Here is a 72089-nt window from a genome sequence, read left to right as displayed (position 1 = left end):
TATCAATTCTTTCAAAGAATTTGGCAAACAAAACTAAATATTAACGCAATTCATCAAACTTTCCATAATATTCACTACCTCTATTTGACCTTACAATTTTTACCTTCTTATCTAATTGTCTCTCAACCTCTTTAATATACATCTCAAGTGCATCAACTAATTGAGATTTATCATGGAATAGATAAATATAACTATAATGTGAAAAATCATCACTAAAGGTGATACAATATTTTTCTCCACCAAAAGATGAAGTATTAAAAGATCCACAAATATCAATGTATATAATTTCAAGAAACTATATACTTCTTGTGGTTTCTTTCTTAGTATGTTTTGTTCGTTTGCCTTTAATACAATCAATACACACTTTAAGGTCAGTGAAATCTAAATGTGGAAGAATTTCGTGCTTTACTAATCTTTCCATCATTTCTTTAGATATATGATCCAAACATTTATGTCACAAGTAAGTCGAATTTTCATTAACTAAATTGCGTTAAGTACCAACATTATGATGCAAGGTCATCAAGGTTTCAACAAACACATTATCAAGTTTAAACTTGTAGAGACTATCACATAACATACCAAAATCAATAAAACTATTATTTTTAAATAAAATAAAAGATCCGGAACTGAATTTAAAAGAAAACCCAACTACATTAAATTTTTGTAAAGAAGCTAAATTACAAGAAAATGTAGGCATATAAAGAGTTTATAATAAATCTAAATAATATTTAATATCTAAATCAAACGATAAGTGCCAACGCCTTCAATGGGAGCTTTACTTTTATTCCTCATGAACATGAAACTTTCATTCGGCTTTGTGGTTTGGATCGTAAGGAATCCCTACATCATATTGGAAATATGAGTAGTGAAACTAGAATCTATCCACCAAGTATTATATGAAACTTCAGTAAAATTTGATTCAAAACATACTAAAGCACAAAGCTTACATTTCTTTTCAAACCAAACTTTACATTTTAGGCAATCTTTATTGAGGTATCCACTTTTCTTACAAAAGTGACACTTAACAGACCCATGTTCTTTATGAGCACCTTTTGAAGATTTGTTCAGATTTTGAAACATTTCTTCTTGCTCTTTCTACTTTTCCTTTTGGAATTCTTTTTTAGCTTGTTGATGGCTCACGAAATGAACAAAATGAGTTATTTGATTATTTAATCTTGTCTCTTCTTGAACGAACATACTGGTTAATTCATTTACATTCCACTTATCCTTTGTAGTGTTGTAATTCATTTGAAATGACTCATATTGCTCAAGAAGCAAGGAATTGAGTATAAACTGTACTAAGAAATACTCATCCATAGTCATCCCCAGAGTGTTTAATTACGCTACTGAGGTCATCATTTCCAGAATGTGCTCATATATGGTACGAGAACATCATACTTCATAGTGGTCAATGTACTCATTAAAGTACCAGCAAGAGATTTATAGCAGTTTGGGAACACTATTCCACAAGTTCCTTAGCATTTTCATTTTTGGGAAGAGTTAACTTTACATTGTTTGTAATTGTTATTCACATAAACATCAGGCACAATCTACTCAACCTCTCACATACTTTATAGAAATCTCTTTGATCATCGATACTTTTATTAGTGAGATCATCAGATTTCTCAGTTCAAATTGCTAAGTTAAGATTCAGAATACTTAAGTGAAACTGAACTTGTTCACTCCAATCGAAAAAAATTAATCCGTTAAAAAAAATGATGTATGCAAATACATTGAAACATGTACAAGTATGGCAAATAAAATTAAAATACTTATACATTAATGCTTTGAAAATTTACATAATTTCAAATTCAGATATTCATCACGAGGCACATCAAACTTCTCTTTTGGGTGATACTAAGAGATACAAAATAAAACAATAATTAATAATTAAAAATGCACTAATTTGATCTATTTGCCATATTTAGATATGCAAAATAAAACTAATAGAATATTCTAATTATCACATTCATGTTTGATAATTATAAGAACAAATAATTAATCTTTGAGCTAATCCTGAATAGTCTTGTAATATAAACTTCAATTTACCCACAAAACAAATATTATGCATAAACTTAATGTCATCATCAAACATAAGATTTATGGATAATTGAAAACAATTTATAACTCGAAATTTATTTATTTAAAAATTTTTGCCACTTTGGTGAGTAACAAAATTTTTCTTAATATAAATTTTAAGTTATAAATATTTTTATTTTTTTAATGAAAAAATTGTTATTGGGTCGTGGATTTGTGTTGGGTAAAGCCCATACCCACGTGGATCTGCCTTTAATGGATTGGGTTGACCCCAATCTAGATCCGTTTCATGGATCTCTTAATCGATCGGGTCAACCCGATTTGGATCCGAGCCAGTGGGCCCACCTAGCCACTTAAACAACCCGTCTTCTTTTTATCCTTCCTAGGGTTTTAACCCTTTTTGTGCGTCGCCACCACAACCGCCTTTTCATCTTCCTCACTGTCTTTTCATCGCCGATTTCAATGCCTTTAACTACCGGCAACACAAGCACCATAACTCTCGGCCAACTCAAGCACAGAGCCAAGGCAGAAGCGAGACCAACGGTGACCGATCGATGCGTACTACCACAGCCAAGACCAACGGCTTACGATTGATACCCATCGTCATGGCCAAGACCGACGGCCATGGCTGAGCGTAATGCTATGGTTGGTCAGAGATGGCGAAGTGACGAGGTGTTTGGGTTACTTTCAATTGCGTAAGGCCATTTACAATGGGCGAAAATAACCCACGACTGAAAATCTGCCATGGCAACGATGAAAGCAGTCATCGGTGACACCCAGGTGGGTCATTCGATCGGAGAGGTTGCGGCAGTGGGGACTCACGGTTGTTGGCGTTAAGACCTTGGTCGTTTATGACGCGTAATCATAGCCGAAGCGAACAGTCATGACCACGACATCCATGGCCGTCGGCAACGCGTTACCTTGTTTTCATGATTGAGAAGAGACGACCGGAGACCCACGACCACCAATCGGTCAGTCACGGCGAACCCGTATGGCCCATGGCTGATCGTTCTATGGGGAAGATGAAATGACGCACAGTAAAGAAGACCAACGTGATGCTGCCGGAGAACGTTGTGGGTCCCGTCTTTGACCACCGTTAGGCCGTTCGTCACCATCGGCAGTCGCCACCAACTTTTCGGTGATTAACTTGATCCGATAGTGAAACTTTTTTTTATTCTTTTACGTACAAGTTAGTTTACATAAAACATAAAACATAACACATGCAACTTTAAACAGAAAATACATTGCGTTAAAAAAACGTTCACTCTAATACCACATATAAATGATAATATTGCTTGTATAACTTAACAACAAATAATTATATATTATGCCCATGAATTGAATAAATTCACGTAAATCACGTAATGCGATTAAATAAATATATGCTGGGATTCTCTAAAAATTAAGTTGTAAGAGAATTATTGATTGATGATAAAACACTCGAAATTTAGTTTCTCCCTCTTAACTTCAACCATAATAATAGATATAAAATATAACTATAATTATTTTTCTATGTTGGATAGGGAAATGATCAAATCCCTATTTATAATAGTATAAAATAAGTAATCTCTCGTCAAGACTCTTTAGAAGTTATTTATATTTTTTAAATCAAATAAATTTTTAAAATCATCAATTATATTATTAAATTCTTTAATTAACTCATCATATTAACATCATTATATCTGATATTTAATTTAATTATTTTATTAGTGTTATGTATAAAATAAATAAAAGCAGAGTGAGTGCCGAAGAAATCGGGTCAAGAAAGCGCCCCATGGCCCCCCGAGAGAGCGCCACGTGGCACCCCAAGAGAGCGCCACGTGGCAGCCCCTGGGTGGCCAAAGAAGGCCACACAGGGGGAACCACCCCCGAGTGAGGTCACTCGGGGGTGGCAGGCGCGGCCCCCATGGGCAGCCGCGTGCGCTGCCAGGCAGCACGCGGCTGCCTGGTGGGGGCCGTGCCCCTGTGCCAGGGGGGAGCGCCCCCTCCCCCGAGTGGACGTCACTCGGGGGAACAGTACCCCCGAGTGACCCCACTCGGGGGAAGGCAATTGCGCGCACGGCTGCTCGCGCGCAAGGCCTCGTGCGCGGTTGCCCGCGCAAGGCCGCGCGCGCGGCTGTTCCCGCGCAGCCACGCGCGCAAGGCCTCGCGCGCAGCTAGCCGCGCGCGCGGCTGGCAGCATATGGCTGCCCGCGTAAGGCCGCGGCCGCGCGCCCGGCTGCCAACATGCGGCCGCCCGTGCACGGCCCCTCACGCTCTTTTTTCCATGCTAACAGATACCCCCGAGTGAGGGTCACCCAGGGATCCACACTCGCCTCCGCGGGCCTCCCATTCTTACTCAACCGCCTCCAAGAAAGTCGGCCTAAGGCTATTCCCGCGAAACCCGGTCAAAGCCCCTCCGAGATTCTTGCCACAAAACTCGGAGTAAGCGACACATGGATGCCCATCTTGTTGCTATAAATAGGAGGTCACTTTCTCTCATTCGGTATGCAATCTCTGGCTCTCGCATTTACTCTCTTACTTTCGAATACTCAATTTCTACGGTGATCTAACTTAAGCATCGGAGGGTCCGCGCGGGGATTTTCGCCCGCGCTCCTAACCGATTCTTTCTCTAATAGGTCATCCATTGCTCGGAAACACCTCCGGAGACTCATCCATCGCTCAGAAACGCCCTACGAGACTCACCCATCGCTGTCACATTACCCCGGGAGACTCATCCATCGCTCAGATAAGCCATACGAGGGTCATCCATCGGTGGTTTCCCATTTTATAAATTTTATTGTTGTAATCGTGTAACAACAATTAGATAAATGCCATCATATTTGATAAAGTAATTATTTAAAATATCTTGTAAGATACTAGATAATTGTTCTTGATTATTTGATAAGGTATTTTCTATCTTGTAAGATACTAGATAATTGTTCTTGATTATTTGATAAATGCCATCATATTTGATAAAGTAATTATTTAAAATATCTTGTAAGATACTAGATAATTGTTCTTGATTATTTGATAAGGTATTTTCTATCAATTATTATGTGAGCCACAAGATAATTCTTAAAGGAAGATAAGAGGTTGGTAGGTAAGTTGATTTACCTACCACACACAAGGTCAAGATGTCTTTGTTGTTAGTACAGTAATTAAGTTTATGCATAATCCAAGAGAAAATCATATGCAAGTTGTTCAAAAGATCATTCATTATTTGAAATTAGCCCGAGAAAAAGGTATTTTGTTTCGAATTGGCCAAAACTTATCCTTAATGACATGCACTAATGTAGATTATGCAAGCTTACTATTTGATAGAAGATCTACCTCAAACTATTGCACTTTTATAGGAAATAATTTGATAATGTAGAGAAGTAAAAAGTAAAATGTGGTAGTAAGCTCAAGTACCCAAATAAAATTCAAGGTAATGGAATTGGGTATTTATGAATTATTGTGGCTTCAAATAATCTTAGATGATTTGAGAATTAAATGAAATATGAATTTGAAACTATTCTATGATAATAAATCTACCATTAGCATTACATATAATTCAATACATCATGATCGAATAAAACATGTGGATATAAACAGACACTGCATCAAAGAGAATATAAAAGCGGGGCTTATTAGAATACTGTATATATTATCTAAAGAAAATATTATAAGTGTTTTAACTAAAGGACTTCACACATGCAGATTCCAAGAATTAACAAGCTAGCTAGGAATGCACGATATCCATTTAAGTGTTTGAAATCCTTAGAGAATGTCTCTATGTCAATGTGAATATTGATTCCTCTTGTCCCTTCCTTTAATTTATCCAGGATCTAATTTTGATCATTTCCTTCTATTTAAATTTTGATTTCCTTATTAGCTGTTAGCTGCCTTTTCCATCTAGGGATCAGCTTTGTATATATTTATTAGAATTTAGTATAACAATACATAAGAATTATCATATTTTTTTCTTATTCTACAATAACAGACATGACATCTCCTAAAATTGTACACACTTTTGGAATTTAATTGATGCTATCACCTGGATCTGCAAGAATTTTGATGAAAAGTTTACAAAGAGTAAGTTTAGTATGAATTTGAATTTTGTTACTTCTCCACTAGTTGACACCAAAGAACTATTAATCTAGTCATAATAGTGACATGGTGTGGCTTCACAAAAAGTTAGAAAATTGTTACTTGGAAATATAACACTTGGACTTCCATCGCGACATGGCTTCATTCTTTTTTCCTTTTTTTTTGTGGGGGGGGGGGGGGGGGGGGGGGGGGGGGGCGGCGGCGGGGGAGAGGGATCAGGATCCAAATATCGTAAGGACTTTAAAAAAGGGCAAGCAAGTCATGAGGCTGCCAGCATTACAAGGTCTGGGCAGGTCAAAATGTATGTAAAACTATTCCACATGCAGAGATAATATTTTCATGGTTTCTGCCCCATGATCTCAAATCACAGTGGAGCAATATTTTATCCCACTCAGACATGAACATTTCCAAAAACTATTACAAGTTTACAATCATATGCATATCTAAGAGAATTTTTTTATTCATTTTCATGTGAATTGTCCATGTTTATTATTTGTATGAAAATTAGAACTGACATGTGGACTCAGTAGGTATAAAGGGCAAAAAAGTGAGAACAAAAATCTCTTAAATATGACTTCTGATTAATAAGAAAATTGCCAGAGATAGGACTAGGACTCAAAACATAAAAAGCATAAAGTTCTGAATTCCTCAAGTAGTCCATGCAACATTAATGTTCCCCATTGTCTTCTTTTCTGTAAGGGAACTTTATTCACTACAAAATCATAGTAGGAAGTAGGAATCCAGATTTGCCCACGCATCAAAGTGATAAGACAAAATTTAATATGTATCCAAAACATTAAATATGGAGCACCTATAGTACACAAGACTCCCGCTTTGCAAGGATCAAGGGAGGATTGTTTTTGTACACAACTGCTAGCTGCGATCTTCTAGTCACAAAGGAGCAACCTTACCTGTGCTATCAAGGCTTATCCTCATCCAAAACCTATTTAGTTTAAACAAATGAAGAGAAAGGCACACGTTTGATTCTTGTTTGGCATGTCTAATGACACAGGAACATATGCCTAGCTAAAGGATAAACTTACAACTCCATTGTTATATTTTTCTGTGAAACATCAAATGTGGCCCATAGGATTGGGGGGCCATTTGGCAACCGTGGGCTGCCGTTTTGGGCGCCCACTAGAGGGCCAATTCGCAGCCACCTTTGAGCTAGCCCAAGCCCTATGACTTTTGGCTTTTGTCGCATAGCTTGCAGTCGTTCCTTTTGCACGATCTTATTTAGACCGTTGCTGCTTCTTTATTGTGTGCAATCCCAGCCATTCAGTCGCATTATTTATCGCGCCTTGAGATTGATGATTCGGGGGAAAGTGGAAGACGAAAGAAAAGAGGGGTGTCGAGAGAGTTGTCATTTTTAGGGTTTTTCTTTCTCTATCTCTGTAAATGCTGTACAGTTCGTCTTCCCTTTTGTGTTCTCTAGTTTTTGTTTTTTGACCGAAGGTAAGCTCTTAATCTGTTAGTGATTCTGAGCCTTATTGTATAGAAAATCAGGGTTGTTTTGGTTTCAATTTCATTGTAATCAGATTGAATATATTTAGTGGAGTGAACTCTTCTCACCAGAGTTCAAGTGGACGTAGTCCCCGTTTGTGGTAAACCACTATAAATCTTTTGTCTCCTGTTTCGTTTATAATTTCATTAGTGCTGATTTTGACTGTGTGTGCGAGCGTGCTATCTCTGTTTGATTGTAACATCCATTGAGTTAGTTGGCTTCATAGTTGATGTTGTTGCAAATCCATACACTTGCTGTTGATCATGCGGAGGGAAATCTTTGTAAAACTGCAATTGAATCTAGTTAACTGCTTCCGTAGCTAACTCCAAAGTATTTATAGCCTGCAAGCATACAAAAAAGGGCATGGTCGCATCTTTTAAATTATTGGCAGGAATAAACACCTTCATCAACATTAGACAGAATTGAAAGTAATATTTTAGCTTTTTTCTTCATTGTTGAGCGTTAGCTATAAGTGTAATGTGAATATATATATATATATATATGTATATGATTGAAGAATGGGAATGCCTTACACAGGCTAACCGTTTGGCTCAACTAAGCCATTTGTAGTTATTCCTAGTTTGCAATATTGCCCTTTTATGCAAAGAGAACAAATTGGACTTAAGATGGGGTGATCCTCCAAGTTATTCCCACCCTGCCTGTATCAAGGAAGTCCTCCTCAAACGTGTGGTTGAGTGGGTTGAAAGAACATGAAATCTGGCTGATGTAGTTTCAGTATCATAGTTGTAAAAATTTAAATTAAAAGGAATGATTGAACCTACACAGATCATATAGTCAAAAAGTAGTAAAAACTTCAGTTATTTAAAAATAAAACAATAAATTTCCATTGGAATGGAAAAGTCAATCCATTGACACTAATTATAATAACACAGACAAGGTTTGGGTTTTCAAAGAGAGATTTCTTGGAAGACAAACATCTGCTAGGCTAGTATGTTCACATACGACAAATTTCTCATTTTCTATTATACAAACATAAGAAATATACAATGGGGTGGGTGTATTTATATTTCTAAATTCATCCAAACCCAATCTAACTAACCATTAAAAAAGAGTAATCAAAAACTCCATGTTAACAGGTTGCCCCCAAGAATTGAGATATCAAAGAACTTTTTTGCAGTCATTCTTGTGAACTAGAGTTGCACCAAGAATTGACTTAATTTGTTAACTATGAAGGCTATATCAGACCGTGTATTGCACAAATATTAGAGATGTAATACCCCATATCTATGTTAGGTCACCGCGTAATTTAGATGAATTTAAAATACCAAAAAATAGGTTTGATAGTAAAATAGATCACTGAATCGACCGAAGGGAGTATCTCGGACCCTAGATAATTAAGAAAAATGGTATAGCATCATCAAGCAATATAAGTTATGATTTTTGGTGATGAAAGAAATTGGATCGGGAGCAATTTTCGGTATTGCTGTCGACTGGGCTGAGAAAACCGAATCGACGTAAGAGACATCCGAAAAGTCAACGGAGCACGTCAAAGATTAATATTTTATGTATAGAACAACCCTTAAGTGATTTCGGGTTGAATCAAGTGGATTTAGGGTCAAAACGATCAGTCGGGCTTAAGTACAATTTTCTAAATTTGCCCAAGAGAAGTTAAAACGGTAATTTTTCAGAAGTTTCAAGGGAGAAATGGGAAGTAATAATCTTGTGGGTCTTAGTGGGATAGTTGGATAATTCAAGGGCTTGAGAATGAGGGCCAAAATGTAAGAGATAGTCTTAAGGAGGCCAAAGTGTAAATAACAAAAAATTAAGAAGAAAGCTTAGGCATGGCCGCTATTGCCTACTGCCATCACCGGCTAGCCTTCGGGGCGACATCGTTGAGGCCGTTTGGGGGTACGAAAATGGGCCCCACCATGTGGGGGTTTGATTAGGATCGGATGTGGGTCGAGATCAGCCAAGTATGGCCGTGATTTGATAGAAAATAGCGAGGCATGGCCACGGTCGTCGAATTTTTGGGGAAGGATGATTCATATCGAATGATCACGATTTGAGGCCATTAAATGGTTGCAAGGATGATAAAGGCATCAATTTGACCAGGTATGGCTCGATTGGGTTTCAAAAACGGGTATAAATAGAGGCTCGAATGTGGCCGAATGCATAAAAAATTTTACTTCTGATTTCTCATGTTTGGGAGCGAATCAGAGGTCGGGGATAAGGGGCTTTTATTCTTCATGTATTAAGGATCATTTATGTAGAATTTTGTGAAGTTTTATTAAAATTTGAAGGTGTTTTGAAGCTCGCCGGAAAACGCGAAGCTTCGCCGGAGTCAGACTATAAATCGACTATTTGGACTATTTTCGGTCAGTTTTTCGGCCATGTAAGGGTACCATTGTGATCGTCTTGAGGAGGGCTTCAAGGTGGTGTCGTCGGATCAGCCATTGGAGCAGGTCGCCGGTCGCCGGAGAAGATGATTGGAGGTATGTTTGTATTTTTTTAAATGTTAAAAATAAAGAAAATTTGAGAAAAAATAGAATTAAAAGAAATAAAATTCTGAAAAAATATCCATAAATTCAATAAAAATTAATAGTTTATTTTGATGAATTTTTATCTTAGAAATTTTTTGAGGAGATAATTATTTTGAGTTTTGAAAGGAAAGGTAAATGGAAAATAAATAGGAAGGATTCTTATAAAATTCTGAGAAATTTCAAGAAGGATAAGGGATTTATTTTATGATTTTTGGTGATTTTTCTTGGAGGATATTCTAAGGAAATCAAGAAGAAATAATTTTTCTCAAGGAAAAGCAATTATGGAAATTTGAGAAAATAGGAGAAAATCTGAAAAATTTCCAGAAAAATCCAGAGGCTTATAAATATTGTTTTATTAATTCTTGTGGAGAAAAAATTGGAAAAAATACTTAAGAGGTATTTATTTGAAATTATCGAGAGAAAATTAGGAGGAAATTAGAGAAAATTTATGAGAAAATTGAGAAAATAGATATTGATTTTCCTTTGAATACATATGATGTCTAGGATATCATTGAGGCTCGAATTTGAACTATAGAGCGTCTGGCACAAGAATCGAGGTCGAACACACATTTCGAGGAATCTTGAACTTAGCCCCAAGGTGAGTGTTCATCCCCATGACTAGGTTTATTGTGATGGTTGTTCAAACGATTATTTATACATGTATTAAATTTTGTACGGTAAATTGCATACATTAAGATGTTGATTTTATGTCATGCATGTTATGATTTTCGGCACTGGCATATTATGTGTTGTCCATGTGGGACGTGGGTTGTTAACTTGTGACGTAGTCTCGAGTGACAACACTCGGGATACGCACTAGGAATTAATGCTATGTGACCCACTTGGGACGGGGCTAAGATAGACTTCACCCTACGGTACTTAAGTGGCGGGGTTGAGAGTGGACACCACCCCAGGTTCCTTTGAGTAATAGCATTGATACCGAGGTGTCGTTGATTCCGGGGATAGTGCTGATGTGATACTCTTGGGGCTAGGATTGCGTTGGGTTTTTGAATGCTTTCGAGTAACAACGTAATGCCTAACAATGATAATGGGGTGATTCCCGGGTTCATATGTCGAGGTTGTATCTCTTAAGCAGGATTGTGGTTGCCAATGGGTTGATGTGGTCGTGTCGCCTTAGAAAGATTGCATTTTTCCCGGTTAGGGCTAAGTGCTATGTGAGATTCTCTTAGGCTGGCTCATGTCGGAATTTGTCGATTTTATATATGATTTTGCATATATTCATGAAAATGTTTTTGAATTCTCACTTAGATGATTCAACATCTAATTTGGACTATGTCCATGGAATATTCAAACGTTCCAGGTAAAAGCAGTGGCGCCAAGGGAAAGAATGTCATCAAGATGTAGCTGCTATGTTTAGTTTTCGTAGGTTTTTGTCTATGATTACGATGTTCAGAGGTTATGTAATATTTTGATATTTTTATGTGAAACATCGGTCTGGATATTTAATTGTAAGAGGAATTGGCCGGTTATATATTATTGAGATTTCGATCTTGCTTCCGCTGATGTGATTGATAATATTTGTCTTAGTCTATTAATTTTTAAATTTTGATATGCTGAGAAGGTATAATTGGGATTGTCGAGAAATAATTATAGATTTATGTTGTGTGTATGATGATATTGAAAATATATATATATATATATATTTGAAATCTCGAAATAATACGCGTTCTGAGAAAACGGGACGTTACAGGAGAGATCCAATGGTCTTGAGACATAAAGAAGAATCTTCAAAGGGTTCACCATCATGTAGAGACAAAGACAATTTTGCTAACCATCATGTAGGGCTTTGAATCTTGCTCCTAGTTTTGAGCAACAAATTAGTAACATACTTGGATCGAGTGAGATATATAGTTGAAGATTCTCTATAGGCTTCAAAGCTAAGAAAGTAATTAACTAAGCCAAGATATTTTAAAGCAAACTTAGAAAGCAAATCAAAAACCAACTGATGAATGGAGCTAGAACAAGATCTAGTTACCAAAATATCATTTAAATACACCAGTAAATATAACACTTCAGTCTCAATTTTCTTAATAAAGAAAGAGGCACCTGAAATACTAGATTTGAGATCCCCAAACCAATAAAGCTGATTTAAGCTTGTGGAACCGTGCTTAGGGGTTTGTTTCAAACCATAGAGACTCCGGTTTAACTTGCAGACATGAGTATGAAAAATAGAACTAATTTATCCTTTAGGTTGTTCCATAAACACTTCTTCTTTCAAATCACCATTGAAAAATGTATTGTTAATATCCACTTGTTAAATTTTCCATCCATAAGTCACAGATAAAGTAAAAATTATATTATTATCTTTAGTAATTCCCTTGAGCAGGACTTTCTTTGAATTCTTGTCCTTAATCAAACAAGTATCACTAGAGAAATCAACAATGATATTATTTTCTCTAGTGAACTTTGATATACTTGCTAGGTTTTTGGTAATACTATAGGAACATGTACTATATGATTAAGAGATTAAAAATTTAGGAGGAGAAGTATAAGTGTGCAACAACATTTCCAACATGATGTATATCAAGTCTGTGGCCATTATCTTAGCAACCTGTCTAGAACCGTTGTAGAAAAGAAAGAGATTCTTGAGATTTGATGTAATATAATGAGAAACACCAGTGTCAATATACCATGAATAATTTGTTACTATAGTAGGATAAGTAAGAAAAGCCTATTGTAACTACTGATAATGTAAAGATTTAGTTAAGAAGACTGTTGATTAAACAAAATCCACTGAAAGGAAGACTAAAACATTCTCTTGAATTGTTAAGAAGGAACTTGGTTCTCCTCATTGATAAGATTGAAAAGAAGAATTTGTTCTCTTGAACTGTTAAGAAGGCACCTGGTTCTCCTCGTTGATAAGATTGAAAAGAAGAATTGTTCTCTTGAACTGTTAAGAAGGAACTTGGTTCTCCTCGTTGATAAGATTGAAAAGAAGAATTGTTCTCTTGAACTGTTAAGAAGGAACTTGGTTCTCCTCATTGATAAGATTGAAAAGAAGAATTGTTGGAAACTTGATCATGCCAATTTCTATCAAACCGAAAGTAGCATTGTAAAGCTAAATGGTTTAGCTTTGAGCAAAGTTGGTTGCGTAATCTATTGCCTTGACCTTGATTCTTCCTCTACCATATCCATAAGATCTTCCTCTATTATTGTCTCCACCTGAACTAAGACCTTTGCCTCTATTTCCTCTTCCAATACTAAGATAATTTGAGGCAACAAAATTAGTCGTAAAGCTAGACATATCAAATTGCTTTGTAGAGTTGATCCATGCATTGTTCATGGTTCACTACAACCAAAAAAAAAAAAAAAAAAATGACTTTAGAGATAAATTTTAGAGAGGGAATTTTTTTTTTTTCGTCTCTAAAATTTCATCTCTAATAGAGATGGATTTGGAAAAATAGTTTTAGAGATGGATTAAGAGACTGAAATTAGTCTTCTCTGAATTAGAGACCGAATCAGAGACAAATTATTATTGTGTCTAATTTTTTTTTGTTTAGAAATGAAAATTTTTCGTCTTTATATATTTTTCTTTGATTAGAGAGGTTGAATTTTTCCATCTCTAATTTCATAGACGTCTCTAAACTAAGAGCATAGACATAATTAACTCCATCTTTGTCACTAGAGACAGAAATAATTCAACCTTTGCCTCAGAACATAAAATAAAATAAAATTTATAAAAAATGAAATTCTTATATAATATTTTGTACAAAATATTAGAACATAAAATAAAAATAATAAAAAATAAAAGCATGTATACAATAATAAAATAATTGATATTTTAGAATATAAACAATTGGTATTTTAGAATATTAAGCATGCACGCAATAATATTTAGTATTTTTAAAATATAAAATAATTGATATTTTAGAAAATAAAACATGCATGCAATAATAATTGGTATGATGCTTTATTAAAGTAATTGGTATTTTAGAATATAAAGCATGCATGCAATAATAATTGATATTTTTAGAATATAAAATAATTAGTATTTATATTTTAAAATATAAATATAAACAATATTTATGTTCTAGTATATGTGGAACTATCCGAATTCAAAGATGGAATGCCTTTAAACCCTATATTACATGTTTTTTATTTTATAATAAAATAATTAATATTTTTCACATATGATAATTTAATAATAATTAATTGGTCATTGGTAAAATCAAGAGTCAAATGGAAAGTTGAGATTTTATTATGAAGAATAGGTTAAAATAGTTTAAATATAATTTGGGGCACATATATAACTAATTAGGTTTATTATTCTGTCGTCAAGTGAACCATATTAGAGCTTTCAATCACGCGAGATTCCGAGTTTGAGTTGTAGGAGAAGCAGGAATTTTGGGAAAAATGTGGACGGGTGCTAATTACTTAACTACGGAATTTTAGACATTTAGGGATAGATTTTTTCAGTTGCTAAATACCAATTTTTTTGTTGTGCAACCATAACCATCCATTATTCATGAAGAGTTCAACTTTCTCCCAAATGTGAAACTAAAGTCACAACAAAGTCAAATTCAGATCCTAAACCATTAATTAAGAAGCATATAAGGTGATCACATTCACTCACTGGATATCCAGCACCAAACAAATTATGCTAAAGAGACTTGAGTTTAAGGCCATAGTCACTAACTATCAAATTATTTTTCTTGAAACTTTGGAGTTGATTTTTAAAATGCAAGTGATTCTTATATGAAAGATTGTTCAAAAGCCTCCCAAAAAGAAAGTGCAGTTTGACATTAATTGTGTTACCTTACTCATTAACTTCTTTTGTGATTATGGCTAAAAGCCAGCACATAAGCCACTAATCAACTCTTTTCCCTGCCACATAATCTTCACAAACTCTTCATTCTTTGGGGCTTAAACTTTATAGGGTTCTGTTTCATTGAATAAAAGTTTAATTTTTCTTCCCTCTATTTAATCAGTTTCTTATTGCTTTCAATTGAAGCTCCACTGTTTTGATTTTCATCAATTACTAGAGCTTGTATCTTCCTCTTCTTATTAATGGGCAAAAATGGCAAACACTTAGTTTGCTTTATCAAAATTCTTTATTGAGTTGTGTTGAGGAGGGAAATGAGATGTTCTTTGAGAAGTATGGCATCGATATGTAAAAATATTGGTCCAATTATACCAATTGCAAAATGACATTGTTGATTCAAGGACATCTTTGAAATTATAAAAAATATATATAGCTATGTTGTTTAACAATAAGGCATTGATTGATACAATTTTTATGTCTCCGTGAGATCTTTATAATTTCTCAAAATTAAGGAAATATCCCTTAAATTTGACCTAACTTTAAGAAATGTGAGTGTAATTTACAATTGAAATATTGATAAATTGCAATCGGACCCTTTATGGTTTGGGTCATTGGTAAGAAGACATCATGTGGTTTAAAAATAGTTTTAAAGTTCCTTTCATTGCTAACTTCATCATTTAAGCTCCAATTAAGTTTAAATAACCTAATTAATCCTAATTAAATTATATTAAATTAGGATTTAATGAAAAAGAAATTTTTAAAAAAATTAAAAAAAGTCAATCTATTGATAATGGGATTCTATCACTAGAACCTCAATCGCGGCTGATGATAGGTTTTAACAATTGAAATAGGAGAAAAGAGGGAGGGAAAAAAGAATAGATATGTCTGTTGTTCTAATTGGCTGATGATCTCCATTTTACGATTTCTTGTCGTTGACAAAATTCAGATATGTTTGATTTCTCCTATTTAGCTAATGTCATTGGGCTACTTTTAGGATCATGTCGCCATCCTGGTTTTGGGAATGGGTTCTCCTCCTTATTTTTTTCTTTTCTTTTTTTCGATCAAAAGTCTAATCAACTACATTAAGGATTGTTTATTTATCCATCATTTCTTATCTATCGCTAGAATCCTATTAACCACTCAGGGGTGAAAGCAAAAATCTATGTATGGGGAGGTCAAAATTTTTTTGAGGTATAAAACTGTACATCACAGATTTTGAGATAGACTGTAATTTTTTTTAACTGAGATATTATTAAAAAATTAATTTTAATTATGAGTTATTCCTGAGTTTCAGTCAAGAACAACTTATGCATGGATCCGTCTCTAATTAACCTATTATCGAAAGACAATAAGTTCTTTTTCTTCACCCATTGCTTTTGGATCAGATGGGTGCCTTATCACCAAAAACAATAGGTGACAAGGCAACAAAGTTTGTTTTTTTTTTTTATGTTTTACTTTTAGTTTAATTTAATTAGTACAATTCAATGAAGATTAATTAATTTAATTTAATTTATTTAATATTTAATTAACAGTGTTTGTGATAGAAAAGATATGTAATACAAACTATAAGAATATGTAGAGTCATTTTTAAATCATACAAAAATTTCATACAAAGAATATAAGAAACAAAAAAAAATTTAAGTGCAATTTATCCTTTAAATATTTAATCGCTTGCACTACACGTAAATTGGGCATCTATTTTGGAGCACTGGCAGCCCCAAAGAAAATATGATTCTCAGCATTTCAGTCCATTTGTAAGAATCCATCATATTCAACCTCCCCCATCACGCCTGTAAACCACTAATGGGTATGGGTGCCTTATGGGTCAAGCTTTTTGTTGTTTTTTTTTTTTTTTAATTTTTTATATCCATTTATTTTGTTTAATATTTCGAAACTCCTCTATTTTTGTTTTGTTTTATTTTTTTTTTTCACGCGCCACCATTTCTATCATTAAGACAATTTTCCAGAATTTATGCTCGTTAACGTTTGGAGTATCTTTTGCTAAGGACTATGATGTAGCGAAACATTTTGAAAGTATTATTTTAGAGCTTTCAAGATGTTTCGATTTTAGAAACGTTTTTAGACTATTTTCGTAATTTCGAAAACGTTTTGTAATATTAGAAAAATATTGAGAACACATTTTTAATTTGAAAATACATTTTCGTTCAAGAAGAGATTAAAGATAGAATTTTTTTGTCTCTAACTCAAAGTTTTTAATTTTTTTTTTGAAATTTATTTTTAAAATTTGTTTGAATGCATTATGAAATTTATATTTATTTTTAGATTGAATATCTAAGTTTTATATTAAAAATTATATTTATAAAAAAAGATCCATATATTTTTTTTTATTTACACGTTTCTCTCGCATTTTGATTTACTATTTTTTTAAAATGTCACTTCTCCTTTTCCATTTTGTATTATATTGTTGGTTATATTGTTCATGATTTTATGTAATTTACGAATAACATGCAAGTATAAACGGTCAAAACAAGTAAAATGATGAGAAGAGATAGTTTCTACAGAGATTGACAACTGTTATTATCAAGATATAACAATAAATTTATTTGATTAGAAATGTTGTCATCAAACCGCTTGAGACTATAAGAAAGAAAATAGTTAAAGGACGCAAGAGGGTTCTCGTGCAAATACTCTGATATTTAAATCATACATTGAAAATGATAAAATCGTATTTAAATCTATATTAGAGATGTATTTTTTTGGAATTGGTACATATTTATAGAGTATGGAGTAATTTTAAGTAGTTCAGAATTAAAACTCTTATAGATAATATCAATCTTGACTTTTCCTAATTTTGCTAGGATTAGGATTCTTTCGGATAACCTCTATCTTTTATAGGTGACGTTTATCTTTTTGGAAAAATTTTTGGATATCAAAATTATCTAGTTTGCATGTTGCGTGAGACCTTCCCACGTATGAGAAACTTACACATTTTAACTAAAAAAATTGTTTTGCACTTTTGAACTTTTTTGATATTTTAATGGGTTTTTGCCTATGACACAATAATAATTAAACCTTTTAATTACTAAAATTAGTCAAAACTAATTATATTTGAACAATTGATTACTTAAAGAAATTAAACCCTAAATTTTTCAACTAGAAAGAAAAAAAAAATAAACAAACAATCACTTAAATTCCAAAGAATTAAAATTCAATTGATTAAAACCTAGGATTTTCTAAATTCACCTAACAAATACACTTTATCAAATTATTTTAATCTTAATCGATTAGGTTACGAACTATGTTAGTCAAGTACTCTAATTTATTTATTAACATATGTCTAGCTTTAACAAGTTTATTCAGCTACCCTGACTTGATGTATGTTTATGTGAATTAGAATTAGACTCATAACATGAAAATATTCATCACAATATATAATCAAAGATTGCATATATGTAATCAACTGAATATCTTCCCTCATTAAGACATGTTATTTTGTCCAAGAGTTTATTCCTTACTTATCTATATCTAGCATTATAAAAAATCTCAAATCATGTAATTGGCGATCAAGTAATTACAAGTATTAAGTTTAGAACAAAATAAACATAGTTGAAATAACAATCACAACAAAAAATTAAATAAACTAATAAAGTTTCAATACATAAGATCCTTTAGAAATCCTAGACAATTAATTAGCCACTCATAATAAATAATATATCCCCAAAATCATCTAAGAGTTATTGCATAATTGAAATCTCAAATAATAAAAGAAAAATAGAATTTAAAAACTAAAACCAATTTTCTTTGATGTCATCTTAACTCCTCCTTGATGAAGCATCACTCTTTGTCAAACTTCTTGTCTCCTTCTAGGGCTTCTGCAAAAGTTGGGAATGAGCGGACAAATGACTAGAACAAAAAGCTCAAAAGAAAGAGAAGCAAAACTGTCTCCATGAAAGAAAATGTCTTTTTTTTTTTTTTTTCAAAAGTTATATTTTTCTCTCTTTATGTTTTTAGGGTTTCTTGATATCCCTATCTGTTATCTGATGTGTCTCCTACGTTCCTAAATAGATGGCTCCTCTAGAAAGTTGAAAACCAACTTGAAAATAGATTTTCAAACTAATATAATAGGTCTTCTCAACAGTAGAGTTGCCCATGTCCAGTAATTTTGCACGTATTTTAGATTGCCTTCACTTCAAAACTGTGCTTCATGAAAGTTGTAGATAATTGTTCTACCTTTCAATGCATATAAGAACACCCAAATTTGATATTTGTGAAGGAAGTTATGGCTCAAAAATTGAGTGGATGTGTAGGTTGAGGTTGAAATTTCAATTCTTGTGCACGTAGAATTCCAATTCAACCCCAATTTATTTTTCCATGTTAATTAAAAACTTTAACTTTAATTAACCTCTTAATTCCTCTTTCAACTGTATCACATAATAAAATAAATATTAGTACAATACTAACTCAAAAATAAATTAATCAACACATTAATTATCTAAAATTCACAAAATTGGACATTTAATTTGGGTAAAAGTTTCAGCTCATCATACATAAGAAATAATAATAAATATCCATACTAAATTTCAAATTTATCATAAAATATTGACTATCATTTGAGTCAATATTGAAAGCGCTCTTGAATTGGGTAGAATGCCATATATTACATATTAAAATCTTCCAACAAACTTGGTACTACAATTTGGCCTATTTATTGATACATCATCTTCATGATCTAATGATACACCTACTGGTGTAAATATATTTTGCTGACTAAAACGCCAAATAAGGACCTTAGGATACCCAACGTCATAAATGTGATTCAAGTTGAAAAGGACAAATAGGAGTGCCCTAAGGTACCCTAAAATTGGTCCCCAAATTAAACCTATATATACAAAAGAAAAATCCACTGAGAAAACTGTAGCCAAGGCCCAAGGCCCAAGAAAAAAGCCCAACACAAGCCCACCAAGGCTATACAATAAACAACCGAAGCCAAACCCCAAAAACAAGAAGGGGGCAAAAACCAAAAACGAAACAGCGATACTCATACACCTCAGCCTAGCCTGGATATTCCTACTTATTCCTGGTTCAAAGAATTTACAATGATTAATGTCCATAAAGTTTTGGCCCTTGAGAACTTAAAAGAGTTCTAATTGCAAGGAAACAAATTAATTTAAAGTTAAATAAATAGTATTTTTGGACAAAAGACCAAACATTCCAACACTTTATTTGACTGACAAAGATTAATTAAATTCAGCTAGACTTATACATGTTTGACTCTCAAGACATCCCTCCAAATTGTATATTTAAGTCCTCAAAACCATTGTGAAAAAGAAGAAATATCATATGAATCCGTGTGCAGTCCCCAGTTTCAAACCAACCAACATATCTTTAGTCTGCCATGTAATTTCCATTTCCAAAAATTTTGCCATTGACCTTGGGACATTGCCTGAGAAGCATATGCAGATCCAATTAGGAATAAGATCTTTTGGCCTTTAGACATCAATCGAGTGATCGGGCAAGTGATGTATCAGTTAGTTTGGTGGGTCATGAGTTCGATTATTGTTTTGTGCAGTGAGACGAAGTCTCATACCTATGATTTATCTCTTTTGACATAATTAAGGACACAAACACTAAGAACTGCGAAAAAATATTATTCCAAGATCTTTTAATTAACTATAGAAATCAGACTATTAAAACAGTGTTGATGCATGCATTTGGCAAGCAAGCGCGCACGCACATATATATAAGTCATGGAATCTATTCATTGCCAGGATATTAACATTGAGTTGGGTCTAAATTAGGCCATAGAATCTATTCACTTGACTCAATGTTCTAACACAAATAAAAGTCTCAAATCCTATACCCATTTTCTTAAAATCATTGTCATACAAAATGAAACTTATAAAAATAAAATTGTTTGAGATTCCGTAATTTTTGTTTTGTTTCAAAATCATGGAAAACAACGAAAATGGAAACTGCGAAAGCATACTGAAGCATTAATTCCCTCAATAGCTTGTACTTCTATAACCAAATTTCCCCATAAAAGTCTGATAAACCCTTTAAATTAAGGGCCGGAGCCCAATGAAGGGCAAAGGAATGACCCATGAGGCATAAACAACATTCTTTATCTTGATATTTATTTATTTTTTAAGAATTGATGCTAAAAGAAATTTTATAAATCATAATATTTTGATGTGCCCAGAAGTTTTATACTATCGAGTATAACATTTTGGTTCAGTTTTACCTTGTGAGGGAATCGATTTGGGTCCAAAATATTTTTAAACATAAGATTATTTCAAACCCAAATTTATACCAAATTCAAAGTAATCCAAGTCACAAACACATACTCCTCTGGTCCCGAACAGCAGCATTGAAAGTGACAGAGAGTTTGTCCACACTCATAGAGAGCAGTAGAGCAAAGGTAGTAAGAACAAAAACATAGAACGCAACCAACTCCGAGCAGTAGAGCAAAGGTAGTAAGAACAAAAACATAGAACGCAACCAACTCCACTCCAGCAACACCATAATTATTATAATATTCAGAAGATTATTGTACAAAATACAAATGCTTGAGCCTTGAATATATATGTAATACAGTCAGATAAACACCGACCACACATACGCTCACCTGAGTACTTATTAGCAAAAAGAAGGCGATCGATCGATAAAAGCAAGCAGCTAGCTAGCGTGTAGACTGTGCGTAGAGATGGATTATTAAGGATTAGACGATGATCGATATATCGATGAGGTACATTAATGTGGTGCGTATACAATCCATGTGTGGAAGTGGAAGCAAATGAGATGAAGAAGTGTCACTGTTGGTGGGCAGACGACCTTGTTTTTATAGAAAGGAAGAGACAGCCGTTTATGCAGCTGGCAGTTTTGTAGATAATAGACAGGCAATGATTACTGCTAGCTATGGAATCCGAGCCCCCTTTACAGTTTTGTCGAGAATTATTTACTACACTTGTTAAGATAAGATGCGTTTAATATTATTTTTATTTAATATTTAAATATTTTTATTATATAATAAATATTAATTTAAAATGAAATATATTTATTATTTATTAATAAAAATATATAATATCAAAAATAAAATACATTGAATAAACTATAATGAGTGTTGTAAATAGGCTAGTCAAAATTTCTATATTATAATGAAACAGAGGCAGCAGCAGCATCAGCACTGAACACGACGACCATTCCCCACTCTCTGTTGGCCTCTGCGTACAAACATCTAAAGGCACTTTTTACTGTGCGAATCTTGGTCGATATTACTGAGATCTGTGCTTCTCTCCCTCCCTCTCTCTACTTGACAGAGATACTGCTTTGCTTTTCTGCTTGTCTCTTTTTTTCTTTAATTTAATTTGCTTTTGGGATTTGGGCTGACTTGTCATATATATATATATGTATATATACATTTTGAAAAAACGTTCATGGGAATAATTAATAATAATAAACTTTTTTATTTTATGTAAAAGTTTTATTGATGAAATGACATCCAGTTATAATGAAAATTGATGCTCTCATAAAACTTTCGTACGCATATTGATTTTACTAAAATAATATAAATAATAATGTGAGTATACAATTAATGATCATGTTATTTTACATGAAAAATTTATGGGTATTTCTATATAATTACGACCCAAACATTTGTCATTGACGGCAATAACAGGAAAAAGAAAAGAAGTTGATGAATAGGGTTTTCGTTTGAATGTACAGTGGTGTTTCAATTAACCAGTGAATGAAGAAAGAGAGATAGAAGCGGTAGCTCATTGAATGAGGACACTGACTTTGCTGCAGGTTTTTGATGGTTAAGTGTTATAAGCATCTCATTCAAGAAGAGAGATGGTGAGGGTACACCAGACTGGTGGGGGACCGCAGCCGTCTCTTTAAAGCCATATAGTCCTATATATATACACTTATGTATATATGTGTATATATATATATTATACTGTGAGATCGATCGATATCTGGCATTAAGTCTGGGTACAAAGTCCAGAAGGGGGAGTGGGGTGGGGTGGGGGTCCGCAAATGGTAAAAAAAACCCTAGCTGGTTGGATTGAAACTTACCAAGTTTAGTTACCCCAAGGTTTAAGGAACATATTTGTTTCTATTGGGACATTCATTGGTTTGATTTTGCAGGGTACCACATACTTGGGATACAACGTGTAGGGCAACGAAGTAAATGTAATACGGATATCTCACACACACACACATATATATAAATATATCATTTACAGTTTAACAGTTATCTGTTTGGTGGCATTATAAGGTTTTGATGAGATTGTGATTGAATTTTCAAACATGGATTGGGATGACTAGACCATGCAACCAGAAGCCACTGAGACAAAAGAGAAAAACAATATGAACGGGCTACAAAGAGAAGAGGCATAATCATCATCAATGGCTAAAGACTAGAAGATGCAGGGTTATGTGAGCGTGAAACATCCGCCATGGACAAGGGGCTATCAAGACCATTCAAGTGCGTGGTCCGGGAGGGCCGTAGTCCAATGACAAAGGCAGAGTCAAGTAATAACTAGCAGGTCCTAGTGAAGGGAATGACTCAAAAGGGTCGTAATCCATGCAACAAAAGGACCCACTTGGCATTCTTAGTCAACAGTTGCTAACAATACAATGGAGATGTCTTCTAGAGGTGGATAAATATAGTTAATAGAGGTAAACAAATCAATAAATCAATGTCTCTAAATATTTTATTATTTGCCTCTTACTAATCTAATGTGTCTCTCTAAAAATAATAATTGTAGCTAAAAATACAATTAGAGACTATAATTAGAGATCATGCAAATAGAATTCATATATAACAAATGGGGCAAATTGCGTCACTCATTGTACTTTTAGTGCCAATTTATTATTATTAGAAACATAACAATAACAACATATTTAACCTTTATCTCACTATGTGGGGTCGATTACATGAATTTTAGACTTTTATATATTTTTATCTTTTATCATATCTTCATTTGGATTCATACACTTTATGTCAAACTTTAATGTCTCTTTTAAAGTCTTCTTTGGTCTACCTTTATATCTTTTTTTGATTAATTGTTCATTTCATTAACTCTCCTCACAAAAGCGTCTCTTGGTTTTCTTCTCACATGACCAAACCATCTTAGTTTAGTTTTTCTCATCTTTTTCTCGATTGGCACTACTCTTACCTCATTACGAATAATCTCATTTTTAATTTTATCTTTTCTTGTATAACCACACATCTATCTTAGCATCCTCATCTCCGTTATGCTCGTCTTTTGCTTATGTTGGGATTTTTGACTGCCCAACATTTAGAGCCATACAACAAAACTGGTCTTATATCTGTCCTATAAAATTTTCTTTTCAGTTTTAGTGAGATTTTACCATCACATAACACCCCCGAAGCATTTCTCTATTTTAGCCAACATGCCTTAATTCTATGCACGACATTCTCGTGAATTTCTCCATCTTTTTGAATTACTGATCTCAAATATCGAAAATGATCTTTTCTTTGTATGATTTAGTATTCCAATTTTATTATAACATTCTCTATTCTTGCATTTTTACTAAATTTACATTCCATATATTCTATTTTCCTTCTACTTAATTTAAATTCCTTAGATTTTAAATTGTTTCTCCACAATTCATGTTTAGTGTTCACTCCCTCTTTTGTTTCATCCACTAACACTATGTCATCTGCAAATAGCATACACCATGGTATCTCTGTTTGAATATGTTTAGTGAGTTCATCAATTACAAAAGTAAATAAGTATGGGCTTAGTGCATAACCTTGATGCAGTCCCATTATAATTTTAAACGGTTTAACATTCCCTTCACATGTTCTGACCCTTATCTCTGCATCGTGATACATGTCCTTAAGGGCTTGTATATAGGTTATTCAGACTACAGTTTTGAACATCTCATCATTTGTTCTTGTATATAGAAACCAAAGTACTATTCCTCCATTCATTTGACATCTTTTTTAATTTAAGGATCGCGTTAAATAATTCGTTAGTTAGTAGATGTCCTATTCTCTTATGCATTTCCATGCTTCTATTGGTATATTATCCGATCTCACTACCTTATGATTTTTCATCTTTTTTAATACTTATCTTATTTTTTTTGAACTTATGCGTCGATAAAATATATAACTCACGTTCTCTTTGGAGTTACTAAGGTGTCTCAACTTAACTCTTATATCCCCATCATTATTGAATAATTTTGTAAAATACTTCTTCCATCTCTCCTTAATCGCTCCTCATTTATTAATACAATTTGGTTTTCATCTTTTATGCATTTTACTTGGTTTAGATCCCTTATTTTTCTTTTTCTTGCTTTAGCTAATTTATATATATCACTTTCTTCATTTTTTGTATCAAGTCGTTTATATAAATTCCCATTGCTTTCGACCTTGCTTCACTACCAACTCTTTTTGCTGTCTTTTTTATTTTTTATAATTTTTTAGGTTTTCTTTATTGCTGCATTGATATATAGTCTTATAACAAGTTTTCTTATTTCTAATTTTCAATTGTACCTCTTCCTTCCACTACCAAGACTCCTTATAGTTTGGAGCTCTACCATTTATCTCTCAAATGACTACTTTTGTCGTGCTTCTTAAGGCAATAGCCATTTCCCTCCACATTTGATTTGCTTGTCCTTCTCCATTCCATTTCTTTCTACTCCTTAATTTTTCTTTGAGCATTAATTGTTTCTCCCCTTTTAAATCCCACCATCTAATTCTTGAATTTTTTGAGTAGTCAAACACTCTCCCGGTATCACCTTACAATCCCTATAACATATCCGATCCTCTTGTCTCATGAGGAAGTAATCTATTTGGGTGCTTGATGTGACATTTTTATGTGATTAAGTGTTCGTCCCATTTTTTGAACTTAGTATTGGTTATGATGAGCCTATATGCCATAGCAAAATCTAGAATAGACTTACCCTTATTATTAATTTCCCCGAATCCATACCCTCTATGTATCTCTCTATAACTATTTCCATCTCTTCCCACATAACCATTTAAGTCATCTCCTATAATTACTTTCTCTCTTCTTGGTATCATTTGTATGAGTCCCTCTAGGTCCTCCCAAAATTTTGCTTTTTATCTCCTCATCTAATCTCGCTTGTGGTGCATATGTACTAAAGATATTCATAGTCATTCTTCTTAGACGAACCTTCACCATAGTAATCCTATCCCCTATTCTCTTTGCATCCACTATCTCATCTACTAAACTTTTATCCATAATAATCTCTACTCCATTTTTCGCTCGATCATTTCTTGTGTACTTTATTTTATATCTAATTTTTGATATAGTTCTTGCTTTTTTCCCTACGCATCTCATTTCTTGAAGGTACATAATATTATTTTTTCTTCTAATCATCACATGTACCACTTCCATAACTTTGCCTGTTAATGTTCCTATGTTCCATAATTCAATCCTTAATCTATGATTTTGTTTTTGGCTTTGGCTTTGGCTTTGACTTTGAATTTGATTTTGTTTTTTTATTTTGATTTTATTTTTGATTTTGAACTAGCTTATTTACCCGCATCCGCCTAAGAAAATGCGAAGACCTTTGCTCATTTGTCACTACATCCGGGCCTCGATGCAGCGACCCTATCTCACTTGACACTACACGCGAGTAGTGTAGCGTGTTGCTATGATGGGTTACGCCCCAACGATTTTTCATAATTTGTCTAGAGTTCATGTTTTGGATCTAATTAGGTTTTACGTTGGTTGTCGGCTACCTAACACAACCCTTCTTCTTTATCTGGGTTTGGGACCGATACTAGATAAGTTAAAAGCACATAATACTATATTTAGAGATATTTATTGATTTTTACCTTTAATAATTATATTTAACTCTAATTATTTGTCTGTAAATTATAAATTTATTGTTGTGTGACAATGAATCCAAGAAGACAACAAAGTCAATACATAGAATAAAAGAGCCCAAAATATAATGACAAGTCCCAACAAGCAAACACTACACAAAATCATAGAAGCACTAACACTAAAACTAGAAGCTCAACCATTTGTTATGTGAGCATAAAGCAAAACAAAGAGACATACCCATTTTTAGCAGTGTTAGAGACGTTGGGGTAGGAAAAAGTGACCAAGAGCTTAATAAGCTCTTTCCTAGGCTCCATAGCTAAGCCCTTTGCAAGATGCCCATGATAAACAGTAAAAACACTAAGCAGAGAGCAATGTCATGCGAAAACAACAAGAAGAATTGCACAGCACCAATCAACAATAAGAGAAGGGTAAGCAAAGATGTCCTAAGCATAAGGACCATAAGAAGATGAGCCTTCAAAATGCTATAGAAAGAAAATCAAGGCTCAAAGAGGAGATATGATGCTGTGATAAGGACTATAAGAAAGAAACAAAGAAGAGATCTAAAGTTATGATGGGCGATGAGGATGATTTAGGGGAGTTAGAGAAAGAAATAGAGTAAGCAACAAAGAGGAGTTTTGGGGAAAGAACGATAAAGGGCAAAACAAAAAATTAATAGACAAAGGTGGATAAGGCGGTTTGATCTAGTGACAACAATAATGCAAGGTCCAACTATGCACATTAAGTGTTTCTCGAGGAAAGTGATAGAGAGATTTTTTTCTGTAAATGAAAATGTATTAAAAGAAAAAAAACCTTACAAGAGTTTACAAAAAGACAAACAGGACATACCCCACAAAGACACAAGAAAACAAACTAACCCTTAGACTAGAAAAGGAACCACAACCCTCAAACATTCAAAGCAAAGAGAAAAAAACTCAAAAGACAAAATGCAAATAAGGGAGACCAACAACACATCCCAAAGTAATAAAAGGCTCGAGAGAACATGAGTTGGTCTTTGAAGAACCATTGAACAAGGGCAAGTGAGGAAGGTAACAAAGGCTGGCCCACCTAAGGCCTTCTGAGGGCCCCAAGGCTGAAACGTGGGGGACACCATCAAATCTAAAGGCGACCATCCATTGGAACCAATCACCTCGCATAATGACATATGATACAGGAGAAACTTGCTCCTAATGATGATAATAACATAGGGAGACCGCAAAAAACCACACTCACAGACAAGAGAATTAGTAGCGTCTGAAAAAACATCTAGACAGAGCTAGTGAGAATGAAAAAGAATAAAGAGCAAGTTATAAACAAAGGTGAAAAATGCTAGTAATGAGCAAAAGCTAGACTTTGCAATGATCGAGGGAAGCGCATAGAGGACAAATGAGTCCAAACAGAGATTTGGATCTGGTAATCAATTTGAGCAGGGAACGCTCATTGTCACGAAAGTATCTGTTGTTGTGTTCTTGCCAAAGGAAATAAACAACTACTTGTAGGGAAACCACATTTCATAGCGATTTACCACGCCATTTATGGGCGGCTCAAAAAATCCCCCTCAACTAGCACCTCTAAGGCCACATAAATTTTACCTGCTATCTTAATTGGGGAACAACCTGCTAAGAGAAGGAACAAGCAAAAAACAAATGGTTTTGGAACTGTGACGCGCTCCTACCCAAATAACATCTGTTAGGAAAATTTCAAGTTTTAGGAGGTTGCAGCCAGATCAACTTAATTTCGATTCTATTTTCAAAATTTCTCTTTCCTTCTTCTTTCATTTTTTTGTTTTTTAAATCTAGCTAGAATTAAACATTAAGGTCAAAGTCACCAAAAATAGGATATATAGATACTAAAATTGACTAGATAAAGGGGAGGTTGAAACCAACAACAAATATGACACAAATGCACTCCCTAATTACAAAGATAAACACAAAGAAAGCCTAGAGAATACGCTGCAAGTAAGAGAATTGGGAATGACTGGCTAGGACACAAAGCCATCATATGGCAAGAGGTTAATTAAATTGGCTTTTGTCTCTCCCAAAGAAGGATAGGGGAGTGGCCTAACAAGGCTATGACTAATATGCAGGCGAGCTCCAAGCAAGCCAAAACTAGAAATCTAGAGAGCATATTATAACAAAGGAATACAACAAAAGATAAATTTAGTTAGCAAAACAACAAAATACAACAAACAATAAAAAATTAACTAAACAAATTAAAACAAAGCTCTTCTATGAACATAAGAAGAGCAAGACAAAAAGAAAAAGAAACAAAGAGGGCAGACTTGGAACAATACATGCACAAGCTGAAGAAGATCTTCTCCATGATAGAATAATTTTTTACAAAGCAAGAAAAGGGAATAATCTACCCTTTGTAACATTAGAATATAATTCCTAGAACTTATAGTCATCATATGTAATTATATTGAAATAAAATACGCCTGTACATAACTAAAAAAAAAAGTGCTCTCTGACACAATCTCAAAGAACAAATTAACTGATAACACACAAAACAATATTTGCAATAATGAATTGCTTCGACAGAGAAAACCACCTATGTCGATTGCCATTCATGGAGCTTGCCCACAGACAAAAATGGCTCCAAAACAAACATCAACACTAGAACATCCAAAAATAGGGTTGACCATTTTGCATAAACATGAGCACTAGCCAAAGATGCACCAAATTAAAGAAGAAACCCCAAACAAAATAGAACTAAAACAGAGGCAATTGGGATTCAGACACTTGAATTAGTCGACGACAAGGTCAATAGCTAACAACGATAAAAGCAATGAGCATTCGAAGCGCGTGACAAAGTGGGTTGAAAATTAGTGATATAAAAGGAGGTGGAAAGGGAATTATGGAAGATGGCGGTGAAGGCGATGAATTTGAAAAGAAGGCTAAGCAAAGGAAGTGGTTGAAGGGCCATAAAGTGCTAAAATTCACCCTTACGGAACCTATAGAGAGAAATGGAATTGAACTTTTGTGTAATTTTTTTTGGTATAAGATTAGCGTAAAGCCTTGTGCTATCTTTTTTTTTTTTTTTTGCTTGGGAACATTCATAATAGAGACTCTAAAAAGAGATTGTACCGACGGACAAACCTCATACCAATGCTCAAGAGCCAATTACATGCCCCATTCATGTGCACATGATTGTGAAGTGAACATTATACACAATTAATGGTTACTTTGTAGCTAGATAATTTCTATTATGTTTCCAGAAAAGTACTTGCACAGGGAGGAGGGACAAGTTTTAGGAATGTTAAAAACTAAAACACATATATACCCAGTTCTTAATTATTATCTTGATTAGAATTTGCAATCAGTTGAAGATATTACAAAATTAGTTAGTTTATAAAGTCGTAATAAATTTTATTAGATATTGACATATATATTCTGAAAATATGTTAAATTCTCAACCAATATATAATTGTTTTGGTTACATTTCCTAATCCCTTCTCCATTTTGTGATAACTCCGAAAAACTTGCCCATCAATCACTTCCGCTAATGATCGAAATATATATAAAGAGATGCGCCATAACTAATGACAAAACTTGCAATCATATATATTAATTTGGTTTAAATATATATGCATAGCTTTTGAATGTGTTCTTATTAATTTACAAAAATAATAATAATTTGGTTTAAACATTAATAAAACCCTTTAGAAGATTTTGCAGACAATCTTAGGGAAAAAAATAGAGAATTCCTGAAATATAGATGAAACAATATTTCGTCTGGCTGTTGAATTAATTCTTAAAAATAATATCTTATCTCACTTAATAAAACCTCACGCGTAATTCATAGATAATAAAAATTAAATATATATGGTGTAATTTAATAGTGAGACTATTTGAATACCTGATCTATGGAATGTTTTGCAATCTCGGAGAATGGCTAAAATAGTAAATAATAATCCCCACGGAAATATACCCCAAAGACTGTTAATGACTCAGACATCTGAAACAGAAAATGACACTGCACTGCAAGGTTTTCCCACTAGCACTCAAAACCCTTCCTTGATAGTTCTTCCTTTCAAACTTAATCCTTCATTTATTTTCTTCCAATTTATATACAAGGCCTCCATCCCTTTTGCCACAAATTAAGGCTCATCAGTCAGACCCAATGAAATAATCAATCAAACAACGTAAAAAAATTAGATAAAAGTCCACCCAGTTTGTGGAACCCTCTGATCTCAAACGTGATGAAGCAGAAAAACAAACCCCCCCCCCCCCAAAAAAAAAATACCCACACTGTATGTTGTTGCCGTTGTTATGAACTGCGTCCTAGCCGGAGCTCCAGATCAAGTTCTCCGACGACGGTCGAGCCGCCGTCGTAGTTTTGGTTATTATCGTTATTGATCCATGCCAACGGATCAGTGGCGGCTCTGGACTGATGACAGAGAGAGGAATTGACGATGCTGGGTGATGTTACTGGGAAATTAAGAGGAGGTGGATATGGCAATACCATGTTATTACTTTGGGGGCATTGTGAAATAGAGAGAGTAGGAGATGTGTCCATACCAGCAGCAGCATTGTTCATCATGGAAGTAGGAGAGAAGATGCCATTAGGGTTTGGTAAGGAGTAGAGGAAGCAAAGCCCACCACTAGTACTACTGTTGATGAATTCTTGATAAGATGGGATTATTAGGGTGGAAGGAGCGGCAGCAGCGACGGAGGCGGCGGAGGAGGAGGAGACGGACGGCGCTTGGTGGAGACGGGCACGTTCTCGGCGGTGCACGTTCATGTGGCCGCCTAGGGCTTGGGCTGACCGGAATTCCCTCCTACAGAAGGTGCAAGTGTAGCAGCGTGGTGGCCAGGTGGTGCCCATGGCATGGTTGGTGTCTTGGGCGAAGGCTCTGACCTCCCACGACTCGTCTTCTTCAGTGGTGGCTTGCATATTAGGGTTCCACATCCAGTAAGGGCCGGGAGGGTTCTCTATCTCTGGTGGGTGCGCTTGAGATTGAGCCAATTTTTGGAGCTGGGGCAGGGGGGAAAGAAGACCAAGCTCAGGCTCAGCACCCATGGTACAATATGTAATATTTAATATATGAAAAATAAATAAATATGATGTGAAATCAAAAGTGGCGTGGCGTGGCGTGGGTTAAATAGAGGGGATATGGGCTTTACAGTAGTATGGAAATTAATGGAGTCAAAAAGAAAAAGAGAAAACCCTAACTAGCTATCCTAGCACCGGATATATCACCAAAATTTGATGCAAGCACTTGGATTTTAGCAGGAAGAGAGTGATAGATATTAATGAGCATTAATATATATATAATATATAACATGGGCCATCCATATATATACATTTTAGCTAGCCATTGTTATCGCTAGTATGTGTATATATATATATATATACACACGCATGTAGTGACAATGTTCTTACATTGGCTCCAACGCCCATGCCTTAAGGATCTTGTATGTGTCAAAAATCAAATCTTTTTCTTCACACAAGGGGGAAAATCTATCTCTCTCTCTCTCTCTCTTTTTTTTTAAAGATAGATTTATTTGAAATAATTAATAAGATTGTTTATTCCATTTAGGATACTTAAAAAAAAATAAGATTGTCAAAATTAGGGGCAAAAATGAAGAAGGAACTGGACTGGGGAATAAAAATGTGAGCATATATATGTGAAAAATTAATAGCATGGTCACTTATAATTACTTCAAATTACTGGAAGATGGGTGAATGCAGCTTGAATTAATATAGGCAAAATGAGCATATATTGCAGAGGACGGGCCTAATTTTCATGACTCCCAAGTCTCCCATTTCCACTCACTTTCTGATGCGACCACTTCCAAGTCTTGGTACATATTATACAACTGGGAAGGAGAAAGACTTTATATACATATATAATATACGTGCATATTATCAAAAAGAAAAAATGTCACCAAAGTGACTCACACACACACACACACACACACACACATATATATATAAATAAGGTTCGTTCCTTAATAATCATAAGTATTAAAGTTAACGTCATACTAGCTAGGGTGGTGTTCCACAGGAATATTGACTTCTCTGGTGCCATTATTTGATTGTAGGACTCATTAGCTTGTTCATTTTCAATAATGAGTTCCATAATAGGAATTTTGTGCACGCACACCACCATTGAAATTAATCAACAAGGTTGCTAATTAAGATGATGGATATATACAATAATAGATATATATATAGAGAGAGAGATGGTTCATGACTGCAGACACGTGCTACACATATATGGAGTTGGAAATTTGATTAAAACGTGAATGACAATGAATTGCTGTATTCTGAGACCAACAGTGTGTACAACTTGTGAATCTTATTTATTTCAATCACCAGTGGTACTACTAATACATATCTTCTCATATTCCGGCAAAGAAAACGATTACTCTATATATGTTGCTTTTACCATATATACGTATTTATGCATAAGCATAAATCAAAATTTTTATACCAAAAAAAGACATTTGCTCTCTTATATAAGAATTTAGCATGCATATGTATAATTGTTTTCCAAACCAATCAATTATATGGGGGACAAGAGTTAATTAAGTCATGCGGCTACTTAATGGCCTCTTGTCGACAGTAGTGCAATGACTTTTGATTATTTTTTATATTCCAATCAATAATCACGTTCCCTTCTCTTGCAGAGATATTTATGCTCTTAGGATTGCATTTTTCTTGACCAATGGCTTTGTTGATTGGGGTGAAGGAAAGGGTCTCAAACTCTCAGCTCCTTTGTCCTTATTGGCCTCGTATTTTCCCTCTGGACTCTCTAGGGGTTTCTTGATGAAATAGATCTCATCTGCAAAGCTATTTCTGTTGTATTGAGGACTGAAACGTATCTTAAATTTATCGTTTCTTATATAGCTCAATTTTTTTTTTTAATTTCCAGATTCAAAAATCTTTTGTTTATAATGTTGGTGTGTAAGCTGTCTTGATGGAATAATTCTACTTAGAAAAAAAAATGCCTAACCAGCCGAACATGTTTGATTAATTAATTGTGCCTTCTCTCCAAGTCTGTCTTCTCTGTCCATTCATGTCAAACTTAGCCTTCCGCTTAGACGTGAACTGTCATTATTAAAATAGGACAATGCTACAATTACATAGAGATTTACACACATAATAAAATAACAAAAATACCCCTCTCACAAATCACTTCCACATAACTCTCCAATCTTGAGAAACCCACCACCGCCGTTGCCCCCACACTATCATCGCTCCCACCCGTGTCGTCACTTGCACTGTCGTTGCCCCCACTACACCCTAGCTCACACCATCGTCAGCCCCTACCTACCAGCCATAGTCGCCAGTCGCACCTACAGTCGCCCCCACCTACCACTGACGCTGACATTTTTGGGCTTTTCTTGGTCGCGGATTAGACAAATTTTGCAAATCGGACTTCATCGAGGGAGTAAGACTCCATTGAATGAAGTTTGACATCCATAGATGAAGTCTGATCAAACTATATTGGGCTTCATCCATGGAAAATATGTCTGCGAACTTGGCAGAAAAGAGAAATGATGGCCTAGTGATGGGGGTGACGGTGGTGCAACAGTCGGCACGAGGCGATAACGAGAGGATGCAGTGGTTGTTGATGATGGCGGGGGCGACGATAGTGTGACAGTCGGTGCGATCCTCTAGGTGAGGCAACGAGAGGATGCAACGGCAGGAGCCACGACGGTGCAAGGCGATAGCGGTCAGCTATTGCTTGAGGCGCCCATAGAAAGGAGAGAGAGATGAGAGAGGAGGCGACCATGGGAAGGGAAGGGGAAACATTGCAAGTGAGGGCATATTTGTTATTTTGGTGTCTTTGGATCATCCATTATGTATAAATAGCATTTTCCATTAAAATATAGGTGATTTTGGCCTTGGTCATATACTCTCTCTTGTTTGTTTCTCCTTGTCTCCTGAAGACCAACCTTCTTTCTTCAATAAAAGTATTCAAAGCCTACCATGATATATATATATATATATTTATATTGTATTTTCGGAGAATACTACGTACCATGGACTTTGTTAAGCAACTAAAATAAGGGTTTAATCTTGGTATGCTGTCAATGTTTCAGACGTAACACACCATATTATTTATTAATTATATATGAGAGAATATGTCACTTCTTAAACTTAGGTATTAAAAAATTTGAAACAATTAATACTCTATAACATAGATATGTTCACCAACAACGTACATACATTAGTTAAACCTAAGTTTAGTATCTTGAATACGAGGCCGCCATTATCTTTTCTTTGTCATGTATATAGTGACTAATGAGGTTTATTTAAATAAACAAGTAATTATCTATCATATTCATATATATAGATATAGTTGTACACGTATTATTGATCTTACCGTTTAAAAGAATATACTTCATTCGTGACAATGCATATCTTCTCACTTCTATAATGAATTGACTTTTAGAAGGACAAGTACAAGGTCTTCTACTAAAGATAATTAGAAGGTGACATATCTTGTATACATGCAAAAAATAAATTAAAAATTCATATATGTTTACTTAGGTAAATAACAAGTTCAATTTGAGCTCATTTATGTTTACTTATTAGGTAAATAAGTAAATTTAAATAGAAATTCAAATCTCGTTTAATAAATGAGTCTAACTCAAATAAAAGTTGGTTCAACTCATTTATGTTCATGAATAAGCTCGTTTATAATTCGTTTAAAACTAATTTATTTGTTAAGAATAATATATATATATATACACACACTCTTTTACTTTTTAGAGTTTTTTAATTCTACTTGCAACTTTCCACAAATGTCTATCCCTCTCCACTCTCCAATCCAACTTTTTTAAATTGATAGACAACTACTACTCCTCCGTCTCCTACCCTAATCGATCTGTGAGTGCAAATCAATAACTCAAATGCAGAATCTAGTTGACACAGTATTTAAACAAACACACAACAATCAAAACAACAAGAACACCCAAGATTTATATTGGTTCGATTCCAATGCAGAATCTACACCCAATTCTGGTGCTATGCTAGAGATCCACTAATTCAATGTCAAAGAAATAGTACAAGGCATCGACGATTACAACCAAATTCAATCTCTATCCTCACTTGCCAAATCCCATTACAAATTCACTTACACTCCATGAACTTCTAAGAAATTATACAAGTGAAGTACTCAGAATTCTCTCATGTAATTCATGAATAACTAGTCTCTATAAATGAAATCATATGTAGGCTTATATACTAACTTAAGCCACGAAAGACATGTTAATGGTTATTTATAACCAATAACGGTATTAACCCTTTTTCCAACTCTGAATAATAGGACCAAATCTCAACAATTCTCCACCTTGGGCCTTTATTCAACAATTAATGAACCCTCTCCAAGATATAGCACCATAGATCCTCACCTATTACACTGCATCCATTCAAGTGACTCCAATCAAGTTCAGACACTTATCAAACTTTGTTGAAGTCATTGCTTTTGTCACCACATCAGTTGGATTGTCATCTATATGCACCTTCTTCACTTTGATCAATCCATTTTCAATCTTATCTCTTACAAAAAGAACTCGTACATCAATATGATTGATTTTCTCATGATAAACATTGTTTTTTGTCAAGTGGATTGCGCTTTGACTATTTGAGTTGATTGCCATTGATTCTTGCCTAATCCTGAGCTTTTCAACTATGCCTTCAAGCCATAATGCCTCTTTAGTTGAATTTCATATTGCGTGCTAGCACTGACTGTAATAAAGCTTTCTAGAAAATTGTATTCTCAAAATAACTGGAAAATGTAACCAATGAGTGACCTTCTGTTATTAAGATCCCAACTATAATCTGCATCACAGAATCCCACCAAGATTTCTTGTTCCTTCTCTCTTCAAGAGCCTTAATCCAAAAGTTGATGTGCTTTAAGGTACATTACCCATTTAACAGCTTCCTAGTGTGCTCTTCCCAGATTTTCCATAAATTAACATGCTGATCATGCTTAAGGCATATGACGAATCTGGTCGTGTGCATACCATGGAGCATATGACACTCTCCACTGCATGCATTGGTGTATGAAACCTTCCTCAATTTAGCCAATTCTTCTTTTGTAGCAAGTGACTGACTTACTAAAAGCCTGAAATGCTGAGCAAGTAGTGTAGCTATTACTTTGGCATTTGACATTGAAAACTTTTGCAATGCCTTTTCAATGTAACTTGTTTGAGAGATAAACATCTCTCTCCCACTTCGGTGCCTTGAGATCTACATTCCCAAAATCCTTCTTGCTCTCCCCAAGTCTTTCATCTCAAATTCTTCATTAAGTTGCTACTTGAGTTTCTGAATTTCACTCTTGGCAAAATATATATTTTTACTCCTGTACTTGTATGATTTTTTCATTTAAATACTCGAACTTTTTGTTATTTCAATTACATTCTCAAACTATGTAAATTCGAGTCAATTTAACTTATGTACTTTGACATTTTTCTCATACAGACACTTGAATTTTTCATTATTTCGATTACACCCCTGAACTATACACTTTTGAGTCAATTTATCCTCTTCTTAAGAGTAATATTCTGTGTGATTGGTGTATCTAACACTTGTACTAATTAAACACGTAACAAAATACACAAATATAAAAGTATTACATTAAATGTCATTTTAAAGTATCCAAATATCATTTTCTTATAATCATTGTGTTTTAAATATGTTTTGCAAACTTATGAATTAAATAAATAATTATATAATACTAACTTTCTCCATATATAATTAAAAAATAAAGCATTAAAATACCAACAAAAAATTAGAGAAAATTTGAAAAAATATTATTGGACACTTTAAAGTGAAATTTAATGTTACACCTCTGTGTTTGTGTATTTTGTTGCGTATTTAATCAATACAAGTGTTAGATACACCAATCACATATAATATTACTATTAAGAATGGGTTAAATTGACTTAAAAATATATAATTCAGGAGTATAATCGAAACAATGAAAAGTTTGAGTGTTTACTTAAAAAAAAAAGTCAAAGTATAGAAAGTTAAATTGACTCAAAATTGCATAGTTCAGATGTATAATTGAAACAACATAAAGTTCAAGTGTCTAACTGAAAAAAACGTGCAAGTACAAGGGCAAAAATATGTATTTAGCCTTTTACCCTTATTTGTTAATGCTATTAGCATAGCATTAACATATAAAAAGAGGTAAATGTCAATCTCTACACTTAACATACATGCAACTATCTTATACACTTCTTTTGAAGCTTGATTTAATCATGACCTCATCAAATTGCAAATACTATTGTTTAGGTGATTGTTTAAATCCATACAAAAACTTTTTGAGCAAGCAAACTTTCTCCTTATTGTCTTCTTTCACAGAACCATTAGGTTAAGCCATGTAGATGTCCTTTTCCAAGTTTTCATGATGAAAGACAGTTTTGGCATTTAGTTGCCCAAACTCCACGTCAAACTGCATTGCCAACACTAAAAAAAAAAATCATGGTCAAAGACAGAAGAAATCCATCTCTAAACCCACAAAATTTCATCTCTAAAAGGCACGTCACTAAAAAATTAACGACAAATATTTTTGTTTCGTCACTATTGAAGACGAAATTTCTTCAGGCTTTAAAAAAAATTCAATCTCTAATTTGGTTGTGTAATTGGTCTCAAATTTAGTCAAATTTAATTAACATTTAGAGACAAAATTTGTTATGCCTCTAAAGTTTGGGAACTTTTTGTCTCTATTTTGAATTAAAGACAAAAAAAAATCATCTCTAATCAAAATATGGGCTTAAAAAAATTAGAGAAAGAAATAATTCTCTCTAAATCAACTATGGAGGAAAAAAATTACTATTCAGTGACCACTGTGAATGGTAGAGTTTGACGATCAAAACTAATCATAGGAATCACCTTGGTTTGATTACCAACGTACCCAAAAACCAAAATGATCTAACGATCGAATCTCAATAGATTTGTAAATTAATTTTTTGAAAAAAGACTGTCTGTTTCTAGAAAGGTATCATTGACCATTGTCCATGGAAAATTTCAATGATTAGAACCAATTATTGAAATGGCCTGGGTCTGGTGACTAACATAACAAAAAACCAAATTAATCCAACAATCGAATCTCAATAGATCTAAAATTATTATTAATTTTTAAATGGCTACCTATTTTTGGAAGGGTATAGTCGGTCACCATCCATGACAGATTCCAATGATTGAAACTTATCATCGGAACGACCTTAGTTTGGTGACCAATATAACCAAAGACTAAAATGATCCAATGGTTGGGTCTCAATAGATCTAAAAATTAATTTTTTGAAAAAATGCTATCAATTTTTGGAAGGGCATTGTTGGCCACTGTCCATGGTAAATTTCGACAATCAAAACAAATTTTCAAAATCATCTTGGTCTAGTGACCAACATACCTAAAAATTAAAATGATCAAACAGTCGGGTCTCAATAGATTTAAAAATTAATTTTTTGAAAAAATACTACCCATTTCTGGAAAGGCATCGCCGACTATCATTCATGTCAAATTTCGATGATCCGAATCAATCATTAGAATCATCTTGGTCTGTGACCAACATACCCAAAACTCAAAATCATCCAACAATTGAATTTCACTAGATCTAAAAATAAAATAAAAAAACATTAAGTTTTTACCTTAAATTGGAAAAACTCTATTAATTGGCAGTTGATGGCAATAGGCTGAGGAAGAAAATAATGAGATCCAACTGTTAGGCAATAGAGTGTTGATATATATATATATATATATATATAGAGAGAGAGAGAGAGAGAGAGAGATATAGGGGTTTAGAGACGAAAATTAAAGATTTAAAATTCCTCTCTATTTTGAATAGACATGACAAAATTTAAAAATGGAAAAATTTTGGTCTCTGATTTCAAAAAAACTAGATGAAAATTTTTCCCGTCTCTGAAAAAATTTCATTTCATCTCTAATATTAGGAAAAATTCAAAGACAAAAACATTTTCGTCTCTGATTTTAAAAAAACTTTGAAGATAAATTTTTTTTTGTCTTTGATATCAAACAAAATTTAGAGACAAAAATATTATCGTCTCTGATTCCAATCCATCTTTGATATTAGGTAAAATTTAGAGACGAAAATATTTCCAAAAAGAGTATGGTTAAGAAAATATTTCAAGATAGAAATAATTGCTAGATTTCAAGTATAAGGTCATTATTATCTATTTTGTTGTTTCTTTCTTGCAAAAGTATTTCACAGAGGATGAGGCTATCAATGCTCTACTCAATTTGGCATGGCAACAATAGGCTGGGAGGCGGTACTCCGACATGTTTTCCAAGTTTCATCATAGATGGGAGCCTATAGAAATCCCCCAGGAAAATCATGTTTTCCAATGCTCTACTCAATTGGGCCACTGACTAGTTTAGACTCCAAGCCATGCAGGCCTTAAAGAACCAACTTAGTGAGATTAGTGGTCACGGTTCAGGTCCATCTCGCCACATCAGGGATTCTATATCCTTCATTTGGCATACTTAGCGATTGGTGAGAATTTTTACATGTCCCTCATTCTCTTACATGGGTTCACATTTTTAATTTTATTTGATCGATGTAATTTTTAGGCCACGAAATTGGGACATAAGCCAAATTTGTTCGAGGTTTTCAAGAAAACCCACACCAAGTCAACCGATGGCCAACAAATATTTATATATAGACAAATGGTCCAGAGAATATAGGTTAAATAAGTCATGAATTTGGCTTTTCCTTTGAATTTAATAACTAAATGAACTTGTCTTTATATAATGGCATCATATGTAGAATCAAATGGAGTCATTAGTTGCCTCTGTTTCTCGATCAGAGAAGGGGAGCATAGAATCGTAAGAAATAGACATTAGGTAGATATATTTGGAGGTTGTGGGTAGGGAGAAGAAACGTTGAGTGTATGGCCTCGGCTCCCAAGAATCGGGGTTTTACACCCAATCAATCGGTAGTTCTTTGATAGTTACATCTTCCATTCCGCTTAATAAAGACATAAAGAACCGCTTGCGTGAGTAGATACGTGCTAAGCTAGAGCAGAAGTTCTAGCAAGACTACTAGTAGATGCAAAAGCAATTTTAGCATCAGATGGAGGAATAGGTCCAGCACAATAACAGGTCCAGCACCTATAGCAAGCACAAGAGTAGGCCCAACTTGTGAAGCACAGAAACGCCTCGAAGATGCCGTTTCGACGTTTCCGAACCGTTTCCCATTTCGAAAACAGGAAAAACGGCTCGAAACGTTTTTTCAGGCCGTTTGTGTAATTTTTGAAAACTTTCAAGCTATTTCAAAATTTAAAGAACTTATTAGAAATGCGTTTTCAACCCAAAAATGCTTTTCAGCGAGTGTTGTGGATCCCTACAAAAAGCATTCTCCTCCATTTTCCCCTCTTTTTTCTTCTTTTTCTAGTCATTTATTCTCATTCAATCACCCTCGTCATGCTATCGTCTGCTTCCAGTCCTTCAATCTCCCTCGCCACCAATTATTCTCAACCTTCTGTCGTTTGCTCCGGTGCTCCATTGTCTACTTTGGTGCTCCATCATCCTTCGAGTTTTTCCCGCTACCGATTGTTCTTTCTTGGCCCTTTCGCTACCAATGCCAGTGTCGGTCTTTCCTTCCTTTCTGTAACTGTAAGTAACCCTCATCCCCTCTCTCCCTCTCTCTCTCTCTCGATATATATATATATATAAGTTAACAATATCAGTATATATATGCAAAAATATATATAAGTTAATAATATATAAAGTTAGTAGTTATATATATGTGAAAATATAAATGTTTAACACTTAACAGTATACATATTTATGTATATGTATGCGAAAATATATATGTTTAACACTTATTAGTTCATATATTGTTTGTTTACTATTTTTACTTAACTGATTGTTAGTTTCTCAAGTATATTGTTAATTTATCATTTTAATCATATATTGTTAGTTCATGAAAAATTTAAAGGCTATAAACAATAAACACTAATATAGGTTAAAACTTTTTTGGAGCAACGTTGTATTTATAAATTTGTGGACTGTTACATATATTTGATTTGGTGGAATTTAATCTTATATTATGAATCTTATATTTGATCATCTATTGATTTATTAATTTAACTCATAGGTCATATGACTCATTCAACTTCAAGTTCAGGATCTAGCAGCAGTATTACATCCAAAAATAAAGATGAAAAAAATAGTTTGTTATGGAAATATGTGACTAGAATTGAGAAAATAGGAGAATGAGGGAGTAGTTGGAAATGGACTTGTAACTTTTGTAGTTTGCAAAAATTTGGGACATACACAAGAGTTAGGGCTCATCTATTAAATATCACTGGGAAAGGGATTGCTTGTTGTAAAAAGGTAAGTCTTTAAATTATAGCTGACATGAAAAAAAATTGAAAGAGAAGTTGCAAAAAAACTTTCAATTTCACAATATAAACAAGTGTCATTACCAACTAGTAGTGTTTCTTTGGGACCTTCTTTATCTTTACATGAACCAAGAGTTTTAGAACATTTAAACAAAAGAAAATCCATAGATTCACTTATTGCTAGAGCTTTTGACATGCAAACTAGAGCACAATTAGATGCTGAGATTGCTAGAATGTTCTATACTGGGGGTTTGTCTTTTAATCTTGCTAGAAACCTATATTATCTGAGTTTTTATTCATTTCCTGCTAATCATCCATTGGGTGGCTATGTGCCTCCAGGTTATAATAAGTTGAGGACCACACTACTTCAGTAAGAAAAGACAAATGTTGAAAAATTGTTGTAACCTATTAAAAATACTTGGTTGGGAAAATGTGTTAGCATTGTTACTGATGGTTGGAGTGAACCGCAAATAAAATATTTGATTAATTTTTTGATTGTTTCTAAAAATGGTCCAATATTTATCGAATTTGTGAATTGTTCAGGTGAAGTAAAGGATAAACAATTTATTGCTAATTTGATGAAAGAGGTAATAGATGAAATTGGTGACCAAAAAGTAGTATAGATTATTACTGATAATGATGCTAATTGCAAAGGAGCTGGGGAAATCATTGAAGGTATGTTTTCACATATTTATTGGACTCCTTGTGTTATCCATACACTTAATCTTGTTTTGAAGAATATATGTGTAGCTAAGAATTTAGAAAGTAATTAAGAGACATGATGAGTGTCATTGGATCACTGAAATGCATGGAGATGCTTTAGGTTATAATTTTTTTTTAAATGAATCATTCAATGAGATTAGCCATGTTCAATCGGTTTAGTTCTTTGAAGCTGCTTGCAGTTGCTGACACTCGATTTGCTTTTATTGTTGTTATGCTTAAAATATCTTTACTTATTAGACGTGCACTTGAAGCAATGGTTATGAGTGATGAATGGGCACAATATCGAGATGATGACCAAGGAAAAGCTCGATTTGTTAGTGAATTGGTTGTGAATGAGGATTTGTGGGAAAAAATTAATTATATTCTTGTTTTCACAACACCTATTTATGATATGATTAGAGTTTGTGATACAAACAAGTCATGCCTTCAATTGGTTTATGAGATGTGGGATTCTATGGTTTTCAAGATGAAGAAGGTTATTTATGATCATGAAGGCAAGCTGCTAAGTGATTTTTCATCATTTTTTCATGTCATTCATCGTATTCTTCTTGCTCGTTGGACAAAACATAGTATTTCATTACATTGCCGAGATCATTCATTGAACCTGAGTTAATTTTCAAATTCAATCTCCATTTCTTACTAATTCAATACTCTATGTATTATTTTTTTTATTTTTAAATTTTTGTTGATTTTGTCTTTTGAAAGTATTATAATGATAAATGGCTTCAAGAAAGAGAAGGTAGAATGCCTCCACATATGGATGGAGATGTCTCCACATAAAGAATGAAATGTTTTAGGAGACTTTTTCCTAATCCAGATGAGCGTGCTAGTGTTGATGATGAGTTTGCTAATTTTTCTCTCAAAAGTGAGCCATTTGGAGATCCAAATGCTATCTTGAATAGCTATAACAGGGAATTTAGGAAGTAGTGGGCATGTTATGGTTCACAGTGCTCTTTTGCTTCAAATGTCAGCTTTTAAGGTGCTTGGACTGATATTTTGCCTTTGATATAATTTTGATGATGAAATAAAGTTAAAAAAGTTCAATGTTAAAGAATTTTATGATTCAAATATTCTTTTTTCATGTTATCATTTAACGATTCAATTTTTATAAAAAAAAATAGTCGACTATGTGTTTGTGTTCTGTTGACTATATCTATGGATAGTCGACTATGATTTTTTTTCTGTTAACTATGTTTGTATATGATTTTCAAAATCTTCTTCGTATTTTTGTATCTGTCGACTATGTCTATATGTTCTGTCGACTATGTATGGCTTTTGTCGACTATTGTGTAATGATAGTCGACTATACTATTTATTCTGTCGACTATGTATACTCATGATATTCAAAATTTTCTTCATATTTTTGTATCTGTAGACTATGTGAATGTGATAGTTGACTATCAGTAGTTTTTGTTAAACAATAGTCGACTATGCCTTATTTTATTTGAAAATATAGTCGACTATACATTATATTCTGTCGACTATCTCTTTTGCAGAAAGATTCTAACAGGCTAGTTTTTCAAACTCTAACGGTCACAAACAGCTAGTTTTCTCTTCAATCTTTATGGATGCCTATATATACAACTCATGAATGATCAAGAAGAGGCTAATAGATGGAAAGAAAATTATTTGAGCTTACATCGTATACACATTTATATTTATATTGACTGTGCTTTAATTTTCTCTCTTCAAGACTTTGATTTTAACTTGTATTATTTCATTCAAGTCTTGTATCATTTTTAAGAGACATTGTAACTAAGAGATTCATCTCTTAGATTCTCTCTAATTGTACATTTCTTGTATTTCCTAGCTTATGTAGCTAGAGAGCTTATTTGATTGGGAGGTTTGTAAATTTTCTAGTCGATGACTAGATGACCTACTTGGGTTGAGTAGGGGGTTGATAGTGGATTGTTTTGAAAATCTTTAGTGAGGAGTTAATAATAGTGGATTAGGCTTGGGTTAAGCCGAACCACTATAAATCCTTTGTGTTCTTCTATTACTTGTGTTATTTGATTTGTTTATCATTGCTATCATTTCATTATCCTCACTTGCATTAAACTATTTTTTTTTTATCAAAATGATTTCAAGTTATATCAAGTTTTTAAAATAATCAATCCACCCCCCTCTTGGTGTGTGTCATAGCACCTCCCGATCTAACATGGACAACCTACTTCTTCCTTTTGTTCTGAAAGGAATTGGAATACTTATTCTTTCGTTCATTCATTTAGAAGGAATAAATTAACTCCAAAATATGCAGAGGATTTGGTCTTTGTTCATAATAATCTTCGTCTTTTATCGAGAAACACCTCCCAATACTATGAGAAAAAGACAAAGATGTGGGATGTAGGTGGTGATGAATTTGGGAGTATGGAAAATGTGGGTGTTAATCTTGAATTTGCTAATCTCTCTTTAGATGAACCAAAGTTGGAGTTTGTACTCTTTGGTGAAGATGTTAGCCAGTCTATAGAGATAGAGAATGATGAACTGAATGAACTTTTATAAATTATATTATGTTTGATTTTGTTATTTAAATTCACTATTTGTTTTTAATTACTAAGTAATGTAAGGATAATAGAGCTTTCTAAATATTGTTGATGGTTATTTGAATGTATTATGAACTTTATATTTATATTTATATTTATTTGAATACATTATAGAATTTATGTTTATTGTTTATGTTTGAGCATTTTTTTTATTTTTTTCTATATTAAAAATTATATTTACAAAAACCTCTTATATTTTTTAAATGTACAATTTACCCCACGTTTCTGTTTCCTATTTTTTTAGAAAAATATTGTTTCCACGTTTTCATTTCCTATCAGAAATGTCTCTAGTTTCTGTGTAACCTACGGCCCAACAATAATGGCAACAGTGGTTCTCAGAAGTAAAGAAACTTGTGCACTAACTGTGAAAATAGAATGTCTGCATAGAGCCTCCTCCATTTCATACACCAGAAGAGAACTAGGAAATCGACCACACCTACTATTAGGTTTTTACAGTTTAGGATTTAGGTTTTTTTAATCTTTACAAACTACATTACAATTAAAAATTTGGAAATTCAAATTTCTATATTTTGATACAATTAGATATTGATACATTTACCTTTTATCTCTCAATATGTAAAACTTTTCAAAAGTAAATTATTATTCTTAGTACGAATAGCATTGTTAAAAAAAAATTCACAACCACAATAACGACGAAATGACAACATAAATATTTAACAAAGTAATTTGTCATTAAAAATAGCGATTGATTTGCAACTGAACATTTGTCGTTGATTAGAGACGGAATTGTGACACTATCTTCCGTGGCTAAGCAGCAACAACATATAGCATTACAATTCCGTCCCTGATCAACGACGAATGTTTAGTTGCAAATCCATCATTGTTGTGTAATAGTCTGTTGTGCAAGGACATTCTAGTAGTATCATCTATAAATTCAATAATCGAATCATCTTCAAAGACTAAATGAAAGGCTTCTATAAGACCCAAGATGTGTAACCTTTTCCTCTTTGAGGTATTCCAAGCATAAAGAAAATTCTCCCTCCCTATATCTGCTGTCTTTTTCTACTGACTTGTGCTTTACCGAACCCTGCTTCCCCTTTTTCTTCTTCTCCTAGCTGACTTTCCTTCAACGGGTTACACCTTCTGCCTATTTTGTGGAACCTGTCAACGGCTTTCTACCAAGACCTCATTCGTTTCTATTTATATATTTAGACTGTACCAACCCAATCTCAACCCCCAGTCTAATTCCTGACCCTATGCCAGCCTGCAATAGCATCTTTGCAACCCTACATTGGGTACTTCCACGCGTTCGCTCAAGATCTCATCCTCATTAATGGCAGATCTCATCATCATTAATGACAGATCACATCCACATTAATGAGGGTCTTATCAGCACCATGCCACCGTCAGGAAGCTCCATCAGCGCCGAATATCCAGTCCCGCCACCTTATAAACACACGACACATGCATGCACAAGGATCTCTCCTTATTCTATATAAACTAGCTCTCTCCAAAGCCAATATATGTTCTCTTCTACCCTACTAATACTCTGCCCATTTATTCTCTTACTCACTTGAACGTCGAAATGCTTGCAGGTGCCTGCCACCCCTTCGACAGATTGATCGCTAAAGTCCTTTCCTTGCCATTGCAAACCCCCGTTCGACCATCCCTTTGAGCAAGAAGAACAATATTACTCACCATCTTCTCTTTGTTTTATATGTTCTTCTACTAATCTTCATCTTCTTTGGTTTCAACATTCCCTTTTTCTTCTCCTTGATCTTCATCTTCTCTTTTTGTTTGTATTTATTTATAATATTAGGTTTATAAATTAATTTATAATATTTTCTTGAGGACCCACTTATTTGTATTTGTCCCCATTTTCCTTTACTAAAAAAAATTAATTATATAAAATTCGCACAAAGTCACACTTTTAATTAAGAAAAATAACACAAATTTAAAATTAAAATTATATATATATATATATATAATGAAGTCCTATCACCTTCGAGGTAAGCTACTTCCTAAACTAAGGTGGTTCCATAGCTCACTTTGCAAAGTGAGGGGACAAGTAATGTGGCATAACAAAATTATCAAAATGCCCCTAAGCCAATCAAATCTAGTCATGTACTTAAAATTCATCTCCCCTCACCCAATCCAGATCTAAAGAATTAAGTGGATCTAATTCCTAGATCTCAATCTAAATTCAAATAAGAGATTTTACTATCTAATATTGATTAAACTTGAGAATTAGTCAAACTCAAAAATTTCCAAAAAAAATTCAAAAATCCCAACAATTTCAAGAACAATTTCAAATATCTTAAAAAAGAACCCGTACAAGTAAAATTATAGACTAAAAGATTATCATTTTTTTTTTTAGTAGTATTACTAATTTGAGAGTTGGAGGTCAAACTAGGAGACTTAGCCATACCTTATTCTCTTGCATGCAAGTACAATCTCGAAAGTGTCGATCTAGAAGTGTAGATCCCGAGACAATGCATGGTGATTGATCCTTCATTCTATTATGAGTTATTTATGTTTCTTGATTATGTGGGTAAATTATTTTTAGAATTAATAAGTGATACTAAATAATTAATTTAAAATATTATAAGCCTGTAACATAAATACAATAGTAAAAAAATTCAATACAAAAGTGTGTAAACTATCAAAGTGAGTCAAAGTGGATTGCCCTAGACCAAAGGCGATCCTATTGCAAGAATAGCTTAAGGTACATTGATTACAATTTTCACAACACAATAACCAATTTAGTCTCAGAGGTGAGGAACAAAGATTTACACTAAAAAAAAGTGACCAATACAACCAAAACCATACTTTGTTACCCAAGTCAATGAGTGAGGTTTTTTAATCCACTAGTGAGATCCACACTAAGGCATGCTATATCATCATTAGGATAATCACACTTGTTGAATTGATCAGTTAAATTAACTTCAATCATTATGCATTGAACAAAAATAAAAGCTTAATAGTAGTTGGACAATAGTAAAAGGATAGTAAACCCTACAATTACGTGTAATTCCTCCCAGACAATAAAATACATTGACAGGGGAGGAGAATAGTATTTATTAAAGTCGTAGAAAATACTCTTTGTTTTTTAATTTAATTTTTTTAAATAATTAAATCTCTTAATAGACAATAAAAACTCATTTTTTTAATTTTTTCTAAAGAATATTATAACTTATTGAAGTATAAAATGTTAAGATATTTTAATTATAAATTAAAACATATTTTTAGAAATTAAACAGGGTCTAAAAATTTATTAATTGTTACTGTAATTATAATTTAGTATGAACTTTTTATTAGGCCTTTATTATAAAAAAAATTCGTTAAAATTCTAAATATTTAATTTTAAAATTATTAACTTTTCTAGTACAAAATTCTTAACTTATTTTTAAAATTTTTGACAAAGTCTTTAAAAAAAGAGTTACTCATTTTCGAAAAACTCATTAATAAGTAATTTTTTTATATTTTTATACCATACATTCTAAACCCTAAACACTCAAAAAAAAATCCACCGACTTATACTTAGCATTACCTTTTAAGTCAGCGCCAAACCCACCCTAAGATACTAAACGAAATAGGGTAGAGGGTACGATGCATACCATTAATTAATTGCATTTTTAGATTAGATTGGATGACAAGTGGCTACATTGTGACAAATGAAACATTGAATGAAATGTGAAACAAAAAAAAAAATGGTAAAAGATGTAAAAAATTTATAAAGACATATCCCAAACATCATATCCTAGAATACAAAAACTAAATACAAGAATATAATAGAAGATATACCAAACAGTAATCCATGTTTACTTACTGTCAATATAGTCCCATTCAGAAAGGTGAAAGACAATAACCAAATTGACCCTTTTTAAGTCCCACCTTCATTACACAAGGCATATTTAATTAGAAAATATTTTCCAACTTTCATTTTTAATTTATTCACTTCACGTGTTTAATTTTTAAGTACAAAAAAATACTTTAGAATGCAAATACAAAGCCAGGGCACAGCTAGATGAGCTAAAAATTTGGTTTCTCAACAGCAGCAGCCTATAATAACAAGACTCATTTTAACGCTTGTCAACAGGGGAGATACAGAAAGCTCAAACAAGCACACAATTCGTAAAATTCTGTTAAACCCTAATTGCTTCCACCTTCTACTTCTAGGCAGTGAAAGAAAGAAAGAAAGAAAGACAGGACATGGTGCCACCTTTGTTACCCTTTTTACATGTCAGATACCGACCAAAGATATGCCTCCCTTTCTGTAGCCCGTTTCTCGCTCATTCTTTTAAACATCTCCTTCTCATACCCTACCAGAAAAAGCAGCACAACATCAGAGAAATTATTTTTTTTGCATCAGAAGCATAGATCATCAAAATTTCATCTACTCCTGTAATTTAATCCAACCACCATGGAGAATCTGCTATAATTAAAGACAAAGCACAAGGGAAACCCCCTAGATTTGTAACAGTGTTTAATCATGCTACAAGGTACAAGCATTTGAAGCAAAATGAAAGGCAAAGCTTGTGCGGTGAAGGTAAACAAACCATTACTACGATCAACCCCATCCCAATGCCTCCCTGGTTTGATGCCATAGCGGTTTGGTGCAGCATCCGAACCTCTTCTTATCCAGCTGTGGCTTGGAATCTCCTGAGGGATTATAAACCCCGATTCTTTCATTTTGTCATCACCACCTAGGTCTGGTAGAACAAGCTCAGAATGCTTTCTCTGAAACATTAGGGAAAGACAAAAAAGAAATCAGAAATCATTGCAAATCTGTGAAACTAAACTCAATGGGTAAGTTACCTTCACCAAGTGTGCCATAGGATCACCCCATCTAACTCTCTCTTTCAACATTCTATCAAGTTCTGGATCATCCCTGCGGTAAAAAGAGAGCACAAAAAATGAGGTAATCAAGAACTAGGCCACTGTTTTATGGTTTTTAACCAAACATACAATAGTTTTTTATAGCTAAATTTTACGTGGATTTCATCAAATAGGATGGCTCATTAACCAATAAATGGAATAAAAAACTCAAGTTCACACATGCATAGAGAGTGCTTTACATCATATCATAAGAAGGAATAACAAAGATTATATATAAAAGCAAAACATCGAAGTTCCATATGGGAACATTTCCATAGAAATCATTCCTAACTACGACAGCAAGGAAAATATGAAGTCAATGCAGATATAAAGCCTAATTTACCCATCATCTTTTCTTCTGCTCTCATCCAGTTGTATCCTACTAATACTTTATTGCCATAGCTAGTAAGTCACACACTGGCTTATAATTCCTTTATAAATATACCAATCATAAAGAACATGGGGCAGCGAGATGTCAATGTTGCCCAGTGCAGACCACAGAACACATAAAGTACCTCACAAAACCAAACATAAATAACCAAAAGTAAGCTGCAGAACTTACATTTGCAGAGAGGACCAAACTTTCAAGGAATATCAATCGATGGCAAGAGCTGAATAATATTTACAGCAAATGCAGGGGTAGAGAACAGATGGCTACAGACAGATGGACACAAGTTGTCCAAGTATAAAACTAGTTCCATCTCAGAAACCACAGTACAACTAAATCACAATGCAATTATTTTTCTCAATTCAACTATTGGGTTGAGGAAGTGCCAGATAATTAGCTCAAGTTTAACAAAGAAAATGTAGAATGAAAACAGAACAATTAAAATTGGAAACCTTTATGAATTATTGGTACTAAAAAGAAGCATTCATCAAGTTTACCTTGTCCTGGCAAATGGTTTTTCTTTCTCGAGTTCCAATTCCAGCTGCCTTGTCTCAGCTTCCCGTTTCTGAGCCAGGCCCTTGCCCCATTCTAATTTTATCTCCTGTGAAAGAAAATATATTAACAATTCATTCTCAGTTTAAACTTTGAAACTTGTAATATAAATTTAATTTCTCGCATACTTGTCAGGGGTATGCCTAGGGCCAACCCTTAATCCTATGTGCATCATCTTATTCTATAGCCAATTTTGCCCTTTTCTTAATCTATGGCCAATCCTTACTCCTACTTCAAAGAATGATTAACTCTCAATCTATTTTATTTCGGTTAAGCCAATTGTCCACGGCCATCATCTTCTCCTTCAGAATTCAAATCATAGTTGGGACTTTACAACCATCCTTTATTAACAGGTTGGCTCACTCCCCTTTATAATAAGCACAATTTCATACGGGCTATCTTTTATAGACTGGATGGTTCACTTCACTTCTAAATCTAATAAGCTGAATTCCTATTAGCTTCATTGTATCCCAACAAGTACAATCGAAGAAGATTTTACAGTTATCCTTTATAAATTGGAGGGATTTCTCCAAGTCAAGGATACAACATTAATTATACAGTGAAGTAGCAATCATACGCCTCAATGTTGCTTACTACAGGGTACTACAGTCAACTTTGTCCCTACCACCAGATATTGTGAAGTAGCAAATACCACATAATTTCAAGTTCTTCATACACCGAAAAAGTACATGTATTTTGTTACATATTTATCTTTTCATCTTTAAATTTTCTTTCTTGCTCTCAATGTCAAAGAACCAAACCAATTCTTCAAATCAAATCACGCTTGCAATCCTCCTTAGCCTATCTACCAAAGCACCCTTTGTAGTTAATGGGCTCTTAGGAGGCACATTGCACAAGCAGATGCAAAGCTTGCTGTTGAGTCAAATTGCACTATGAGAACACTGCTGGATTTCTAACTGTTGCCTCATGGATTCAGTTCTTCCAACCCTTTCAAGGATTTCCCAAGATGATGCAATACCTTAAATTTATATTTCATGATTATATCCATCCCGAACTTCATATACTACACAAGGCTAAAGTCTTCAACAGATGGTAATTACACTTTTCTAATTCTTTTGTATACTTGACCATAATAATCAATATAAAACAGATTTAAAAAAATACCAGACCAGTGAAAGTGTAAACATATTACCTTTGGCTTTTCATCTTTTTTTGTTGTTTTCATTAACTCTTCTTTCGATACACGTGCTCCTGGAAAAGGAAGGAAAGAGAACACAATACAACATTGGTACATAGCCAAATAGAAAGAAGGCACAACCAACACAACCTTAATTTTCACTGACCTGTGGCTTTATCACGAAATATAGGCTCAGCACCTCGCCCACTTATAGAAGGATCCATATCTTTATACCTATTATGATAAGTACAAGTTAAAGGAAGAAATTTAGTCGACACATCATATAAAATGAAAGGGCAAGAATCAATCTTTCCTGCTATTTTACACAAATGAAGATCTCCCATACTCCAAGAAAGAGAAGGAGCTAATTAAAAGAAGCTTGAGATGATACAAACATGGCAGAATCAATTACCTCTCCCAATCATCTTTCTTAATTCTAGTAATCTCTTCTTTCATCTCTTGCCCACTAATTAAACCAGTTTTTGACGGCTGCTTCAGGGACGGTTGCTTATGAGAAACATGTCGGCGAGGAGGGGATAGATCAAGATCCGTTCCAGAGGACTTTAATTGCACTGAATCTGGTTCTCGTAATCGAGTATAATGGTGATTTTTTTGCTTCCTTGTTGGTGACAAATCAACAACCTCTCTGCCAGACTCCAATGTTCTAAGGTCAGGTTCTGGTGAAGGCGTGTCATATCTAGCCCTTGGCTTACGAGGAGGAGAGATATCAGAGTTTTGCTCATCAAATTTCAGAATTTTTGAGTCTGTACCAGAAAAGTGCAACAGTTTTGTTCCAGGTTCTGGCGATGGACTGTCATAATGCCTCTGCAGCTTTCGTGGTGGTGATAAGTCAGTAACTTCTCTACTGCTTCCTGAAGGCTTCAATTCAGGTTCCAGTGAAGGAGTGTCATTCCGAACCCTATGTTTGTAAGGTGGAGATATATCAGAAATTTCGTCTTTTGAACTCAAAAGCTTGGGAGTATCAGAAATTGAAACCCAACCACTTCCATCATCAGATATAGCACCAACTGCACGTCTGGCCCTAAGCTGCTCAAGTCTCTTCATCCGCTTGACTTCAATATCTTCATCAACCACGGGCTTTTCTTCATCTACAAAGGTGTCCTCAAATGTCAAAACCTCAATCAAGATAAAATTTAAGTTGCTATCTTTCTGATAGTATGCATGTTAATTTCTTACCTGCTGAATCATCATTTTCGTCCTCAAGCTTCACTGGTTTCTGCCAAACAGGGTCTTCATCAACAACCACAACACCCAATGCATCAGGTCTAGTTTTCCTCTTTTTCTTTTTCTTCCTCCTCTCCTCCTCATCCTTGTTTTCATATCTTTTCAAGTATTCCTTGAGTGATGTAGATGCTGACAGAGAATCACCCGCCATTTTTAGTTCTTGATTACCTTCCTGCTCCAAATGTTACAGAAATATCATTAGCATCTATCTAGAAAGATATTCAAGAAGGAATCTGTAAAAGTAAAAGATCCTAAACTCCAGCTCCCATTGTGTGATGATACAACAAAGAACTTGTTTTGCTTCTTATTATGCCCTATGTTTTCAGTTTCCTCAAATTCTGATTTCCAATATAATGATAGGTTTAGTTTTTTTTTTTTTTTTTTTTTTTGGGGTGGGGGGGGGGGGTTATAAATTTGCATCTATTATCATCCTTCTCTTACAAACTAAACCTCATGAACCTTCAACTTTTCTGTTTCAATAAGACCTATTTCAGCTTGTTTATTCAAAACCTGAATTGTTTTTCAACAAGTCAGATGCATTGCAGCATTAACATATGAATAAAATCAGATTATATAGGCTGACAGTTAATTTGCACATAGGCCCCAATCAGGCATATCTTTTGTTGTACACATACATGGGAAACAAATTGCAAAAGGGAGGAGCTTTAGTTGAAGCAAAATGAACTTCATTCAACATTCAACAGATCCACAAGTCCCAAACTTCCACATGTAATTGCACACCTATGTATGCATAACCACAGAAAAAGCAGAATCCATGAAACTGAAAACGTCACATGGAAACTGAAAACAAATCAAACAAGTTATCAACAAATACAAAACTGGAAACAGAGAACCTCAGCTGTGAAAACAAATTACATAAGCATATAATCAATATACCTTCACGGCTAACTGAGCAAAGAACAGGAAGCATATGACCAAACGATCAACAGTTGGACTGGGCAGTTCAGCTTCATTTTTTTTTTTTTTTTTTTTTTTTTTTGAGTTTTGAGTTTATCAAAAATTAAATGAGTACCGATCCTTCTCTATTTAATTTAATCCTCTCTCTTTTATCACTAAAAATTAAATTTTTAATAATTCAAATAAATAAAAAAATTATTACATTAATTAAATTTATTTTCCTTCTCCATTTTATTTAAATTATCGATACTAATACTGAGAGTTCTTTGAAGTAAATAACTATAAAGGTAACAGTATCAAATACTAGCCTGAAGCATCTCCTTAAACTTCTCACCTAACTCGCCTTCTCTTGTCCTCACTCCATTTCCTCTCTTTCTTTGGCTAATTATCAAAATTTTAAGTTAAAACAAGATTATCTTATAGAGTTAAGCTAAAATCCTTATGATTAAGCTTAATCTTAATTGGATGATAGAGACAAACTCATCAATTGTTTGTGCATCATGCCATTAATAATCCTCTAAGAAACTGCCCTTATTGTGCCATGCTCATGCTATTAAACTTGTTATTTAATTCCTCCACCATCAAAGCAATACTGACTTTCTTTCTTTAGTTTAGATTCTAAGAAAAATTACTCATTGATATCATAGGATTCATTATAACACAAATTTAGGTTCTAATTTTTGTCTTTAAAATCTTGTATCTGCTCGTGTGTGTATATATATATATATAGATATATACAGGGCCATACATGAGATTTTGAGGCCTGAGTCGAAATGTAAAAATGGGCCCTTGAATGGTAGTGTACATTTAAATTTTATTTTTTATAATAAAATATTAAAAAAATAAATAAATATTCATATCATATCAAAGAATAAAATCGAAAATTAACAATCTTAGCATGGACAATTCAAATATTCAATCACAATTAACACATCTCAGCCACGGCAATTCCTAACTAAATGCAGTCGTCAAATAACAATTAGCAAAAAGCCTAAAGTCTTAATTCCTAAACTCATTATTATAGGTGTTAAATTAGCCAAAACAAAATAAAAATACACATTAAATAGAACATAATCAAATAAATTAACTTACCACTAGTCTCTTAGTCTCTAGAGTATGAAGGGATGCCCACTGGCCAGTGGCCACCTGCCTGCCAAGAACAAGAACACAACACCAAAGATTGAACCAAAAGAATTTTTTGTCACTAGTGTTGAATTTGAACCCGAACAGAACACAACACCAAAGATTGAATCAAACCCCAAAAGATTGAACCAAAGTGTCCCGATGGCAACGAAGAGAGGCGAGCGATCCAGTCACCCAGCGAGAGCAAGAGTTAGAGAGCCAGAGCCAGTAGCCACAGATGCGACCTCCCCAGCTACCGATCGAGAGGCGAGGGCGAGCCGCGAGCGAGAGTGAGAGAGCGAGCAAGCAAGCGAGAGGCTAGAGCAAGGGCGAGGCAGCGAGCGAGGGCGAGGCAGCGGGATCGAGAGAGCCAGAGAGGGAGAAGGGTTTGCAGAAAGCGCTGATTGGGGGTGGGCTTGGAAAAAATTTATGGGCCCCCAAAAATGACAAAATTTATGGGCCCTGAGACAACCGTCTCTTGGGCCTCACTATAGGTCCGGCCCTATATATATATATATATATATAAAAAGAAATTTTATGCGAAAACTGTTTAAACCTTTTAAGCTTTTAAAAACTGATACTGAAAGTATGGGAAATGCTGAAAGGTTTAAACCTTTCAATCTTTAGCAGCTTTTCTAAGAGTTTTGAGGAAAGCCATGGCATAGCAGAGCTTCAATTAGAATTTTGTAGTCTGTAGCAACTTTATATCTTGTAAGATGAGCCACTACTCTACATCATTTGTTTCGTCATACTGCTATGAGAAATTAAAGCGAGATGGAAGTTCTGCCTTAGAGATATTCTCTGTAAAGGAACCTAAAGAGCATATATGTCGAGTTGTCTACATTGCACAGAAATAAAAATAAAAAATAAATATAATACAAAATAAAAATAGAGAAACGTTATTTTTTAAAAAAAATAAAAAATAAAAAGGTTAGAGAAACATGTAAATAAAAATAATATAGGAGAATTTTCATAAATATAATTTTTAATATAAAAAATTATAAAAAATAATTACTCAATATAAAAATAAACATAAATTCTATAATGTATTCAAACAAATTTTTGAGTAAATTCTAAACAAAAATAAAAAATTTAAGTTAGAGATGAAAATAATTTCATCTTTATTCATGAATAGAAATGTGTTTCCAACTCAAAAATGCATTTTTGATATTTTTATAATATTACAAAATGGTTATACAATTTTTTTAAAATTGCAAAAGTAGCTCAAAAATGTTTATTAACATTTAGGAAACACTGAAATGGTGCTTCTGAGAAATTTCTGTGCATCATAAGAGTTATAGTTTCTTTCATCCCCATGGAGCTTGTTTTTCATTAATGGCATTAGGTGTTACAATCTTTTTTCCATCAACATGTTCTCGATGGAAATTTTTTCTTTTATCTTTATCACAATCATCATTTTCAAGGTATCTCTCACTATTGCAAGAACGATCTCTTTAATAACAATAATTCTATTACTTATCACATTTATCCTTTTTTTTTTTTTGGTGAAACAAGATCTTTGTACTACTTTTCTTGAGAATCTTTTATTCAAACTTTTTGTTATCTCCTCTTATACAATTCTTCTTCTAAATTTGGATCAACTCCACTTCCTTCTCCCACTAATGTCTTTCCTCTTTGGCTATGCATTCGCTAGAATCTTGAATTGAGTTCTTATGAGAACTTTTAGAACATCTTACATTTCTTTAATGAATTATTCTACTTTGTCTGAATTAGTTGACGTACGGAATGATTAGAAATATCAAATGTCAAAAATATCCTCACTTTAAAAACACCGCGCTCACATTTAAATAAAATTCAAGCGAATCCGCTTGAAGTGAACTGAGCGGACTTCAGCTGTTGAAGTCCGCCCAGCGGATGATGAAATCCGCCCACACAGTGTGGGCGGACTTCAACATTGTTGAAGTTTGTCGATAATTTTTTGATAAATTCGTGTGTCAACCTTTTTTAGGCCCTGTAGCACGACTCTTCTTTAATTTTATCTTGCATAACTCTTATCCTCATTTTCTATTGATTGTCATTATTTAGGGTAACAAAAGTTCTATTCACAACACTTGACTCCACCATTAAAATGTATAAGAAATAACCAACAAACTAATAGGAAAATCCTCATTTCTCGCTTCAACATAGTGAACTGTAAACTACACACGCTAAAGCACTTAGGAGCCCCATGATGGGCACCAATTAATGTGATTAAAGATCTTGCACCAATAGAATTTGTTAATTCTAAGTTGTCATTGGTTCGATTTGGAGCCTTCTTGTTTCAATTCACCTGGATCTCAAATTGTCACTTCTTTTCAATAATTGAGGCACTTCCGGATCAATTTTTCCATACTTAACTCAATTGAAATGTTGATAAGAGTCGTATGATTGAATAACTTGAAAAAAAAAAATATCTACTGAAATATATGAAGAGAATGTTAGATTCCCCTCTAACCTCAACCATAAGAGTCCTCCTTATACACTCTTTTCTAGGCCAATGATTCTAGTTTCCCAACCGCTTCCCCTTACATTTTACCTTCTCCTGATCACTCCATATGATGAAAATCAGTTAACACAAATAAATTATCAAATGATATTTCTCCAAGTAACAGGAAAAATCAGATGGCAAATTCAATTTTTCTTTTTTCTAACTAAAAACAAGAGCTGAACACAGAACTTCCAAAAACGAAAACATGAAAGCAAACAACAAAATCAATCAATGCTTCAGTTTCTCATATATATAGAACTGACCACATCATCCAGATCTCATCATATAGATAATCAAATACTTCAGTTTCTCTCTTATCTCGTAACATGTTTTCAAATTTGTACTAGGAACTAATTCATGAGAGCATACCCAGAAACATATGAAAATGTTACAAAATTCATCCTCCGACCACTCTATGGAAGAAACCAGAAACTCTACAATGATTTGGCTCAATGGTTTCCAACAGGCCAAGCTCACTGCCACTGGAAATGGTTTCAAGCTGAGCCAGCCTTTCGATCAAGCTCGTTGAGTGCAGCCCATAACTTTGGATCTTCAAAATCCTTTATGAGAAATGCCGGCTTCGCTTCCATCAGCAAATGCTCGGGATTTCCAGTTGTCAAGCCAACAACCGGCATCCCTGCTGCTACACCGGCTTTAATTCCAGAAACAGAATCCTGAAGAAGCCAAAAAGAATGTAAATCATACGTGTCCTAGCAAACTAGCTACTAAAAACCGCAAAAGTGCTGGAAGTTGTCAGAAGACCCAAACCTCGAATATGAAGGTGTGGTCCTTTGACACCTTGAGCACATCAAGAGCCTTCAAGTAGGGATCCGGGAAGGGTTTTGCATGTTCACATTCACTCCCAAGAATAACAACATCAAAGAAATCAGAAAGGCCAAGTGTCGAGATCATCAGTTCAGCATTTTCTCTAGGAGCATTAGTGACAGCTGCCCGTTTCAAACCATGATCTTCAACCCATTTCTTCAATTTGTACAGCCCTTTCACAGGCTTCAGTTTATCCTTTGCCAATCTGTTTTGTCGGTGAAATAAGTTAATAATGCAGGAGCTTGAAAATTTCTGAGGGAAAAGGTGAAATTTACCTTCGAAATAAAGCTTCCTTATCTTCTGTTAGTTTTAGCCCTCGTTGGTGATCATCGGGGAAAAAGAATGTAGCCATGTCTTCATTATGCTTCCCAGAAATATATTTAATATAATATTCCTCAGTAATTGGTTTACCATCATTGAAACCAATCTGTTAAACGCAGCAGAATGTGTTATTTCCCAAAGTAATTTGCACAAAAGAACATGGCTGAATCTCAGTCAACTCACAACTTAGGTGAAAAGCTCATTTATCATTTAAACAAAAAGAACAAATATTTGTTCAGGTATATCAATAGAGTGATATTACTCCTTTGGTTATGCTCCCACGTGATGCAAATGTGATCCAAAAGTAGATAATCACAAAACCTGAAATAATTATTTTCCAAGATAATGAAAATGGGAGGAAAAGAAAACTTTTACCTGTGGAAGCAATTCACAATAAGCTTGGTAGTGAAAGGGATCTGAATCACAAAGAGTTCCATCAACATCGAAAAGTATAGCTTCTAGAGGAGCAAGTCTAGCAAGAGGAGATGTGCTGCTTACACAAAACCAAAGATTATAAGTTGATCATTATGAAAATATCAATGAAAAAAAAATTTCCTGCCAACTCTGGAACCCAGTCATTAAGATCAGTATAGAAATTATAGTTCTGCAAACAATTCACAGATCAAAACACAACATAAATCATCAAACTCAATACAAAGTTGTGTGATGAAAACATAAAATAGTTGCATCAACCAGCAACCAGCATGATCAAGATCATACACCAAATTTACAAAGCTGGCTTTTGAACAGAAAACAACCACATAAGGTTTCAATTTCTTCCCTCCCCAGGCAAGGGGGGGGGATACAATATGATTCTTTACCAAAAATGACTGAAGCAAAACATGATGTTTAATATAAATGAACATATATAATAAGGAATTACAGTCCACATACTCATCAACAAGCACTTTCATTTGCAAAATTTATTGTAGAAAAAAAACAACCAAAAAGAGATCGTCCTTCATGGGAAAAAAGAGTTGTTTATCAAAAATGATCAGGGCAAAGATAAAATAGTGAAATTATAAGCCCCATCTTAACAAGCAGCATGGATATCTGCAACGCCAATTAATTTATAACAAAAAAAAAAAAATCAAAACTATCATCAATTGAACTATCCTGCAGTTGATACATGAAGGGGGATTTGAATTTCTGTGACTTAAGAATCTGAATCTGGTTAGTTTGAATCAGACATAATACTGAAGAATCTCCATCTTAAGTTTTCCCAACAATATAATCACAATAACTTCAAAACTCTTTACTTTTCCTGATTAAATTGGGAATTTCTCCAAAGGGCTATTAACAAAGTCATGAATATCTTCAAAATGCAAGAAAATAGGAAAATCAAGTGACGAAGACAACGATAAATAACACAGATATCAAGCCGAGAAGGCTCATAAATTCACAAATGCACAAATCTTCCCTCAATCTGGAACGATAAGCATCGAATCAAGACCTCTTCTGTTACATTTTTCACAGCTCCTCTTCTCAGATGGGAGGGCCATTTCCTTGTGAGAAGAGATTGTCGATACAGCTGCGTAAAAACTCCAATTCTAGAGAAAATTCTGCAACAACATATATAAAAGCTGAAACAATATGAATCACCTGTCCGATGAGTTTTCACCCGAAGAAATCGTCATTGAATGGTGGCACTGGGAAATTCTCACACAGCCTTCCGATGGAGAAATTGCAAAATTAAATGCGAAATGGGTGTTATTGAGATCGAACAGGACTGTTCTTGAGCTGAACTCTCTTGTTTGATCCAGAAGAAAACTAATAAAAATACATGAAAAGGGAACGTTGAAAAGGGAGAAAAAGCAGAATCGAATCTCGAGGGAATCGAATCTTGCGGCGACTCAAGATCGGGAAGTTCCGGTAACTGTTCTTTAGCTCCCTGAAGTTTTGCATAATTTTTATTTTTCCCCAAAATTATGTTTGATTTACTAACCAAAGAGCAATGCTACGTTGCCCACTATCGGGCAACATAGCATTGACCTGATAGTGAGAAAGGGGTGCGGGTCCTATGCACGTGAGGCCATCTCTGCACATGGGTCCCATGTGCATAGGACTCACGTCCCCTTCTTACTATCGGGCAAATGCTATGTTGTCTGATAGTGAATAACATAGTATTATCGTTAAACAAATTAAAATTAGAAAAGATCAAAGATAATAGTAACAACTAATAACAATATTTTTGAGAGCTCACCAATTTTAACTTACTTTTGTTTGTTTCCCACATCCTAACAAAGATAAATCTGCTTGTACGATAAATATTGTATAAAATAAAAATAGATAAATCAATTTCTTGAGTTTTGATTTTAATCAATTTAGCTTTTAATTTTTTTTTCTTAAATTCACTTATGAATGTTTTAAAATAGTTTATTTTATCTCTATTACTCTAGTTTTTTAGCTCGAATTTACCCTTGTACTAAACCATTTAACCAACCCTTTTTACGCCTTAAATCATTCAAAAGTGAATTCGAGCCAAAAATTAAAATGAAAAGGTTCAAAAGCTAAACTAACTAAAATTAAAAAGTTAAAAGTCAAATTAATCTTTTATCCTTGTACAAAATACATTCAATTCAAAAGGTTTATTAATTGGGTTTACTAACATACTTAATATTTAAGGCATAAAAAGATTAATAATACTACTAGGTAAGTTTACAAAGAATCATTTAAAACTATCATATGATGTGAGTCTAACCTTGTATATCCTCACTCCTTAATAAGATTCAAAGCCTCATTATACTTAATCTCGTGTTATGGGGCCACAAGGGGGTATGTTAATCAAATAGATGTTCTTTAAATTCTTAATCTTATCTTTTTAATGAGAGAAAAAATGGCCTTTTTACATGCAGTCACATTTTTAAGCCGTTAATTGTATTCTTTTTGCTACTTTGTAAGGAAAATGAGATTTTTCACTTTTAGTAATTGATATAATGATATTTTATGAAATTTTTAAAAGGATTAATAAAATAAGAATAGGGCCAAAGTCTTAGCTATAATAATAATAATAATAATAATAATAATAATAATAATGATAAGGCCGAAAATGTAAATTGAAGAGTTCATCTTATTTTGCCATGGATGACAGGTCAACCTAACTCGATACCTAACCCACCTGAGTCAAGGTATAAAATGATATGTGGAAAGGCATAGTCAATCACCGTTTGTGGCAGATTCCAATGATCAGAACTAACCATTGGAATTGTCATGGTTTTGTGACCTTCATACTCAAAAATCAAAACGATCTAACAATTGAATTTCATTAAATTTGAAAATTAAAATTGAATAATTATAAGTACTTACTTTAAATTGAAAAAACTTTGGCCACCAACATTTGGAACGACAGTTAATTGGCTAGAGAAAAAGAATAGACTGCTAGACATAAAGAAAAAAAGAAGAGTAACAACTCACAATTGTTGGCCAAAAAATAAAAAGAGAAGAAGACGTAAGACAGAGGAAAAGAGCAATGCAGTTGCTAAGGTTTGGTGGGAGTTTGGCCTACTTCCATATGCCTTTTTATACCTCAACCCAGGTGGGTCGAGTATCGAGTTGGGTAATCCACCATAAAATTGCAAGATATACTGAAAAACCTTTTCTCATAAATAAATACTATATATATACCTATTTATTTATCTATATTTACATCCCTAACTTTCGAATGAAAATTGAATTTTATCAATTCGAGAACTTTGTTCATATAATATTTTGTATAATACATAAGAGTTATTTCTATTTTAATATCAATATAGTAACATTTTATATTAAATTTAAATTGTTAGTTATTTGTATTTATGTTATATTTTGATATGCCCAGCAAATAATAGATAATCCAAACATAAGCTAGACTCAAGAAATAAATCTGGGTCAAGTATGTCTAAAGAGGTCAAAGCACAACCCATAAGTAAAGGCAACAAAGACTAATCGGGCGAAAGACAGGGCAATGATCGAGTGGCAACCGTCAGTCACTTGGTTAAAAAGATCAACATGACATGAGAAGGATCATTAAGTGATAAACAATGAACAAAAATGAAGCGAATCAAACAAAGAAAAGAAAAAATATTCAAGGAAAGCAAAAAAAAAACACTATCTCTCAACAAATGATTGACTGAGGGGGTACCCCTCACTTAGTCATTGCAACATGTCACCTTTCCGATGCCCAATTGTTTCCATCATTCACCCCTGGGAGCCTCTCTTGTAACTAATAGACCCTTTCGGGGCATTCTTTGTGTAATATCCCAAAAATAATATAAGTGTAAATTAAATTTATCTAAATTAAATTTATTTAACTAATTAAATTATGTATTATTTTGTGGCTGTGGGCGATGCTTGGAGGCTACGCCATTTCTGTCAAATGGAAAGCAAAGAAGAGCAGAAGAGAGACAGAGGAAGTGAGCAGAGAGTGAGAGATGGAGAGATCAGGTGAGGGGAAGAGCTCAGCCGCGAGAGAGAGAGAGAGAGAGAGAGAGAGAGAAGGCCAATCGGCCATGGCAGCCGCTGCCATGGCCGACGAAGAGCAGCTGCGGCTTGAAGAAGTCGCGGCCACGGAGCAATCGGCAGCGGCGGCGGCACGGAGCAGCGGTGGCGCGCACAGTCGTGGAAGGCAGAGCTGGAGGCGGGGCTGGCCGGTGGTGCCGCTGGCCAGAGGCGGCGACTGGTGGAGCTCGGCCGCGATAGAAGACCGCTGGTGCGCTGTTGCAGGAAGAAGAAGGAAGCCGCGGCCGCGCGAAAAAAGAAGAAGAAGGGAAGAGGAAGAAGAAGAAGAAGAAGAAAGGAAGAAGAAGAAGAAGAAGAAGAAGAAGGAGAAGAAGAAAGGAAGAAGAAGAAAAGAAAGAAGAAAAGGAAGAAGAAAGAGAAGAGGAAAGGAAAGAAGAAGAGAAGAAGGAGAAGGAGAAGGCGCTGGAGCAGTGGGCGCGGAAGAAGAAGAAGAAGAAGAAGAAGAAGAAAAGGAGAAGAAAAAAGAAGAAAATAAAAGAAGAGGAAAAATAAGGGATTTTGGGATTTTTTTGGCAAAGGAAGTGATCAGGTACGTGGGTAAAAATTAGTCGAAGCATGTCATGTTTAAATTATAAATTTTTCGTGATTAAAATTAATTAATTTGAGTCCCGGTGGTGTTATTTGCCAGGAAATGATTTAATTTACCTCGGGAGCTTGAGAGAGGTCGGAATCAGCTAATTTCAGGCAAGTTCCAATCCCTTTCCTCGTATTCTTTAATTCCCGTGAGAAACCCTGTGATTTCTCGTATTTTATACCCTCCCTTCGTCTGTTTCGACTCGTTTATTAATTATGGAATTTGGAGTCGTTTGATTTAAATTTAATTTATTAAGCTGGCTTTATTAGCGTGATTTAATTTAAAATAAATATGAGACTCGTTGAGATATTAATTGTGGTGCGCTTACGTGGGATTTTAGACGGTTAAATTAATTATATTACACGGTAGATTTATTTAATTAAAGTCGCGATTTTATTTATTGCCAGCGAACGTTTTACTTCGCAGCGGGTGCGTAAGAAAAGTAAGGAACGGCCGTGTAAAGGCAAGCTCTTAACCCCCTCTTCTTGATCTTTAATTCCCGTGAAACACCCCGTGATTTCCTGTACTTTATTCTCTCCCTTACTTTAATTCGGCTCCTAACCTTATTTGTTAAATTATTATTCATTTGTTCTAATTTATATTAAATTCGAGGCTTCTATAATTTTATCCGTTGTGAGCCTACGGGGGTTTGTACCGCCCCCACTCCTTTCGGGAATGATGCTGAACCAGTTTGGGGACTAGGTTCCTAGACGTGAGGGTTTATTTACGATTTTATTGGGTTTACTTACAGTTTTTCTCAGATTTAGTTATGGTTCGGTTAGAGCTATCGAGCAGTAGGGCAGGGGTCGGTTGTTGGTGACGCTGGGGTAGACTATTGTACGGCCCTGATGTGGACCGTCGGATGGACACCCCTAGTCACTGGCCGTTGACCGGTGCCGGGCATTGCTGACTAGCTCTGCCGGTATGTGATTTACTGCATGATTAGATACATTGTATTACTGTTCATGATTTGATATGCACATGGGTATGGGATGCATGTTGGGATATTCATTTATTGAGTATGCTTGGACACGGACATTCTAGCTTGGTTGGGTTGCATCCACCGCGAGCATATGCATGGCGTGTGGTTTACTATGTGGGCGGAGCATGGCCTGATGCCTGGATGTATGGGCGCCTTGTATCACGTTGATGCTCACTACGCCATTGCATTTCTATGTGCATTGCATGGATACTGGTAGTATTTAGTTCTCGGACGGGAGTACCGTTCCGAGGGAGCCTATGGCTCGGTTGTCGGGAGTACCGACGGATACAGGTGACGGGAGTACCGGCCTGGGACAGCGCGCGCAGGTTTGTTGCAGATATTTGTTGCCTTTCAGGGCAGCGACAGGTTGGTATGGGACTTGGGTGCCAAGTGTCTTATGTGGGCCCCAAGGACCGGTATGTGCTTTTATTTTGTTATGCTATTGAGCTGTTGTGTTGTAGCGTCTCATGGCTTGTGTGTACCTGGGGGTTTATTTTGGGAAGAGTTTTTTGGTTATACTCAGCCTACAGCCTTTCTTTTCCTTATGCTTGCTGAGTCTCTCGACTCACCTTGCTTTCCATCATTCCAGGTAGTGGCGGCGTGGGCCATAGCAAGGGAGTCAGCTTTAACGGCGGAGTCGGTGTGGTGTACAGGCAGTCTCGTCAATCCCTATCCACTCTGATGTCTAAGTAGAATTTACCCTATTATTTTGTACTGTGCCAGGTCTTTCCTCGAGTCTCGTGTATGCCGGCACAAGAGTTTGTGTTTCTTTATTTATCTTGTGACCGCTGTGTTAACGGGATACCCATAGTGCATGCATGTCTTGAGCTTTGCTTCCGCTATTCTTATTTTCGAGTATGCATGCCGGGGTGGTCTTTGTCTCGTGTTTCATTATTTTTCTCTTCCCGTAGGCGCTCCCGTTCAGGTAATCCGGATGGTTGGGGATATCCGAGCGGGGGTGCTTACAATGTTGGTATCAGAGCGTTATTTGAGTCAGTTTTGAGGGACGAGTTCCTGTACACCAAGGTTGTCGGTTAGAGTTAGAGAGGTCTAGGTGAATTGAATAGGGTTTGGTTGTGTCCCAATTTATATTCGTGCAGGGGTGATAAGTGCACGTAGGGATGGGACCATGAGATCTCATAAATGGGATTTATTTAGGACACGTGCCTGCCCCTAGGTGTTTGGGTAAGATGGTGGTTTCGCCTTAATATAGCTGCCTAATGTTGGGTGATATATGTGGATTTTGAGTATTCCCAATGGGACCCGGAGGCCTAGATCCCAATGTACCCCTACCTAATCTAGATGACCTCCCAGTATTGAATCGTTTATGGTGTTAGTAGGAACAGGAGTTTGCTTCTAGATGGGGAGGCGGGCGAGACGAAAAAGGAATACCTAGTGAGTTATATGTATCGGCTTGACGAGTTGTCTCAAGAGACGATCCACGAGATCTTTTGGGACTGTCAGAGACAAGTCTTGTTCGCCCATGAGCACATGAAGGACATATGGAGGTGGCTGACTGTTGTAATTATGAATGATGTGAGACTTTGTTCCCATTATGATATTTTTGTCGAAACGGTGAGGTAACAAGTTGCCATTTGAGAGTTTTTCCTAGGGACCGGTATAGGACTTGCCTAATAGTGGAGCACAACCTGGCACTTAGTTAGTCAAAGCCACTGTGAGGGTGTCGTCATAGCCACTAGAGGGACCCGTTGGACCCAGTTCTAGCGTAGCTAGCAATGAGGACTTAGCGTACCTAGAAGATGAAGTTACCTCGGTTGCCAGGGGTGACGAGGGGAGTTTTAGTTAGTATGATTGGTAGGGGGCTGTAATGCAAATGTGTGGTTGTAAATTACGAGTTTTATAAGGATGAGAATTATGTGAGAAACATCATATGCAATGTTTGAGGGTATTATGTAATGAGGTCGTAGTAGAATGTGACCTGGAGGTTCATGATTGAATTTTGCCAGGAGTGATACGGGAAGGTCCCACCATGTGAAAATGTGCTATAGGAGTTCAATGGTTAATGGTAGATCCGTAGGCACCGAGATGTGTGCTTGGTGTGAATGTATTTACGATAAGGCTAGGGTCAATCTTATCCCAAGAGAGATCTGTGATGAGAATTCACTGAAAGACTATTATGAAATTGAGGACTTGGGGTTTACAGTGGTTATACTGTTTGGAAATTTAGCATCACGACCTAAATGGGGTGTAGGTGTTTAGTTCTCACAGATGGAGTAGAGTTCAGGTGACGCCGCGATTGGCGTGTCGAAAGACTAAGGTTGTGAGATTTTGTAATAAATAGGGTAAAGCAAAGGTGATAGTAGACATTTTGGATCGCTGTGGAGCGTCTGTGATAAAGTGAATTAGAAATAAAAAAAAAAAAAAAAAAACCCTCTAAGCTTTGATGTTGTGGGAGATACCCCGGTGTATGGCCACGGCCGAAATTGGATACAGGTCTAAGTAACTATTGGGTTCTGCTGCAAGGATAGTAGTTGCTATGAGTACGCGCGGTGCTAATCACGGACCACATGCCCTAGGGTCGGATTATTGACCGAGAGAGGAGATGAGACTCCTTTGGGTGCTGGTCAAGTGGTACATCGGCAGAAACATGAGATGGCTTGTTATGCCAGTCAGAGGAACGCTTAACCCACATCTTTAGGTTGCTTTTCGTTTTTGAGGCGACTTATGAGATGTCGTGGGAATGGAATAGTTTTTGATACGGTGAGGTGTTTTTAGTCGCTCAGGCTACAGAGCAGATAACACCGAGTCCCAGCTACCATGTAAAGTCTTGAGGAGGTCAAGGTTAGTATTTAGCAATCAAGAGGAGGTATGACCAATTAGCTATTTGGAATTAAGATCAGCAGCAAGACCAGACTAAGGTTGGGTGGTCACTAAATAAGTCATCGTGGGTATGTCGATTCCTTAGGATGGGAGATCTGGTGACGTTTTAGATCTCGAGATGTATTGGGTGGAGAATGTTTATTCATTGATAGTCCTGACTAGATGATTACCCATATTTATTGACGAGACCCCGAGTATTCGCGACAAATTGTGGGAGAAAGTACTGCCGAGAAAATGATGTGTATCTGGTTAAGAATCAGTTGGCAAAAGTCAGACTAAAGGATATTGCTGCTGAATCCTTGATTGAGGATGTCGTATCGTTTCCGTGTTTCAGTGCGTCGTAAGTACGTGGCAGGTTTAGGTCGTGTTATCGAATATTAGCTTCTCGCCATGTAAGAGGATGGCCCCACTCCTATCGTTATCAGTTGAGTTATGAGATAGTAATAGAAGAACCTTGATGACGTCTCTTAGGCTGGTTAAGGTATTAGTGGTCATATCGTGGTTCACTTGCGGTGATGGATTAGGGAGATGTGCTAGTGTATTAAGTCAAGTAGGATATGTCATGGACTTGGACTTGTGAGAATTGGAAAATGATGATATGGAAGGTCTCGGAAGATGTGTTAGGTAATATCATGAGAATCGTGAGCGTATCTTGAGGACATGGACTGAGCGCGAATTTCGAGGACGAAATTCTATTAAGGAGGGGAGAATTGTAATATCCCAAAAATAATATAAGTGTAAATTAAATTTATCTAAATTAAATTTATTTAACTAATTAAATTATGTATTATTTTGTGGCTGTGGGCGATGCTTGGAGGCTACGCCATTTCTGTCAAATGGAAAGCAAAGAAGAGCAGAAGAGAGACAGAGGAAGTGAGCAGAGAGTGAGAGATGGAGAGATCAGGTGAGGGGAAGAGCTCAGCCGCGAGAGAGAGAGAGAGAGAGAGAGAGAGAGAGAAGGCCAATCGGCCATGGCAGCCGCTGCCATGGCCGACGAAGAGCAGCTGCGGCTTGAAGAAGTCGCGGCCACGGAGCAATCGGCAGCGGCGGCGGCACGGAGCAGCGGTGGCGCACACAGTCGTGGAAGGCAGAGCTGGAGGCGGGGCTGGCCGGTGGTGCCGCTGGCCAGAGGCGGCGACTGGTGGAGCTCGGCCGCGACAGAAGACCGCTGGTGCGCTGTTGCAGGAAGAAGAAGGAAGCCGCGGCCGCGCGAAAAAAGAAGAAGAAGGGAAGAGGAAGAAGAAGAAGAAGAAGAAAGGAAGAAGAAGAAGAAGAAGAAGAAGAAGGAGAAGAAGAAAGGAAGAAGAAGAAAAGAAAGAAGAAAAGGAAGAAGAAAGAGAAGAGGAAAGGAAAGAAGAAGAGAAGAAGGAGAAGGAGAAGGCGCTGGAGCAGTGGGCGCGGAAGAAGAAGAAGAAGAAGAAGAAGAAGAAGAAAAGGAGAAGAAAAAAGAAGAAAATAAAAGAAGAGGAAAAATAAGGGATTTTGGGATTTTTTTGGCAAAGGAAGTGATCAGGTACGTGGGTAAAAATTAGTCGAAGCATGTCATGTTTAAATTATAAATTTTTCGTGATTAAAATTAATTAATTTGAGTCCCGGTGGTGTTATTTGCCAGGAAATGATTTAATTTACCTCGGGAGCTTGAGAGAGGTCGGAATCAGCTAATTTCAGGCAAGTTCCAATCCCTTTCCTCGTATTCTTTAATTCCTGTGAGAAACCCTGTGATTTCTCGTATTTTATACCCTCCCTTCGTCTGTTTCGACTCGTTTATTAATTATGGAATTTGGAGTCGTTTGATTTAAATTTAATTTATTAAGCTGGCTTTATTAGCGTGATTTAATTTAAAATAAATATGAGACTCGTTGAGATATTAATTGTGGTGCGCTTACGTGGGATTTTAGACGGTTAAATTAATTATATTACACGGTAGATTTATTTAATTAAAGTCGCGATTTTATTTATTGCCAGCGAACGTTTTACTTCGCAGCGGGTGCGTAAGAAAAGTAAGGAACGGCCGTGTAAAGGCAAGCTCTTAACCCCCTCTTCTTGATCTTTAATTCCCGTGAAACACCCCGTGATTTCCTGTACTTTATTCTCTCCCTTACTTTAATTCGGCTCCTAACCTTATTTGTTAAATTATTATTCATTTGTTCTAATTTATATTAAATTCGAGGCTTCTATAATTTTATCCGTTGTGAGCCTACGGGGGTTTGTACCGCCCCCACTCCTTTCGGGAATGATACTGAACCAGTTTGGGGACTAGGTTCCTAGACGTGAGGGTTTATTTACGATTTTATTGGGTTTACTTACAGTTTTTCTCAGATTTAGTTATGGTTCGGTTAGAGCTATCGAGCAGTAGGGCAGGGGTCGGTTGTTGGTGACGCTGGGGTAGACTATTGTACGGCCCTGATGTGGACCGTCGGATGGACACCCCTAGTCACTGGTCGTTGACCGGTGCCGGGCATTGCTGACTAGCTCTGCCGGTATGTGATTTACTGCATGATTAGATACATTGTATTACTGTTCATGATTTGATATGCACATGGGTATGGGATGCATGTTGGGATATTCATTTATTGAGTATGCTTGGACACGGACATTCTAGCTTGGTTGGGTTGCATCCACCGCGAGCATATGCATGGCGTGTGGTTTACTATGTGGGCGGAGCATGGCCTGATGCCTGGATGTATGGGCGCCTTGTATCACGTTGATGCTCACTACGCCATTGCATTTCTATGTGCATTGCATGGATACTGGTAGTATTTAGTTCTCAGACGGGAGTACCGTTCCGAGGGAGCCTATGGCTCGGTTGTCGGGAGTACCGACGGATACAGGTGACGGGAGTACCGGCCTGGGACAGCGCGCGCAGGTTTGTTGCAGATATTTGTTGCCTTTCAGGGCAGCGACAGGTTGGTATGGGACTTGGGTGCCAAGTGTCTTATGTGGGCCCCAAGGACCGGTATGTGCTTTTATTTTGTTATGCTATTGAGCTGTTGTGTTGTAGCGTCTCATGGCTTGTGTGTACCTGGGGGTTTATTTTGGGAAGAGTTTTTTGGTTATACTCAGCCTACAGCCTTTCTTTTCCTTATGCTTGCTGAGTCTCTCGACTCACCTTGCTTTCCATCATTCCAGGTAGTGGCGACGTGGGCCATAGCAAGGGAGTCAGCTTTAACGGCGGAGTCGGTGTGGTGTACAGGCAGTCTCGTCAATCCCTATCCACTCTGATGTCTAAGTAGAATTTACCCTATTATTTTGTACTGTGCCAGGTCTTTCCTCGAGTCTCGTGTATGCCGGCACAGGAGTTTGTGTTTCTTTATTTATCTTGTGACCGCTGTGTTAGCGGGATACCCATAGTGCATGCATGTCTTGAGCTTTGCTTCCGCTGTTCTTATTTTCGAGTATGCATGCCGGGGTGGTCTTTGTCTCGTGTTTCATTATTTTTCTCTTCCCGTAGGCGCTCCCGTTCAGGTAATCCGGATGGTTGGGGATATCCGAGCGGGGGTGCTTACACTTTGAATCGAACTCAAGAGTCTCTTTCCAAGACCCTTCCTAGCGCCTACAAGAATATTCTAAATCTTCATAGAATATGCCATGAATATACCGAGAATATGCTTAAAATATGCCACTTGAGAAATCTCGAATGGCTGTCACGTGTCCCCATTTCTCTCTTCTATAAATAAGAAAACCACATCATCTCTTAAGTACCCTCACTCTACTACTTTGATTCCAGTTATTGCACTCAAGTACCTGAAAACTAACTTAAGTATATGAGGGTTTGCGTAGGGATATCCACCTATGTTTCTAACCAATTGTTCATCTTGACAGACCTCTCGGTTATTAAGAGCCTCTAGTTCATTAAAAGTCTTTTGTTCATCAAAGGTCTACCGTTCATCAAGAGCTTCTCACTCATCAGAGGTCTCTCGTTCATCAGGAGTCTCCGATTTCATCAACAACCACTCGGTTATTAGAGGTCACCCATTCATCAGGTCTCTTGATCATTATAACAAGACTTCCAAGGTCCTAAGTCTCTTGATCATCATCACACAAGATTATCAAGATCACATTTCTTGCACTATAAATTTATTAC

The 72089-nt window shown here is 35.1% G+C and overlaps 3 protein-coding genes across 4 annotated transcripts; all 3 read right to left on the bottom strand.

Annotated features, from left to right (window-relative positions):
- Positions 1-30754: 30754 nt before the first annotated feature.
- On the bottom strand, positions 30755-31704 carry LOC127812781 (transcriptional regulator SUPERMAN-like). The gene has a single exon (XM_052353310.1). The coding sequence runs from the start codon at positions 31702-31704 to the stop codon at positions 30952-30954; it is 753 nt and encodes a 250-aa protein (XP_052209270.1). The 3' UTR covers positions 30755-30951.
- A 17445-nt stretch (positions 31705-49149) lies between these two features.
- On the bottom strand, positions 49150-55881 carry LOC127813669 (uncharacterized). 2 transcript variants are annotated; one of them, XM_052354767.1, is made up of 10 exons: positions 55613-55881; positions 55448-55505; positions 53390-53609; positions 52605-53301; positions 52359-52426; positions 52208-52266; positions 51000-51103; positions 50055-50127; positions 49796-49976; positions 49150-49558 (listed from the first exon to the last, which is right to left on the bottom strand). In XM_052354767.1, the coding sequence occupies exons 3-10, from the start codon at positions 53586-53588 to the stop codon at positions 49473-49475; spliced, it is 1467 nt and encodes a 488-aa protein (XP_052210727.1). In that variant the 5' UTR covers positions 53589-53609; positions 55448-55505; positions 55613-55881; the 3' UTR covers positions 49150-49472. The 2 variants fall into 2 exon arrangements, with proteins under 2 accessions (XP_052210727.1, XP_052210728.1); XM_052354768.1 differs by having other exon boundaries at positions 55448-55881.
- A 2308-nt stretch (positions 55882-58189) lies between these two features.
- On the bottom strand, positions 58190-60976 carry LOC127812569 (haloacid dehalogenase-like hydrolase domain-containing protein Sgpp). The gene is made up of 5 exons (XM_052352997.1): positions 60714-60976; positions 59487-59601; positions 59066-59217; positions 58734-58995; positions 58190-58639 (listed from the first exon to the last, which is right to left on the bottom strand). The coding sequence occupies exons 1-5, from the start codon at positions 60746-60748 to the stop codon at positions 58460-58462; spliced, it is 744 nt and encodes a 247-aa protein (XP_052208957.1). The 5' UTR covers positions 60749-60976; the 3' UTR covers positions 58190-58459.
- Between the last annotated feature and the right edge of the window lie 11113 nt (positions 60977-72089).

Source organism: Diospyros lotus, chromosome 11, assembly GCF_014633365.1.
Source record: "Diospyros lotus cultivar Yz01 chromosome 11, ASM1463336v1, whole genome shotgun sequence".
NCBI lineage: Eukaryota > Viridiplantae > Streptophyta > Magnoliopsida > Ericales > Ebenaceae > Diospyros > Diospyros lotus.
Note: the sequence above shows the minus strand (reverse complement) of the source record. Positions and strands in the feature narration are given on the sequence as shown.

What these genes read in the sequence shown, in the direction of transcription:
- LOC127812569 (XM_052352997.1), bottom strand. Translation starts at nt 60,748, where the DNA reads ATGACGATTTCTTCGGGTGAAAACTCATCGGACAG. An exon ending in AAGGAAGCTTTATTTCGAAG is followed by an intron (nt 58,996 to 59,065) that starts GTAAATTTCACC and finishes CCGACAAAACAG; the next exon opens with ATTGGCAAAGGATAAACTGA. An exon ending in ACCACACCTTCATATTCGAG is followed by an intron (nt 58,640 to 58,733) that starts GTTTGGGTCTTC and finishes TGGCTTCTTCAG; the next exon opens with GATTCTGTTTCTGGAATTAA.
- LOC127813669 (XM_052354768.1), bottom strand. Translation starts at nt 53,588, where the DNA reads ATGGCGGGTGATTCTCTGTCAGCATCTACATCACTCAAGGAATACTTG. An exon ending in ATTTCGTGATAAAGCCACAG is followed by an intron (nt 52,267 to 52,358) that starts GTCAGTGAAAAT and finishes TTCCTTTTCCAG; the next exon opens with GAGCACGTGTATCGAAAGAA. An exon ending in AAAAAGATGAAAAGCCAAAG is followed by an intron (nt 51,104 to 52,207) that starts GTAATATGTTTA and finishes TTTCTTTCACAG; the next exon opens with GAGATAAAATTAGAATGGGG.
- LOC127812781 (XM_052353310.1), bottom strand. Translation starts at nt 31,704, where the DNA reads ATGGGTGCTGAGCCTGAGCTTGGTCTTCTTTCCCCCCTGCCCCAGCTC.